Source organism: Coffea eugenioides, chromosome 10 (genome assembly GCF_003713205.1).
Source record: "Coffea eugenioides isolate CCC68of chromosome 10, Ceug_1.0, whole genome shotgun sequence".
Classification (NCBI taxonomy): domain Eukaryota; kingdom Viridiplantae; phylum Streptophyta; class Magnoliopsida; order Gentianales; family Rubiaceae; genus Coffea; species Coffea eugenioides.
Window position 1 is genome coordinate 15,576,007 of NC_040044.1, and position 53,966 is coordinate 15,629,972.

The window sequence follows — 53,966 nt, forward strand, 5'->3', positions numbered from 1 at the left end:
TGTGATTTCTGGCGTGATTTTCACATTTGATCTACTCTACAAAGGTCCCAAGGTAACCTTAGCTTCTCCCTTTATTGCTTTAACACTATTTTTTTCGTGAGAATCCGAGTCTATGAGACGTGAATCTTTAGTTGTTTTGCTGTTGACAATGCTTGATAATCGTGACTATGGCTTTATCATCTAGATCTTTATGCACACTAGTTAAACGCTGGTCTCCTCATCATTTGCTGCGTTTCTGTTAGTCTTTGATGTGTTTGAGAGAGGACAATGAAAGAATCATGATGCTAAGATTACAATAGTGAATCAAGATCTTCCTTGTCATCTTGCCGATAGCTTGTTTGAAACCTGGGGTTGCATGATCTTGTGATGGGTTTTGAATCATGTGTTTAAATTACTGCAATGTTGTTTTTATTTATCTCTACAAGTTTTGCAACTCATGATCTGAGACATGTTTTCGAGGATTTGTTTTAAATATACAAATGAAAGTGGTTTGTTTCTCTTTTTGCTTGCAAACCCGAGAAGAAAAGGAAGAGAAGGGGGGTTTTGAGTCATTAATTTCATGTTGGTACGCCGTTTTTCTTATTGGGATGAAGTTTTTATGTTGGTTGATGAATCCATGGGTTTTGTTTAAATTTGCGACTAATTTTCTTTGCTTGAATAAGAAACCAAGGAAGCTGCAGGAAAGTTTTAGAAGAAGAAAGCTTCTTCGAAGTTTTGCATGAAAATTTCCAAAAAATGAGCTTTGCCCCCTGTAGTTTTAAATAAATTCACTATGGCCCTAAAACTTTTATAATTTTTTCAATTAGGTCCCTGTTTGTTTTAATTTCTTGAATATAGGTTGTTTACTTTCATTTAAATGCTTTAATTAATCAATTTCATGACTATTTCCATTTTTTTACATGTTATTGCTTTTATTTGTTAATTAAATTGGTGCCTTGATGATTTTTGTTAATTTTGGAGTTAAATAGGGCAAATCCAATCCCCCATTAGCTACTACTTCAAGCGAGGTATATTCTTGTGTTATTTTAAATCCTCTTATGTGCTTTTATGTGTTTATGTGTGTAATTGCATATTTTTGAGTGATTTTTCTTTGGTTATTCATTTTATTTGTTTTAAATTTCATATATTTAATTTAATTTTAATGATTATTTGAGAGGCATTTAAATATCGAATTGTAATAGATAGGGGTTCAAGACATGTATATAGATAGAATATGTAATAGATAGGTTTTAATTTTGCCAAAAATGTATTTAATTAGATAAATGTAATAGTTAGGTTATTGTTATTTTAATTTCCCCCCTTAGATTGTAATTAGGGCCCCGAATGTAATAGTTAGATTTCTATTTGCTTTTATTTGCTTGTGTGCTTGCATGCTTGTGTGTTTACGTGTTTACTCGCTTTCTTAGGGTCTTTGCATCTAGATATCATGCTTATGTGCTATGTGCTCTATGTGATTTATGTGTTTACTTGCTTTTATTATGTTTTATATGATTTATTTAGTTATAATAAATGCATGATGTCACCATACTAGTCCAACGCTAGTTGTGGTCTATTTTCTCGATTTCTCGCTAGTCCAACACTAGTGAGAATATAAGGGCTAGTCCAATGCTAGACCCTTAGGGACCGTCCACGCATTAGATCATTTTGTGTGACAAATCACTACATTTCATGCATATTTTTACTTTTTAGGACCCTTACCATTTTGCATAATATTTCCTCTATATGTATATCCCTTATCCCTATATGTGAAACATGACATTTAAACTTGCATTTCATTTAAGAAAATTTAGAAATAGGTTAGTGCATTTGCTTGGTTAGGTTAGACAGTACCTTTTAAAATATGGGATATGGACGAGTATGCCTCCTTAGCATTAGCACGCTCATATCTCCTCTATAAAAAGGAAAATCTAGTCACGAATCCTAGTTCCCTGCACCCGTTATGTTGCATTCCTCTTTTTTAGGCCACGTATACTTATATATTATAAATTTTCTTTTCTTTGAGTTGCATTCCACTCTTTGCATATTCATGACCTCTTCTAAGAGTCATTTTGGGTATCACAATTAATGTGATTCACACCAATTAAACTTTGAAGAAATATTTCGACCCTCCCGATATCCATTAGGTCTAGTCTAGGTTTGCATCCATATAATAACATCCAAATGTGATAAGTCTTATAGGTTAAATTAAGAAAATTTTCGACTAAATCACGCAATTAGCTTTGGCTAGGTTGAAAGGGTGCCTTAGTTCAAATCTTTGCCTTCCCTTTCTTCAACCGTAACTCCCGAATTCTTTTTCTCTTGTTTTCAAAGACCTGGAGTCATCTAAGAAGGGTTTTATCTGTTTTTTTATTATTAAAAATATATTTAGGTGACTTGGTATACCTTAACTCGATACCAAGTGGCGACTCTTGTTTTTTCTTAAAAAACTATTGTTTTGGGACAAAATCATCGCACTTTATTAAATTCCATTTTAGGTCATTTTTCTTTATTCTCTAAAAATCAAAACACATTTTCACTCAAAATTAATCAAAAATTCATAACTCGTAAATTCATTTTTCAAAAACGGGGCGCGACAGATACCATATGTTTGCGCTTCCATCTAAGAAGAGTTCAACCACATCAATCTTCTGAATTTCAAGGATTTAATTGATCAGAAAGTATTTCTCACATTTTCTCAGCTGTTCTTGAGGTTTGGTTCCTTTGAACATGGTCAGCTCTACCTTCAGAGTGTTTTTCCAACCATTGCCTATGATTCTTCTCTTTACTCACTAGCTCCCATCCTTCTTTGTTGTGGAAAAGAGGGGTTGGTAGCAGTGGACTTTTTTCAAACATCTGAGACTCCTCTCCAACAACTCCCTTCTCTTGTTTTAGAGCTTGCAAGAATACTGCCAGCTTGTTCTTCATCCTAACTAATGCCAGATCAATTTTTTTTTTTCTATGTCACTCACCCTTCCATCTACATGCAGTTTCAGCCTCTAGAAGTCTGCCTACAACCCATTAACTTGACTTTGCATCTGACCTTCCATCTTCTTGATCTGTTCCTCCAAAAGCTTCAACCAAGTTCCTTCTGCCATGAATAGGATATCGAAGTAGCTTCCTAATGCAAGGACTGGAAGCTCTAATGCCAATTTTGTAAAATATTAGAGAATTAAGGGGAAATCTAGAAAGATTTAGGAAGAAGAAGGAGAAAAGAAATGGAGGAGAAAAAAGAGAATTTTATTAATAGATCAATCTATATGAAGTTGTCCAACTTCTTTCTAATTCTCACATTATATATTATTACCTTCCAATCAGTTTAGCAATAACCGTTCTTCAATCAATCAATTTGTTATGTCTAACAAATTGTAACTAACTCTAGCAATAGTTACAACTAGAAATAACTATAGAAGAAATGACACAGTAGCATTTAACTAAACTACACTATTCCAATAACCCATGTGACACCGTTTCTACCTTTATTCTTGAGACCATGACGCAATACAATCAAAATCTAGTCAAACTCATTAGACCTTCGATTTGATCAGAAGCATGGTGTAATTTTGGGTGGTTCAGTGGGTCTTTATTTTAAGCCAAAATATAGCTTTTTTGCCAATGTTTGAATGTTGGATTTCCTTCTAAGCGTGCAAAGATTTTAGCACTAGGATAATCATTTTCTTGTTCACCAAATGCCTCTTAAACTCTACTTACTTTCTTATTGTAAATTAATCAAGCAAGCCTCTAAGCCTTACAGGGAGATTGGACAAGGAGGATGGTTTGAGAGTCGAACCAATGGCATCAAACTAAAAATGTTATCATCATGTGACAATAGTTGTATAATAAAAAATTATCTCATATTTTAGGCACAAAAAATTGAAAGTTTGTTGGATCGCTAAACCAAAAAAAAATTATTTTATTTTTTAGCATATGATTTAAATGTAAGCGTATACAATCAAATTGAGTCTTCTAATAATTCTTTTATATATCCAAAATTCATTTTTCTAAGTAGAATAATTAATATCTAAAAGTACTTTATTTATAAATTTTCACATATAATAAGATAATTAGTATATTATTTGACATATAAAATTTTAGTGACTCGTTAGTTCTACCACCTATCTCCAATTGAAAAGTGACCCATCACCCAATGCCTTTGCGAGTTCCTTGCTAGATTGGTTAACAAGTAGGATTATCCAGACTCCGATTTACTTTTTCAACTAGCTTGTATCCCCATGTATAGACATGGGATAACTATTTATTGTCAAAGTGAAGGAATTAAAAAGAAAGCTATTTATTGTCAAAGGTACTTGATGCAATGTTTTTTGGTTAATTTGTAATTCTATTGAAAGATGAAAAAGCTCAAAATTTCAAATACTACATGAACATATTTTATTTTGAAAATAATGTAAAAAGGTACCTAACTTCAAATTCTTCTTATACATCATTACTTTTATAGACATAGTTTTACGTATACATAGATCAAACATACTTTCTCACTAAATAATCCAACAATAATTGAAGTGAACCATGCTTAACTTCAATACCATAGTATTTTGGCTTGGATCCCCAATAAAGATATCATTCTCTCATTTTAATTCAAAGCTCAATCTGCCAATGATTAACCAAAAAAAAAAGAAAAAAAAATACAACTTTAAACTTTTACCAAAAATATCAAAATAGATTATTTTAAACTTTGGGTGTATGTCTCAGAACACCACTTGAAAAATTCAGAAGCAAAAGAAAATAAGTCTTTAAAAAATAGAATCAAAGTCCCAAGTCCACAATAAATTTATTCAGTTATTCAATCTTAAAAAAAAAAATCAAGGTGCGAACTTTAGGTTTGAAAAAAACTATGATGAAACACGTTGTAACATACCTAAAAAAATTCAGTATTCAAGATTATGATCTTTTTTAATTTTTGATATATCCTACAATTTGATTGGCGGACATTAACTAGAGTTTAACACCTGATAATGCTATGGGAACTAAGGCTTCATACTCATCACACAACTTGTAATCCATCTGCAAGTAGCCAAAATATTTTTAAAATAGAAGAAAATTAGTCCATATCATAATCTAATTCTCTTTTGTAGAAACCAATTCACCAAAGCTAAACCATACCAAAAAACTAATGAACTAACCTTCCGTCATCATATCCCTCAATGGTGAAGTGAACTCAGCAAGATTCGTTGGTCTGAAACAATCCTACATGTACAGATCTGATATTTAATTGCAAATAGAATAGTACAAAATCGTAATGGCACTAAAGAGCCACCAATTCAATATAATTGTAGCATTATTTGACTTAGTTATTGCTCAATACAAAATAACTAATGTAACAATACATTATTTGATATAAATATGTTTATTATATAATCAACTTTGTCTCTATACCAATTTCACAATGAAAAACCACATGTAAAATAACAATATGGCACGTTCTTTTGTGTACTGATCAAAAGAAATAAACCAGCTCCTAATTTGCATGTGAATACTTAATCAACCAAATTAGTGTTCGATTTGCGTGAACGATACTAGTCGATATTGCAAAGTCTAAGTTACTATAAGTTGGATGATAAGTTCTCTATAGTTGATAGTCAACTGGGTAATGAAACCACTTTATGTAGAACAAATAAAAGAACACATATGAAAACATATCCAAAACAAAGTACAAAGCACATAGAAAAACCAACCACAATATAATTAATAAGAACTATTAAAATAGACAACAACCAAATCAAATTAATCAAAAACAAAAAAACATGTAAGAAACAGTCATTTTCATGGTTACTTGGTAACTAGTGTGTTGATTCAGAATAACCTGATTCTGGATATGTTTCTGATAAACCATTAATTCTCTATACATGGCATCTTCAACAATAATTTTCAAATAGAATCTTGTATTGGATGTGTCTTCAAATGCTCAATTGGGTTGCTGTTTTAATGGTCCCCTAATAAAAAGAAACTGAAAAAGATTATTGTGGCACGTGGAGTCCTCCAATTTAAGATTCTCTTCTTAATTAAGATAAAGCTCAAAAAAACTACTCCCTCCGTCCCACTTTGATAGTCTTGTTTTCCTTTTTCGTCTGTCCCAAATTGTAGTCCACTTTCCCATTAAGAAATGTAGTAATCTTTCAAATTGTCTAAAATACCCTTATTAAATATCTTGTTATTAATACATTGTTATTAAATACTAACCCACTACATTGAATACATTGAGCTTTTCCAATACTAACCCATTAGCTGTAACTGATATTAATTGGCACTCTTCGTGATTAGCATAAGGGTATTTTAGGAAATTATTAATCTAAATTTATGTTTCCAACCAAATTAATTACACTTTCTTAATCTGTGTGAAAAAAAAACCAAGACTAACAAAACGGGACGGAGGGAGTAATTTGTTGTTCTTTTATCTCAATTTCTTATTTCATTCATTTCTTTTCTTATCTCACTTTCCTATACATAGCTTGCCACAAAGAATTCTAAGTTCAATGGATGATTTCCACCAATTCTTTAATGAAACTTGCTTTTTATCCAAAATAAAAAAGAATTCTCAGTTCAAAGGATGTGAGGAAAAAGCGGGACATGTAAAACACTACCTAAAGGCAAAATTTGAGGCCACAGTCACCATTCACTGCCCTCAAAATGGGGGTGGTTTTGGAACCCTCTCCGTCCTTCAATCCCTCAGCTCTAAATCAACAAAAGATCTTCAATGTTCCTCTTCATTTTCTTATGGGATTTTTTTAAGATAAAACTTATTGATTCTAATTTATAAACATTAATCCCATGGGAGGCTGCATGTCTATACCAACAAATACAAGTTTCTTGAAGAGAACAAAGAACCAGAAGCAAGTGCATGGATCATGTGATCAGGGGCATAGCGTTAATGGTGGCAATGCAGCAGGGTTACCTTTAAGCCAAAGGATCTCACGACCAGTCACAGTTTTGAAAGATCCTGATGGACATGAAATCTACCAAAGATACAAATTTGGAAAGGAACTTGGAAGAGGAGAGTTTGGTGTTACGTACCAGTGCATAGACAAAGAAACGGGGGAAAATGTAGCTTGTAAAAAGATATCAAAGAGCAAGCTTAGGACCGAAATCGACGTTGAGGATGTCCGGAGAGAGGTTGAGATCATGAGACATTTGCCAAAAAATCCTAATATTGTCAGCTACATAGCTGCTTATGAGGATAAAGAGGCAATTTATCTTGTTATGGAGCTTTGTGAAGGTGGAGAGCTCTTTGATAGGATTGTTGCAAGAGGACATTACACTGAAAGAGCTGCTGCTCTTGTTACCAAGAGTATTCTTGAGGTTGTCAAGGTAAAATTTTTTCCCCTTTTTCTCTTTCAAGGAAAAGCAATATGAATCAATTTTGGTTTTTTGTTTTTCTGCCACTAAACTCTTTCCTTGTTATGTTCTTTATAAAAACATTCTTCCTCCTAGAGATTCCAATTTCACTTGATTTTGATTTCAGTCCCACAACGAATGTACAAAGAGGAATTGTCAATTTAGTATTGTACCATATAATAAGAATCCAATATACACCTATAGGATTTGAAAAGGGACCTTTCTAAATTGGTATAGAATTTTAGTCCAAAACTAAAAAATGTTGGATGTTTTATAATTGAACATTTTTTATGTGCATGACTAACTCAAAATAAATTTATCTAGAATTCCTTCTAGGAACTATCTTATTAGTTTTAAGTAGCAAAAGGAATTTTACTTAATAAAAAAAAAACCGCGCAATTAAGCACTTGAATCAATTCATTGTGTTGATATGGTTTTTACATATACTATTAGTATTGAAGCATAACTAGCAAGTTCTATATAATAAATAGATTTGTAAGTGTTTCTCCATTGGTTTCCAAACACAAATTCATCAAAAAAATAAAATTTTACTTCTCCCTTTAGCGTAGACATATCTTTTGGCATGATTGGCATCTTTTCAACAAATTAAACAGAAGAACTATACTCATTTTCTCTTTGTATTTCCCATGGTTTAGTTTGGACATAGAAATGGAGACTCATGTCAATTTTTGAATATATATGCGCTAGTCAATTGCAAAACTTTCCCCATAAATAGTTTGAAAAACAAGCATCAACTTATGTACAAAAGGTACAAGAAATATTTAAGTGTTAGCATGGATATTTTCTAGTGTTTGTAAAACAAGTTGTTTGTACCAATTTGTCAACGGAAAGTAAGAACATAACTACATGTGTCTGTTGCAGTTATGCCATAAACACGGAGTAATCCATCGGGATCTTAAACCAGAAAACTTTTTGTTTGCAAATACAAGTGAAAATTCACCATTAAAGGCAATAGATTTCGGCCTTTCCATATTCTTTCAGCCTGGTATGCTTTCAGATTGCAATTCAGCTACACTATTTTTCACAAAAGCAAAGTATTTAGATATATTATATGTTAAATTTATGTGCGCTCAAAGATGATCATTCAAGTATAATGGTAGGCCAGCATTTTTGTGAAATTGTTGGAAGCCCATATTACATGGCTCCTGAAGTCCTTCGACGTAATTATGGATCAGAAGTAGATGTCTGGAGTGCGGGAGTAATTCTTTACATATTGTTATGTGGAGTGCCTCCTTTCTGGGCAGGTAACTACATATCTTTTCTGCTCATGATTTACCTAACTAGTGCAAAGGAATAACTATGCTTTACTCTCTTCAACTATAAGGGCAGCAAAATTATGCCCCAAGTAAGAAGGATAGCAACATTATTAATATTTGACTTTCATTTTTTTGGTATATAGTAGATCAAATATTTTTTAAGCTGTTTTAAGTGGTTTTTATAAAGGCACACGTTGAGAAATCTTTTATTGCAATTAGTTCTTAAAAGATAGTAGGATTACTATCTAAACTAGAAATAGGTAATGGATGAATAGGCTACTTTATTTTGGCTTATTTGTTAATGACCTTACCTTTGGTTTCCATTTCCACGAGCAACTGTACAGTAAATGTAACTTCATGTCTTTGAAGTTTTCATGTGTTTTATTGAGAAAACGTAAAACATTTATGAAGAAATCTAAAGATTAATTTTGTAATTGTTGCCTACATATCAAATTGATCGATGTAAATAAGTAAGGACTTGTAGTCTTGAGAACTATATAGAACCTTTTGAAAAGCATGAAGACCCCCTAGAGTAATTTGCCCATATAATGTTTCTCTAGAAATCTAATTTTTTTGTCTTTATTTCCCATGGCTTTTAACTAGCACAGAATCTGAAGAGGGGATTGCTCATGCAATTGTTCGGGGTGAGATAGATTTTCGAAGGGATCCTTGGCCTAAAATTTCACGAAATGCTAAAGATCTTGTGAAGGGCATGCTGGAACCAAATCCTTATACAAGACTGACAGTGGAGGAAGTACTTGGTAAGTACATTAATTATTCAGATACATTAAGAAACCTAAATATGTACTGTACTTGATCTAACCAACTATGTGAGTCACCATCTTCTAAGTGGACATAGTGAATTTTTTTTATTTGAGTTAGATTTAACAAGTAGTTGACATATTTCTTTTACTTTTTCTTTTTGAAGAAAACGAATGGATAAAGAATGCTAACCAAGTTGCCAATATTCCATTGGGGGAAGGAGTTCGAACAAGGATTAAACAGTTCTCTCTGATGAATAAATTCAAGAAGAGGGTTCTCAGAGTAAGCTGGCACATACTAACTCTAGTATATTAAAAACTTTCCATATATTTATCCACATGCATATGGCATAAGCATACTTAACTTTTTATATATTAAGATTAACTGATGCAATTGTCTTCAAAATAAAGGGATTACAATCATGAATGTATATTAAGGATCCTATAAATTTTTGCCTGCGATCCTCTTAGGCACATTTTTCTGTTATGAAAATTGAACATATAAACCTACCTCATTCCTAGATGCACTCATCTATAGTTTACATGTTATCTTCTACTATACTCTTGGCAATACATTTAACAGGTAGTAGCAGACTACTTGCCAGATGATGAAGTGCATGGGATTAAACAAATGTTCTACTCTATGGACACTGATCAAAATGGAAGCTTGAGTTTCGAAGAACTCAAAGATGGTCTAAATAAGTTTGGGCAAGATGTTGCTGATCCTGATGTTGAGCTACTAATTGATGCTGTGAGTATCCTAAGTCAAATGAAAAGGAAAACAATATATTAGAAAAAGAAAGGAAGACTTCTTATATCTTAATGTGTTTTATAGGGTACTTAGTCTAACAAAATTTGGGACAAAGACAACATTTGAAGATCTGTCACATTTTCATTGGTGACGTTTTTGTTTTAGCTCCTAAAAACAAAATGTATCCACTATGAAAAATTAAAGAATAATACCTTCAAATCATACAAAGTAATCTGATTTGATATTGTAATGGTTCTCAATAGAAAATTGCCCGCATAAAGTGCAACTAAAGCCTATTTTGACAAAAGTAACAATTGTAGGTATAATAAGTGCCTTGTTTCTATGTTATGTGTCTAATAGGAGTAAAAAAACATCAATGAATGTAATAATTCTTTTGTTACCTATCATCCCTCAAAGTATTTTAGGAAATTTATTGGTATATGCAACTAATAACATCCCTTTCCTTATATTTTGCATGAAATTTCTAGACCATCTGGTTTAACTAGATGTGAACTTAAATACTTGTCAAACACATATGTAAGGATTAGTTATTCTATTTTAAAACCACATTGGACTTTTTGTATTATTAGTATTTGTTGACTTATATCGCTAGCATTACAACTTGTACAAAGTGTAGGTTGAAGATAAAGGAGTGTAGATTTAGTTTTTCCCCACAACTGATTGTAATTATAATTTATAATGATTGAAATTTATTAATATTATCACTTTCATCAAAAAATATGCCCCCAAATGTTCCTTAACTCATAACAGATCTTACTGTTAGATTACATGAGGATACTAATGTTTGAACATCTTCGCTCCTTATTTGCCAATACCATTTGTTTGGAATAGCTTTTGTGACTAAACTGCTTTTGTCCCAAATTCACTTAAAAGTTGCTTTTACTCTACTAGGACGAGTATGACTCTCTAACTAAGTCCTATTTTTCTCTGAAGGCTGATTTGGATGGGAATGGGATGCTTAACTGTGATGAATTTGTTACATTAGCAGTCCATTTGAAAAGACTAAGCAGTGATGAGCATTTACTTCAAGCTTTTCACCAATTTGACAAGAATGGAAATGGATACATCGAGTTTGAAGAATTGAGAGATTCTTTATCAGACGAACATCTTGGTCCGAACAATGACCAGTTTGTGCAAGACATCATATTTGATGCAGACTTGGACAAGGTAAGGATGTGTTCATATAGCAAATCCTCTATTTTTTTTTTGTCTATTTATGCACCATTGGTGAATTTGTTGTTTCTCACAAACTATTTTTGCATAAACACTATTCATAACTGCTTTATACTAGATCCTCTTATAAATATAATAATTAGAAATTGTTGAATCCAAACAACCATACAGCTTTATTCCCCTCTTATTTGGCTAAACAAACAATTTATGTATAACAATTTTGATCACTCAGCTATTTAGAATCTCCTAATCTTCATGCACTAAACTTTTAAAATTTGAACGTATTTTTCTTGTTATTTTTCAACCATAATTTCTATGGGAATACCATACTCAACGAAAATTTTGAGTTTTTTCTTCCCTTGTATGAAGTTGCTTGTGAAATTAATCAAACAAATTAAATTTTAATGCTTTTGGAGCCTAATGGGTCATTTGGGCGCTCTAAATCATTCATTGGTTAAATACAATTAGGATAATCTTTGATCTCCTATAGGTGTTTGTACAAGTTATATTATTGCACTTCTTAGTCATTACATAATGATCACAACCTATAAAACTCTATAATTTTGGTGATTTTATGTACTTTTATAGGATGGAAAGATCAGTTATGCAGAATTCAAGGCAATGATGACTACAGGTGCAGATTGGAAAATGGCTTCTCGCCAGTACTCTAGAGCAATGCTAAATGTACTCAGCATGAAATTGTTTAAAGATAAATCTATGCAACTCAAAATTTGATTATCTGTTAAGGTTTCTATTAGAAAATCCTCTTCCCCTCATGCTTGAAAATGGCATGTTGGTATTAGTGTCACAATTATAGTTCTCAAGATGTAAAAGACTCTTGGGGATATCAATTCAATGCCTTCCCCCCATATTGGAAATTCCCAAACCTACTCTACTTAATTTTTCAGCCAACTTTTGATCACTGTATTTTGAGGTTGTCCAAATGATGACTACTGAACAGGTGATGTTCTTCTTAGCAGTTACCAATTAGATTTGTAGTTCAAATAGTGAACAATAAATTTACTAGCTCTTTAGTTGGAGGGAAATCTTTGTTTTAATGGTGCATTTTGTGCTATTATGGAGCATCAATGCCCCAAATAGAAATGGACATGCAAGAATAAGATATGCTAAAGGCCTCAATTGGCAGCTCAGGGTTATATGCTTCCACATTTACATCTTTTTGTAGTTTTACTTCATAAAAAATAGAACATCTTGATTTCACACTAGTTTAGATACCTCCCTGCAAATTTGTAAAAGAACAACCTTTCCCCTTTTTGCTATTAGATGCAAAGAATAAGGTGATCCAATTAGGTTCTAAACATATTTTTGCTTTACAACATCGAAATGTTATGTGGATGTTTCTTAGAAGTTTATTAATGCCTTATCCCATTTTAGGGAGCATTAATGTCTTATTAATGTCTTATCCCTTTTTTTCAAAAATTGGTGTTTACAACAAATTGTAATAGTTAGTTGGTTGCTGAGTTAGCAAGAGTGAGCTACTTAGGTATGTTGTCAACTACTTACAATTAGTTAGAAGGTTGATGTGTAAATAAGAGACAAGGAGAGCGGAGGATGTATGTTGATTTGCTATCAAAATTCTCATTCATTCACTGTAAATTCTCTATCTAATTCCATCAAGAATATTATCCCTCAACTGTCAAATTATATTATCTACTTAAATTTTGGATTAGAGAAAAAGATATTTTTATTGTCTGTTGTGCCAATGGTATCGATGCTTGTTTCTTTTCCAAAACCATGGTAGAATGCACTAGATCTTAAGATGCAAGACATTTGAGGAGGTGAAATTGTTAGGGTATTAGGTCAACTATTTGAAAAGGAAAAGACCAACAATTTAATAGAAAACAATATCTAGCACGAATGATGAGCAATGCACAAGAATTAAAGTGGTTCGGCTTAATCACCAAGCCTACGTCCACGGAGAGAAAAACTTGTTCTTACTATGAGAGGAAAAACACCAGAAGATTGCAACTTGATTCCCAAGCACCAACTCTTGTATAACCCTCTCACCCACTAAGAACTCTCTCACTCCTTTCTTGTGTGTCTTTGTAGTATGCTAATCTACCTATTTATAGAGAACATTACTTGGCCAAAAAATAAAATAACAATTGGAACCCAATACTAATTCCTAGACTTATATAGAATAGGAAATAGCATCTAAATCCTAAACCAAATAGAAGTTTCGTTGACTACTATTTCAAGTAACTAAATCCAAATAGGAAACTAGCTACTTCCAACACCAAATAGGGATCTTGACTAAAGAAATTAAGCCAATTTCCTAACAAATCTCCACCTTGGTGAATATTTATTTTAGCAAACACAGCAAACCATCCAAAAAACTCCATTTGACTTTTTCCACCAAATACCTTGGTGCCTAGCTACACACCCAAATCAAGACAGTCTTGTTTTCAATTGATTCAATCAGTAAATGAACGTGTGTAGCTAACCGAGTCCAACATCTAGTTGACTCGCGAGAGGGGCCTCAATTCACCCTCTCCCATAGCAGGACTTTTTCTCTCACTACCATTTGTAATTTGAGAGCATTCCTGGATCCCCTTTCACTCCCAATCCATTGAGGTATTCAAATGGTACAAATTACCATACTTTTTCTGTGATAGTCCCACCTTCCACTAAGGCGAACCAAAGGGTTCGGCGGACCGCCTGCCCAGCTCTTGCTGGGACTCACTACAGAGATCTGAAGTCTAAGCTCTGATACCAACTGTGACAGCCATAGTTATAAAACTCGGCCCGGCCCAGCGGTCTAACCGGTCAACCCGGTGTACCCACCAGTAGACCGGGCCGAGTCTCTAATTAGATCGGTTAAGCATTGGAACCGTTGACTAGTCAACGACCCAGTGGTTCAACCAGAAACCCGGCCGGTTTTGTGAAGAAACCGGTTTTGAGGAAAAAATTTTACAAAGTTGTTGGTGAATTCGAACCATGACCTTAGGCAAGGTTTATGACAAGCTCACCACCAGGCTATTTCGCTACATGTTACTTAGTTATCATTCTTATACTATATGAACGTTTTATCAATTTTATCTTTATTCTTTTTTATTTCGCCAAAACAAATTTATTTGGAATCTTTTAATACAAACTTATGACCCCCAAATTCTATAAATAATAAAATAGATTTCAAAAATAACATATTACATAATTTATTTTAAAGACAAATATTGTTTTTAATAATTTTTTGCACTTAAAATTTGTAAGTAACCTAGATAATTACACTAAACATAGATAAAATTTTACACTTGAAATTTGGTGGATCACTAATTAAATTTATGTTTTGATGATTCTTATATGAATTAATTATTCCATAGCAAATTAAATCAAATGAGCATTTGTTATGACATTATTTATTAAAATTTATATCATATATCCTATATAAAAAATTATAAGATATAATATTTAAATATATTTAGTGATCCACTGGTTCAAACCACTCACCCACCGATTGAACCAATAACCCGTTGACCCACCTCCTTTGCCGGTCTCTTTTCCGGGCCTGGTTTAATAACTATGGTGACAGCCCCGCCTCCCCCTAAGGCGAACCAAAGGGTTCGGCGGACCGCCTACCCAACTCTCGCTGGGACTCACTACAGTCCTCAAATATTACATCAAATACTCATCAAGTAAATCGAATTCAAATTATACATGAGATATCCCTTCAAACACTCTAATAACTTATTACATGCGCTTCCTTTGCCTCGAGCCCTGTGGAGGGGAAAAAATATTTTTGGGGTGAGCTACAAGCTCAGCGAGTGACAAGTAAAATCAATAATCAAGTACATTTCACAATAATGCATTTAGATGATGGCATGACTCAATAATCAAATGTAAGTTTATTGGTCTTATGAGCCAGTGAAATTCTCGTACTTAGAACTCCATCGCTCAAACAGATCAATTAACAATCAAATAGTAATAGGGAGCCATCGGTGCTCCAAATAAATAGTGGTGGAGACGTTGGTTCTAAGCCCAAGACTTTCAAGAACTCATTGGAGCCAAATCATTTCATGAACTCACATGCAAGCACACATGATATGCAATTGAGTAAACAATGCAAGAAATTGTTCAAGAGTAACTTTGGAAACAGTTTTGGAATCACTCACCAACCACATCTCAGGAACCATCCATCACAGACATTGCCTTGTTCAAGTCCAAGCCTTTCATTTCTACCAAGAGCCCACTCACTCAAAGCAATCAAATGCTCTCAAGATTGGACAGCACTTCCCCGTAATTCCTTGACTTTCCACCCTATAAACAACACCAATACCATCTCAATTCAACCACATTTTCACATACAAATCATAGACTATAAAACACACCTAATTAGGGCCACAAAACCCTTAAATCTTAACCAATTAAGAGCTCAATAAGCAACCATAAGAAATCCCCAAAATTGAAACCCTAAAACTGAAATTTTCCGCAAACAACCACAACTAACACACAAAGGCGCCATTGACACCATATCAAGCTATCATTCCATGACCAACCAACAATTATCATATAAAATCAGAAAATTCACCAATAAATCAAAAATGTGTCAAACTCTACTTAAAATCACGAAATCATCCACAAAATAGCATATATAACATCTCTAATCCACCAATTTACAATCAAATGAAGTAGATAAGAAGTTCTTATCAAGATACATTCAAACCTCAAGAAAATTGGTAGCTTAGTGCTTCTTTCTCCAAAACAACTCCACCAATAGCTTTAAACCTCCTTAGTGAGCACTTGTATGGAATACATTGCAGTTAAAACTCAAGATTTGGACAAGAAAGTGAAGTAGAAAATGAAGTTTTTTCTCTCTTGTTTTCTCTCTCAAAACAGCCGGCCAAGCAAGAAGAAAAATGAAGATAGCTTAGCCAAGAAACAAGATAAGAATGAAGGAAAAACAGCCGGTCAAAGTTGGCTGCCGAGGTGCCACGTCACAATCCAGCCAAGATCTGGCCGGATTTCCGACCGGATTGCTAACCAAGTTCTCGAAATAGTTTCGGATCACACTGCAGCAATTCAAAACATATATCAGTTAGAATGCAAAAGGTTTGATTATCAGCTACAAAAATGTGACAACACAGAAGATTGTACTTCTTTCTTGACAAAGTATAAGAGGGAAAATGATTGGTTGGAGTTACTTTAAGAGCAAAACAATCTCAATAATCAGAAGGGGCATTAAAAATTGCAAAAGAAAAAATTAAAATAGAATAGTGTTCTGTATCCCATAGTTGGACAAGTTAAAAGGGGGCAAAAAGGATGAGAACCATAAGGCCATTAAAAATGAGTAATTAGGCAAACTTGCTAAAGCAGAGATAAGAAGCCATTTGACTATCAGCTCATATTTATGCACCAACTTACATCGATTGCAATTAATGTGTTGCTCAGGACTCTGTTGCACGGTCAACTTGCAGTATTTCACATTACAACTAATCAAATACAAAGGATTAGCATGTCAAAATCTTTCGAGCCAAATATCACTTATTAGAATTTATTTTCAATATTCATCCTACAATTTAGCTATTAATTCTTCTTTTGGAAAAATGTATATCAAGGAGGACATAGCAAGCAACATCTCTGCAGGAATTATGCATACCAAAAGTTAAATAACCTCTTTGATGAAACAGTGCAATAGGCAAAGGACTATGTCATTTTCAAAAGCATAGAAGTCCACAAAGATCGCATAAATTTACTTTGACAAGGGTCACAAATCAGAAAAACATATAGTAGATCATGTCCTAGAATTAGCAAATATTTCGAGCTAAATTACCAAGTTAGACCAACTAAATTTGTCCAAAAATCATTAAAATCCTTCAATGGGCCTTCTGCCTGGAGGTAATTATGTACCTTTTCTCCACATTGATCAAGCCTCTCTAGAAAAGCCTCTGCCCACCCTGGAGGAAACAAGCCCAATATATAGAATGATCCTGTGACAGCCCCACCTTCCTCTAGGGCATACCCCAAGGGTGAGCGAACTGCCTGCCTAACTCTCGTCAGGACTACTAAGTCAAAACACATGTTTTCCAAACTAAACGGTGCAATCAACCAAATACACTTGAAATACATGAGATACATGAATAAACACTTATATATATACATGGGAGTCTTTTACAAGTCAACTTGCATTACAAGCCAGAATATACATATGGTATCAAGGTACAATTAGTGTTTACTATTACAGAGGAGCTTAATCAAAAGAATATCTATAACCAGCTCTACTCTTTTTTCCAAAATCACGGTTCCAAAATATTGTTCCCTGTAAGGAAAACAAAGGTAACGGGGATGAGCTTTCGCTCAATGAGGTACCAAAAGTTCAAGCAGTCAAGAATCATGGAACTTCACTTTTAATCAATCAAATATAAACACTAAATAGGGGGATGAACAAACACCTCAGTCAGACATAGTAATTCAAATAGAAACGATACAGATGGCTCTCAAGAGCCAAATTCCCGTTGCAGTACTTGATCCAAACTCGTTGACTCTCCATCAATATTTAGAGAAACAACCATGACTGTAGACCCCACTTTATACCAAATTCCGTCCACCAAACATACCCCTTACCGGGTTCGAACAACAAACAGAAACAAAGGTGGTAATACTTGAGTATGCCAAATATCAGAGGGTTTCAGTATGCAGATAATCGGTAACAGTTCCTCATGGATCGTCAATCTACCTTGACCAAGCCCTTTCTGGTTTGATTCGATTAACTACCAATGAGGTTTGAGCTCAGATTTCACAGTAAGGTAGTTGGATACAAGCCTCCAAACGACATCAAATCATGCACAAGTAATAGATTCAAATTGATCAGTTAACCAGTCAAATAATCGAGAGAAACGAGTGTAATAGAGTACACCCTCGTCTCGTCCAGAATAAACGGAAGTCACAGTCATTCAAATCACAAATTGCAAGTACAAGTAAATCAGTTAAGCAACGAGTCATGCTAGTGATACACTCACCAGTTCAAGCAGAAACAACTTGTAGACACCAAATTTTCAATAATTTTATGTAGCATCTATTTCATGATTTTCATTTTAGATTGCTTGCATTTTAGTTCGTTATTGTGTGTTTTGCACTATTAGTTGTTATGATATTTTAGTTTTATTCATTTTCGCCCTTTTAGTTAACCTATTTCATTTGCTATTTATTCTTGTTTACTTTTAGTTCTAGTTTTTAGTTTTAGCTTTTAAGTTTAAAATTAGCATAGAGTTTTTAGAAAAAAGAAAAGGAAAACATCAAAAATATGTTTTTAGTCATTTTGTTTTTATTCAATGCTTTCTTGAAAGAAAAATGAAAATGAAAAATCATAAAAAAGGTGAAAAGAGAAAATTAAAGAAAAAGAGGAAAAAGAAGAAAAATTCAAAAAAAAATAGGCTTTAGTTGGCTTGGAAAAATGGAAAAAAAAAAAAAAAAAAAGGAAAATTTGTTCACAAAAATATGTTTATTTCTTTAAATTTAATCTTTGGGCACTTTAGTTACTTTTATTAAGTTATTTTGAGAAAAAGAAAATGATGAAAAATGAAAAAAAAATGGCCATTTTTGCTTAGTTTTTTGTTTAAAATTATTTTTGTTTTGTTATTATTATTATTACCTGGTTTGTGTAATTTTGTTATTATTATTATTTATATTTTATTTTATCATTTATGTAATTATCAAGTTGTTTTAAAAAAAAAAAAAGTAATAATAATAATAATAATACTCGCGGCATGCAAGCTGCATTTTGCCGCAGCTTGCAAAGGGATCATCGAGCGGCTCCTTAGCTGCAAATACAGGGAAAGTTGCTGGAGTTTTAGGGTGGGGGTTTCCTGGTATAAATAGCAAGAGAGGAGGCAGCCGCAAAGGGGGGACGATAGAGCAGCAGCCGAAAGAGAGAAATCAAGAGAGGAGCATACGGGAATAGAGAGGGGGGAGAGCATCGACAGGCTAAAAGAAAAACTGAGCGAGGGTTTTGGAGTGAGAGAGAGTTAGCGGCTAAGAAAAACCAAAGAAAAGAAAGGCCGCGAGAGGAAGGGCTGAGCAAAAGGTGGCTACGGGCTGAGAGAAGGAACGGCAAAAGGAAAACCAGGAGGGGGTGAGAGTGGCGGCTGCAAAATCTTAAAAAAAGCTTAAGAGAAAAACGCAGAAAGCTACGGAAAAGGGAGGCTGAGAAGCGAGTGGTAGCTAGGGTGAGAAGAAGAGGAGGCTGGACCGAAAGAAAGGTTTCGACTAGGCAAGGAAAGAGCTGAGGAAGAGAAACGGCGGGGCTGAGTTGAGGACCTGGGAAATCTGGACAAAAATGAAAAACTAAAAGAGAGAAGCTTCGGGCAGGAAGAAGTTGGTGGCGCTGCCGTTGCTGTTGCTGCTCTCGTACTACTGTCGCTGACTCCATCAAGCCCAGGCAGAAGCTTCAACTCCAAAGCAGTGAAGCCAAGTTGATACTTGGCAATCTTGTTGGAGCAAGCGGAGCCAGCAATCATTGAAACCATTGGCGCCTGCAACTCCGCCACCGCGAGATGGCCATTGTGAGGTAACTCTTCCGTTTGTATTTCAGCTTCCCCCCAAGTGTGCCTTCTGTGAAATTGTTGTTTCAATTTTTATGCTAATTGTTCATGCCTTTTGGTATATACATGTTTTCTGTGATTGAGTGGACCGAAGCTCTTTGTTTTCTGTGAATGCCGAAGTTTTCATGTGCAAGATTATGGTTGGACTTTAGTTTCTTATCTTGTGAATTTGTTTGAAGTTCTGGTAGAGCTTTAAACTATCTTGGTCGCATTTTGATGAGTTGTAAATCTGCAGCAGAACGAGAACTTTTGCATCCTTTTTGCCGTTGTTTTTCTACAACTGCTCACCAAACTTCGGCCATCCAATTTGCTGGTTGATCTTATGTTGGAAAGAGGTGTTGGGTTTGCATTTTCTGGGGTCTGAAATACTTGAAGCATGTTCCAATACTTTGCTGGAAAAATGAACAACCGAATTGCTGAACTTTTCTTGTACATTTTCCAGAATTTTGGCATGATCTTTTCCTAAGTCTTCTGTTTGTTTTGATGGTGGTGATTATATGTTTTGCTTAGCCTAAAATTGCAGGTTTGGTTTTTGAAAATATATAATCCAAGTTGGGATTAAGAAATAGGCATTTGTAAACAGAGAGTGCAGCAAGTTTGTTTGATTGCAACCAGTTCATCCGTGGTCTTGCATGAAGTATTTCCAATGTTTGTATGATTTCCTCCCATGTCTTTGGCTTGTTTGGATGTTGAGTTTGGTGATCATTGTTGTTAAGATCAAAGTGGAAACGTTTGTTTAAGGTTTTAGCTGTGTTTGGATGGAAAAGTTGCATCGATAAATTTCAGAAAAATTGCATCAGCTGCCGAATGTTTTGTGGCAGAAAGCCTGCGGCATTTCTTTTCCTTTTTCTATTGCTGTTTTGCTGTATGTTTCTTTTATCCTTGATGATCAGCTCTCTTTCTTGATTCAGTCATGTAATGAAGTTGCATGATTAGTGGATGATGGATAGGCAGGATTTTGGTGTTGGATAAATCTGTTTTGCATGATGAGCTGGATAGAATTGTAGCTGGAAAATTGCCGCAAACTTAGAAGCAAAAATCAGCAGATTTCATTCTTTTAGTTGCAGATTTTGAAGCCTTTTTACGTATGCATGCATGAAAGCTTTCTGAAATATTACACTTTGACCCCCTAAGTCTCTCCTTGTTCCACTAGGACCCAATCAAATAAATAATTTCATCAATTTGGTCCTTGGTAATTTTAATTTGTGCAACTTCATTGTTTGTTTGCTTCAATTGACTACCATGCTTTGTTTCAATTGCGCTTAAATCATGACTTTAGGGACTTTACGATTAGTGAGCTTGTGATTGCCTATTTCCTTTAATTTTCCCAAATAAATTGGTACCTTGACCATTTCTTTTATTTTGGAGGATAAATAAGTGATTTCACTTCATTGGGGCCCAATTGCAAGGGAGGTAACCTCTATCTCCTTGATTTTCATTTCTCCTATGTGATCCAACGTGCTAAGTGCGAATTGCATGTCTACGTTGCTTTCCTTGCCTTTCTTTAATTCCTTTCATTTATTTCATTTACTTTTGCTTTTTATTTAAGTTATTCATTATGGGGTATGTGTACACCTCTTGGCTTGTAATAGATAGGGCTTGGAGGAGCATTCGATGAAGACCTATTGAAGACATGTGCCTAGCTAGCAAATGTAATAGGTTCATTAGCTTGATTGCTTGCTTTTGTTGCTATGTGTTAATTTGCTTTATTAGGTTCTAGCATCTAGTCAAGCATGCTAATTGTTATGTGCTATGTGTTTATGGGTGTTTGGCATGTCTAATCGCTTTCCATAGCCATGAATGAATGTGATGGATGAATGTACGTCACCACACTAGTCCAATGCTAGTTGTGGCTCATTATTTCATTAGGAATTCATAGACAGGGCTAGTCCAACGCTAGACCCAATAGGCCATCCCCTTTTGTTAGTGCATATTTGCATGTTCACTACATGTCATGCATTTTTCTTAGTTTTATCATTGGCATGCTCCTCGAACCCCTTTTTCCCCTCATTTTTAGGTTTTGCATCTCATACTAGTTATAGGGCTCATTTGCTTGAGAGTCCCCTTTCGATAAGGGAAACGAGCGAGTATGGCTACTCGATAGCCTTAGCACGCTAGTTTTGCCTTCTAATCAAAGGGAAGATTAAGTCACAAAGTTAGGACTCCCCGTTCCCGTCTTGATGCATTCCTATAGGATTCATGCATTCTATTCATTCACTATCACATACACTTACTTTATATTCTAACCCTTTTTCCACATTCTCACTTCACACTACTTTTGGACGTTTTCACTTAACTACTCACACTTTACACTTTTATTTGCACACGTGCACCTTTATATCCCTTCACTTGCACACGAACACTTTTTATCTTCATTTGCACACCTCCACTTACATCCTATTATTTTTATCATTTTTCTCATTTCACACAAACTCACATTTTCACATGGCATGCATTCATCTACTCATTTTTTCACATCATTTAGGTTTAGGTGTGACCTCTCCAAAAGGATCATTGTTGGGCTTCACAATTAATGTGATTGGCACCACTCAACCTTTGAAGAGAAATTTCCCCCATGTCCCCTAGGTCTAGGTTTTTGCATTCACGTAGTCATATCCAACATGCGATACATACCTTGGGTAGAAAAATTAGGAGAAAATGGTTTAAGTCACGCAACTAGCCTTGGCTAGGTCGAAAGGGTGCCTTGGATTTTTTTTATCCTTGCCTTCCCCTTCGTCAAATGTGACTCCCGATCCCTCTTTTGGTTACGTAGACCCAAAAGTTCTCTAAAAGGGTTTATTTACTTTTTTTCATTCAAAAACAAAAATCATTTTTGGGTGACTTGGTACACCCTAACTCTATACCAAGTGGCGACTCCATTTTTCAAAAAAAACCCTTTTTGAACTTTATATGGCCAAACCGTCGCTTTATCAAGTCCCATGGCCTTTATTTTCATTTTGCACACGTCCACACCACACACACTCACACACATCATCATTCAAAAAGTGGGGCGCGACACAACTTCAAAAGTTTCCTCCCAAAGTACGCCCTTGATCACTGGCACGTCCTAAGAACAACCAAGGTAAAACAATTATGGTTCCCACATCCAAAACCTAATGAACGGAATTCACAAGTGAGACTCAACTACGAGTCGTATGCCTATCCAAATGAACTACTAGTGCAAAGATACAAAAATGTCGCTTTGGAGTGAAAAAGGTAGCAGTTGGTCCTAAAGATATGAACAACCCCAAAGCTCTTCATTTCTACCCAAAATCAACCCAAACTCGAAGGAACCAAACAGCCTCAAAATTTGGACAGCACTTCCCCTCAATTTCTTTATTTTTGCATCCTAAATTCAACATCAAATCTCCTCTCAATTCAACCACAATTGCAACCACAAAACATAAGCTATCAAATATGTAGACACCAAATTTTTATTATTTTTAATTTCATTTTTATCATTTATTATTTATTTATTAATTGGGTTAGATTCATCATTTTCATTTTGCAAGATGTTAAAAGTGGCTTTAATTCTCTTAAATTTGGTTTGAAAAATTGTTAATTTATTGTTAATTGATTTTTGAAGAAAAATGAAAATGATAAAAAAGTAAGGGAAAATGTGTGGATAGGTGGAAGTATGCATGTTGAACAAGTGTACAAAATAATCGTTAGACAAGTGTCTAAGGAATTATAGGACAAGTGTATAGGGGTAGGTGTCAAGGACACTTGGTGGGCTTAGGGAATCTTGGTAAAAAATAAAGAAAAAGAAGAAACAAGTTACGGAAAAAGGGAGAGGCTTCAACGAAGAAAAGAGAAAAAAACAGAGTGCAGGAAGAACGGGATGGAAATCGGATAGGCTTGAGAACAGAGGGGCAACAAGGCAAGGGAAAAAACAGAAAAACTGAGAAAAGCGGAGAAATTGAGAGGGCCGAGAGAGGAAGAGACCGAGGGGGTTTCGTCTGAGAGCCAAAGAAAAGCTAAAAAAAGGGCTACGGGAAACTAAGGAAAAAAAGGAAGAAAAAACAAAAGGGGAAGTGAGAATAGGAGGGTCTGGTGACGACGGGGTGAGGAGAAAACAGAGGAAGAGAAAAAGAACTAGAGGCGGCCGAGGAAAAAGGTTGAGAGGGAAGCTCGGCTGAAGGAAAAATCTGGGCAAAAAAAAAGGAGAGAGTGACAGGCCGAAGAAGAAAACTGGAAAACAGAGAGGGAGTCTTAGGCAAGAGCCAAGGGAGAATCTGAAAGATTGGGGGAAGTTTTCCAGGAAGAAATAAACAAGCGAGAGAGAGTAAAAATAAGGGAAGAAAATAGAGATTCGTCTGGGGGCTTCGGGAAAAGAGAGGAAGAGCAGAAAAAGATACCTTCGTCGTGGGGGGGCTGCGGACAGAAAAACAGAGGGGATTTTTCGGAGAAGCAAAACTAGAAAGGGAGTCCAAGAAAACTTCGGCTTCGGTTGAAAAACAGAAACAGAGGAAGAAGACAAAGGCGCTGAGCAAGAGAAGAAGGGGTAGTCTGAGGAAGAAGCCGCGACCGGAGCCGTAACTCCCACCGATTCGTCGGAATCCGCCACTGCCGCCGTCAATCGTCACCGTGAGAGGCCACTGTGAGGTAACCTCTTCGTTTACATTTCAGTCTTCCGTCAAAATATGTCTGCTGTGAAGTTGGCATTTCAATTTCCCTGTCGATTGTTCATGGCCTTTTGGAATACACATGCTCTGTAAGTTTATTGGAATGTATTTCTTGGGTTGCTGATAAAATTTTGGGCTAGTTATAGTTTCAATTTTAGCGAGAATCTAGTGAAATATTAATGCCCGTTTGTTGCTCGATAAAATGCCCAACCGAATATTATGATTGAAAGATGACTTGCCTGCAGTTTGCGTGAAAGGAAAATGACATGGTCAGCAAGTGCAATGGTAAAATGTAAAGTTTTTTTGAGGGTTTCTCGCGTGCTTATTTTGGCGCCATTTCTGTTTTCTTTGCCTTATTCTTCCCTATGTATCAATTCGAGCTAATGCTATGAGAGGGAATGGCTAGAGTTGAGACCGAATTGTTGATATTGCCTGCTGATCTCTTGTTCGAAACCTGGATTACATGATCTTGCAAGGGGCTTTGAAATCACGTGTTTAAACTGCTGCAATGTCCTTTTTCTTATCTATGCAATTTTTGAATCCTTACTTGAGATATGTTTTGGAACTTTATTTGGGAATTCATGTGGTTTTAGTTGCTGTGTGTGCGGGAATGCATGAATGTTCTTTTGGCTTCGTTTGTGCATAATCTGGGTAGAAAAATTGCTGGGGGGATGTATAGTGTACAGTTTGGTTTGGATGCTAAAAATGTATAAAGGGTCATTTTAATTCGGAAAAGTTGCTGCATGAGTTTGTTAAATCTGAAAAGAGGTAGAAGAAATCAGTGAAGAAAAGTGGCATGTTCTGTTTCCAATCTAAACTTTTCGTTGTTTGTTCGGATGTTGAAATCTTTTTCTGGTTTTGTTGCTGAAGCTTTTAGTTTGATGTAAATCTGTGGTTTGTCGTCCAGTTGATATGCCATATGAACGTCCATCCTAAGTTTCCTCCTATACGTTTGCTGCATTTTATGTCTAGCTGCTGTGATTGGGTTTTTCTAGGGATAGATGTTTGTGTTAGGGTGATGTTAATTGAATGATTTGAAGCTTTGTTGATTTTAGGATGATAAACTAGGAAGTTTGGCTTGAGTTTTGCATTTAATCTACCTGGTAGAGTAAGAAAGCAGGTCGCGGAAGTGAAATGGCAGAAGCATTGTTAATAAAATTGCAGAAGAGAACTGCTCTTCGTGAACTTGCATGGGTTTCTCTAAAGAATTGCAATTTAACCCCTCAATTTCTGTCTGATTTCATTGTGCCCAAAACTAAAAAATATCAAATTGATTTGGCCCTTCAAAGTTTCAATTTGCCTTTTATATTTTTAGTGAGTTGTCGAGTAGATTAATTCTGAGATTATGATATGATTAGGTTTAAATGTTTTTAGCTATCTTGTTATTTTTGATGGGCTTAACAAAAATTAGTTGGGAATTGGGTTAGGTTTATTTTGACTGGGTCTTGATGGTGGTTTGTTTGTTTGGATTGGGTTTTGTTTTGCTTATTTCCTGGGTTAGTAATTTGGGCTCGAGAGTTAAAGCCCATGCATTTTGTTGGGTTTTACTTGATAAAAATGATAGGCTGGCCTATCCCATTTGCTTTGGATTTTCAAATAGGCTAGGAAAGTTTTGGCCCAAGAAATAAATAAAATGGCCCAATGGCCTGTTTGATTAAGAATTTGGTAATTGGATTTGCGAATCAGTCCCTGGATTTTTCTTTATTCTACTATGGCCTTATAAACTTTTAATCTCTTTCAATTAGGTTCTTAACATAATTGTGAATAGGTCCTTGAACTTTATTTTTCTTTAATTTTGACCCCAAAGCTTTGTTAATTTGTGCACTTAAGTCCCTCTTTGTTTTAAACTCTTAAAAGTAGGTTGTTTATATGTTTCAATTGATTCAATTTTATGTTTATTTTTATCTTTTGTGATTACTTATTAATTAAAGTGGTGCCTTGACCCTTTCTTTGTTTTGGAGGGTAAATAAGTAGTTTTTGGAGGGCTCCAATTCAAGGGAGGTACACCATATCCCTTATTTCTTACTTTATTTGACCTTATATGCCTTATGTGACTTTATGTGATCAATTGCATGCCATTTGAATGCCTTCATTTTATTTATCTATTTATTCGCTTTATTTGTTTTAATTTAGTATTTTTATTTTATTTTAGTTCAATTTTTGATCATTTGAAAGGCACTTGAATGCCACAATTGTAATAGTTAGGCTATTATATCATTTCATTTAATTCCTTCCCTCTTAGATTATAGTAGGCTTCCCCCCGAATGTAATAGTTAGGGCTTTATTTATTTTACTTGCCTTATATGTGTTGCATGCCTATGTGCTATGTGTTACCGCTTTCTTAGGACGTGCATCTAGATATCATGCCTATGTGTTATGTGTCTTATGTGATTTATGTGCTTATTTGCTTTATTATGCTTTATCTGATTTTCTTAGACTGTAATAAATGCACGTTATCACACTAGTCCAATGCTAGCTGTGATTCCTTTCCCGTCACTACACTAGTCCAACGTTAGTTGTGATTTTTTGTTCCGATTTTCCACTAGTCCAATGCTAGTGAGGATCCATAGACATGGGCTAGTCCAATGCTAGACCCTTAGGGACCTCCCTCATTATATCATATTTGTATGATTACATTACACTTCATGCATATTTTTTCATTTTTAGGATCTTTATCATTTTCACATAATATTTCCTCTAATAAAATATCCCTTACCCCTATGTATATATAACATTTAGATTTGCATCTCATTTAGGAAATTAGGGGGTAGATTAGTGCATTTTGCCTGATTAGACTAGAGATAACCCCTTGGATATGGGATATGGACGAGTTTGGTTTTTTCTAGTCTTAGCACGCTCGTACTCCCTCTATTAAAGGGAAAATTGAGTCACGAACATTAGTCCCCCGTACCCGACATGATGCATTCCCTTAGGTCACGTATATTTATAATTATTTTATTTCTTTTCTTTTCTTGGAGTCTCATACTTTTGCATTATTCGTGACCTCTCCAAAGAGTCGTTATTTGGGCATCACAATTAATGTGATTGGCACCACTCAAGCTTTGAAGAGAAATTTTGCCCCCTGATACCCCCCCTAGGTCTAGGGTTTGCATTCATATAGTACATCTAAATGTGATAAATCTTCTGGTTAAAAATAAGAAAATCCTTGACTAAATCACGCAACTAGCCTTGGCTAGGTCGAAGGGGTGTCTTGGATTTTTATCCTTGCCTTCCCCTTCATCAAATGTGACTCCCGAACCTTTTCTTTGATTTTCATAGACTAGGAGTCGTTTAAAAGGGATTTTTTCCTACCTTTTCCTTTTAAAATTCATTTTAGGTGACTTGGTACACCTTAACTCTATACCAAGTGGCGACTCCATTTTTCATTTAAAAAACCCTTTTTAAACTATATTTTGGGTCAAATCGTCGCATTTTCAAGTCCCATTTAGACCAATATTTTTTTCATTTTCTTCGTAAATCAAATTCATTTTTTCAAACAAAAATTTACTTTTTAAACACATTTATTTTTCTTGTAAAAATGGGGCGCGACACTCATACATGCAGGCACCAAACATGTATGGAAGATCACTATTTTCCTTGTAGTGATTGCCAAGATGTTTCATAAAATTACGCCTTATGTGAAACGTACATAGACCGTGAAATGTTTCAGGCATAACAACTGAAAGAGCGGCTGCCATGGCATGATCTTGGTCGGTTAGTATGGTACTTGGACGCTTTCCGCACATTGTTTCTAGAAATGTACCAAACACCCATTTGAAAGAATCTATAGTCTCATCATACATAAGGGCAGCACCGAATATCACAATTTGCCTATGTTGGTTAAAATCCACAAACACTCCAAGTGGCCGGTATTCTTTATTTGTTTTGTAAGTTGTGTCGAATGTGACTACGTCTCCAAAAAATTTGTAGTCAATTAACATTCCTGCATCAGCCCAAAAGATATTCGTTATCTGCTCTTCACAGTCCAGCTGTACGGCATGAAAAAACGATGGATTCTCGAGTGTTTGCTCTTGAAAATAATTCAGCATGCTACCTGCTTCTCCATATTTCAAACTCCTTTCCCGTCGAGTACGAAGATATAGTTTCAGGTCTTCCCGAGTATATCCCATATTTCCCATCCCACCTGCCTCCTTTCCCATAAGCTCATGGCTCTGTTTCAATGAAAGCCCAGCGTCCTCGCTTATTTCAGCTTGGAATCCTTGAGCCTCGCTCACTTTTCTTTGTGATGGCATCATGTGTGCACATTGAGCAATGTGCAACTCATGGTTATGCTCTAAAACAAGATCATGCACACGGTACTTCATTGTTCCTCTAAACAACACAATAACCATTTTAGCTCCACACCCTGTTTTCGTCGGAGCTCGTGTCCTCTTTGGCATCACATCACCTTCGTACTTGCGCTTCACACCTTCCTTGCAGCAACTATATCTCCTAGACGTGGTCACGCCGTCTTTGTCTTTATTCAGATAGTCTTTACGTACACTAAAACCCATTTTAAAGGCATATTTGTTGTAAAACTTGTACGCATCCTCTTCGCTGTTGAACTCCATTCCTAACTCAGGGGTCCCATCTTCTGCCAATTTGCTGCAATCCATTACTTCTGATCCTGCCAATTATGCATCAAACACCCTAATTTGCAACACTTCATGAATTGTATGTACATAAACGACAACATAAATGTATATTACCATTCATAATGTGTTATGAATCATACATTACTCGTATACCAAATTCTATTATTACGCTATCAATATGATTAATGATTCACATCATCTTACTTTTACTCTAAGACAATCTGTGTACAAATACAACTCCATGTACACTAACTTATACGGATTGTAATGTATTGGTCACACGATGTAAGTCTATTTTAACTGTATGTACATCCACGCTGGTGATTATATTTTGATTCTAGATTCTTTAGCTCACTGGACCTTATGTCATTCGTTAATAACAACCGCATAAGCCAACTCCGCATTTTCTACTATTTCTATATTTTGAGGGCCAAACAATCACTTTCTACTCATTGTAATATATTTTTTACATCATGTAATTTACTTACAATACAAGGTTCACCCATTTATTATTCACATATATGTCTTTTCCTCAGTTTCACCTCATTCAACTCTACACCTCTATTTTATACACACTACACGGTCAAGAGAGGGACAAACTAATATTACTCCATGAGCATGGACCAATTACTAGATGCACAATGATTCATATCAATTGTAATACGGTGGCTATAACATGTAACTAATTTACAACAAGATGTACATTCATTCACTTGTTAAATGTGACTTTGTTTCTCTCATCTTTCCCTAATTCCGTTCGATGGTTTATTTGAATACATACCCCTAGGTCTTCCAAAAACTACTATCCCTTTATAGTTCATCACTGAAAAACTAAATGGTCACACACACAGATACGGTACATATATTTAATATAGTACAACTTCACTATTCTTGTATCATCTTCATATTATGTCTTCAGTGACTCTAATTTCATCCTTCATTTAACAGATGTGCATTTGGGTGACAAATTATTAGCCACAGTTACTGACATGGTTCAGTCATGTTACCTTGGTCTGCTAATACGCTTCACGTTTCACCGAAGTCGGAGAGCTTAGCTGCATCTGCTATTAAGTTGAAGGACAAAATCTGGCTTTGTGAGATTTTGTCCTTCCTCTGTTTGCTTCTACCTTACCGCCTGCCTTGCGCGCATTCAAAATAGATACAATACTCTTATACCCAGTTGAAAACCACAGCTGCTTCTGCTATTCAGTTTTCCGTCCAAACTTTGGCTTCATCTCTGTTTGCTTCTACCTTGCCGCCTGTCTTTCCACTCACTTTTCTGTCAATTGCTATTTTCATCAGAGTAGACTACACTCACTTCACCTAGAAAGAGCTAGTAAGTCGAATTCCACTCGAACTTCAGCTTTCTACCTTCAGTGAGTGGTTGGTCAGATTGTCAGAGTAGAGCTCCTTCAGAAGCACGCCAAGACTCTTCCCTCAGTTTTGTTTTCTGCGGCTAATTCAAAATTTCAACTTGAATTTCAAAATCTACTTCTCTTCCGTTTGCTCCGTTTGCTCACGTTTGGAAGTCAACATTTTTTTATTTGGAACGGTGCCGTTTTTCTGCCCTGCTTCAGCCTTGCTGACTTGGCTTATTTGTCTCCTCACGTTTTTTATTGTGAGGAGACCGTTCAGGAGCGGTCGTCTGAGGACCGCTCCTGCCCTGTATCCGGGACTAGGGAGCAGTGAAGAAGCTATCTGACCTGGTAAGGTTGAAAGATGTAAACGAATCGAGTCGATAGAATTTTGATTTAATCGAGGCGAGTTTCAACCTAGGTTTATGAAACTCGAACTTGAACTCGAGTTCAACGAAATCAAAATGTCAAGCTCGAGCTTAAAAAAATAAAATAAAATATTAGGAATATATATATATGTAATTTTATTATTAAAATAAAAAAAATAATATTTATATATTAATATATATAAATATAATCAAACTCACGAGTTAACAAAATTAATGTTTTTGAACTCGAGTTCGATTAGGTTAGCTCGAACTCGACTCAAGTTCGATGTTGATCGAGCTCGACTCGAGCTCGGACTTCAGCCGCTTGCGATCGACTCACAAGTGGCTCAATTTGTTTACAGCCTAGAAAGGTTGACCAATTACGAGTGATATAGGAAGTTGTTTGCGTCGGTCCATATTCATCAAATGTTGACCGGAAATTGTATATATATACAGGGAGAGTTGCAGTTTTAGTACCCAATGTTTGGCCCATGTATCAAATTAGTCTTCAATGTATCGCTTAAAACAAATCTGGTCCCCAAGGTTTACGATTTTAGATAGATTTAAGACAATTAGCGGAAATAGACCAATGAATAATGGTCAACATCAAATTGCTTCTAGTCAACAATGTTTACTTTACACTTCTAGTCCTCAATGTTTTGATTTCGAATTATTATCTTCTTTTAAATTTGAAACAATGATATTAAGGATTTAGTATTAAATGAGATGTAAATTATAGGGTGATAGGAATTTAATTAAACTTCTCTTTCCTTTTCTTTTTATTTATTTATTTATGCCAATAGTATCCCATATGTTTCTTTTCTTTTGCATAGTTAGTCTAAAATTTGTTAAAATATATATGTCTTATTGTTTCTCACTATTAATAATTAATAACTAGGAGCTTTATTTTTTTTTATGATAACTAAAAAACTTAATTAAGTTTCCTTTTGAATATATACTTTTTGTAATTAATTTGATTTTTTTTTACATTTTAATAGGTTAACAATTGAGTTTGAAATGAAATTGATATTTTGTAGATATTAAAATAAATCATTTAAATCTACAGTATTGGAACATTAGATTTTAATTTATGGGAAAGACAACAAGAAATAAAAGAAAGTTTTCTAAAGAATTCGTATAATCACTTCACATTGATACTTATTTTCACTAATTTTTATAAGTACAACGGCTAATTACAAAAATTTAAAATCTACATGCACAAAACATGCAACAATTTGTGTAGTAGTAATTATAATAAAATTAAATTATAAAACTAGAATTCTCATTTTCTTCTACTACTTTATATTTTATTTATTATTGGTATATTGTCATCCAAATTATAATTTATTTAACAAAGATATATATATAGGCTACCATTATGCTATGTCAATATAATGTGTTTTCATGAAATTTTTAGAAATTTAGAACATATTTGTTGTATATTTAATTTAATTCATATATTATTTTATTTTAAAAGCTCTAGTTGTAACTAAAAACCCATGGGACCTTAATGATCCAAACTTGAAATACTAGGAACTAGAAATACAAATTCAAAACTTTCGACTAATGCCAATTTGATGTTGACCATTAGTTATGATGATTTTCCATTAGTTGACCTAAAGCTGTCTAAAATCACGAACTTTGGGGACTAAATTTGTTTTTGTCAAAATATTGAGGACTAATTTGGCATATAGGCTAAACATTCAGGGAACAAAACTATATTTCTCCCAAATAGATAATCCCTTCTGTTATGAGATTATTAGATCTTCCCTTACCTAATTTGCCACATGCTTTACTTTCCATTTTGAATGTATGAATTTCATTGGGTAAATTTCATTTTGACCTCCTAATTTATACCCGATTTCCCACTTCAGTCCCTAAATTTCAAAATAGGACACTTAAGTCCCTAAACTATTGAATCCATTCCAATTAAATAAAATCATTAACAAAATCCACAAAATCGTCAGGATTTTTCGAGCGTGCAAAACAAGCGTCTTTAGTGAGACTAAATAAGCAATGAAAACTGAAATAGTTAGGACATAATTGTAAATTCGTCTATTAGGTATAAGGGCCAAAGAAATAAGTCAAAACTGCTTTGTTTCTTTCTTCTTCACTTTGAATTATTTGATTTGAACAGAGAGAGAGAGAGAGAGAGAGAGAGAGAGAGAGGTGCGAATGATACATTACCCAGTTTCTACTAACAAATACCTTGAAATGATCGTGATTGTGATTCAGAGGTGAAGTTTATTGTAAACATGGGAAGGAAGAGGATTGAAGGAGAAATGAGATCGCCATTGAAGAACAAGAAGAGAAAGACCAATCTGGGTAAGAGAAATGATATAGGGTCATTGTTTGCTTGTTGGTTATTATAGTAGTGTATATAGTAGTTGGGTTATTTGAATTGTTATTGTTGTCGGCTAGGTTTTGTAGGGATATTGTGGAATGTAAAAAGGGCCAGATTGACCTTTATATGTTAGTGACAAATTATGGTAGACAAAATTGTTTAATGTCGAATATATGGGTCTGAAAATGATTTGGAGTGTTTTTTAAGTCAATGTTTATGCTGTCCAAACCCTAATGTTCCTTGTATTGAAGACATTGTGGTCCTCGATCCACTGTAAAAGGTGTAAAAAAATTAATTATTGAATTACAAATTTTTTTCTTTGAACCAGGAAATGGTGATAGTGGAATTTGGCCTGAACCTTTCTCCTTGTAGATACACCATCAAGGGACCTTCACAAACTTTCCTAACAAATAGTATATAGAGGGAAGGGTTGATTTTATAGATGGATGCAACCCAAAAATGTGGTCATTAGTAGCTCTAGACAAATGTGGAGAGAGGCTTGCGTATGATATAAAAGATGGTTTTGGGTGGTATTATCTGCTGCCAGGGATGACATTGGATACAGGCTTGTTCGTTTGTTTGTGTGATAGGGATTGTGAGGTGATGGTGAACACATTACCACTACATAGGGTGGCCGAAGTGTTTCTTAGAGTCGGACCAGAAGGTTGTCCATAGGCTGCTATACCCTTAAGTCAAGCTAAGGGAGATGAAGCCGAAAGGGATAGAGACAGTGATGTAATGATCATAGAAGAGGGTGTCAACACTGATGAAGTGGAACAAGATGGAAGAGAAAATGTTGACAGACAAGCAAGGAATAGGTGCTGAAGTTGAACCAGAATGTGAGGATTTTCATTGTGTTGTTGCTGAAGATGAACCAGAAAATAAAGACATGAATAGCAAAGCGACTAAAGCTGAAATTGTGGTAGAAGAGAAAGCTGATAGCAGGAGTGACGCTGCAAAGGAACCAGAAGATGTTGAAGGCTATGATGAAGCTTCAAATGCACAAGTCAGAGAAGAGGATGAATGTAAAAATTGTAATGAAAATGCAGAAAAGGCAACCGGCAATGAAGGTGGTGTAGGGGAAACATCATGTGATAATGCCAGACTATAAGAGGATGAAAATGGAGTCAATGTTGATGAGAAGTTGGTGGATTCAAACTATGAGGATCAAGGGGGAGACAATGACATATTAGATAAAGACATAAGAATTGGTCAAAGTATTGGAAGGGACCTAGGTGCCCATGAAGCTAGTCCTTCGCATTGCAATGAACATGTTCCTTCTCATTGCAGTGAGCAAAGAAAGAAGAAGTCAGGAAGCAAGAAAGACCCACCCATTGAAATTAACCGCTATGATGACCCTGATATGATTAATATTGATGACAAGGAATCAGAATATGACTCAAATGGTTCATTTGAATTGAAGAGTCAAAGTGAATTCGATGAAAATGGGAACAGTAAGACAAGGAGGCCTAAATTTCCAGATTTTAATGAGCAAACAGACATGAAGAAACCATAGTTTGAAGTTGGTCAGAAGTTCGCATCAGTCATTACATTGAGGTTGGCTGTAAGAATCCAGGCAATTATGGATGGGAGAGATGTGTATTTCAAGAAAAATTGATACATGGAGGGTAAGAGTGAAATGAAGAAATTGTGACTGGCAGCTATTGGGGTCTAAAATGCAAGGTGAAAATACCTTTCAGATAAAAACACTTAAGTGATGAGCACACTTGTGGAAGAGTGTTCCACAATAAAAACATGACATCTAGGTTGGCCAGCAAACTATTTGTTGATGAGGTCAGGAAAACGCCATCTATGACAGTGCATGAGTTGATGACCAAAGTAACTGAGGAGTTAAATGTTGATTTCAGTATTAAGCAAGGGTATAGAACACTTAGAAAAGTGAGAGACACTATTCAAGGGTCTCATGACAAACAGTACACCATGTTGGAAGCATTTGGTGGTGAATTGAGGAGTGCAAATCCGGGATCTAGTGTGCTTGTTGAGACTGATGTAGATGAAGATCATGTTTCCAGATTTAGAAGGCTGTATATGTGCTTAGAACTAATAAATAGAGGTTTTTTAACTGGCTGTAGAAAGTGGATTGGGTTAGATGGTTGCTTCCTAAAAGGTCCACATGATGGGCAACTTTCATTAGGAGTTGGAATGGATGGTGATAACAAAATGTTTCCATTGGCTTTGTCAGTTGTTAGGGCAGAAAATTATGATAACTTGAGTTGGTCTTTAGGATTGCTTGTACAAGATTTGAAAATTTCGAACTCTAGTACTTGGTGCATTATGACCGACAAACAAAAGGTAGTATTTATTAGCTATATTACCATATCAAATTTTGTTGTTATGTTAAACTATTGATATTAGTGTTGCATATGTGATTGTTGTGCTGTGTTGCACAGGGTCTAATTCAAGCAGTTACGGACAAACTTCCACAAGCTGAGCATAGCTGTTGTGTCCAACACCTTTACACCAACTTCAAGCAAATGCAAAGAGGCCTTCCTCTTAAAGAAAGGCTTTGGAGATGTGCAAGGGCTTCATATATAACTCAGCTCAAAATAGAAATGGAGATGATGAAGCAAGAGTCAAAGGATGCATATGCATGGTTGGATGAAAAGGACCCCAATACTTGGTCTAGGGCTCATTTCAAGACTAGATTGGATTGCAATATATTGGTTAATAATATGTGTGAATCTTTTAATTTAATTATTTTAAAGACACGATCATTGCCTATCGTAGGCATGTTGCAGACTATTTACTTATATGTGTTGAAAAGAATGGAGAAGAATAGAGAGACAATGTCCAAGCATGAAGGTTAAGCTACTTGCTTACTATTTTTTATCACAATTTTTAAAGTTACACTATGTTCAATATCTAATTTGCTCTTTTATTTTTCATGTCTCTTATGTCCAACAATTTTTGACATTCTTGAGAAGGCCAAGAAAGAGCAATGCATGTGCATTTGCTACTATGCTAGCACGATGAAGTATCAAATATGTTGTCCTTTCAGTGACCAGTTTGCCGTTGATTTGAGGAGCATGACCTACACTTGTAGAAAATGGCAACTGAGGGGAATCCTATGTGGCCATGCAGTTGCTGCTATTAATAGGAGACGTGCCAAATCAGAAAAAAAAATATAGCACCCATCTACTGGAAGAGTACATACATGAAGAGTTATGAACCTATGTTGAATCCAATCGATGGTCCTAATCTGTGGGCCCAAGTAGATTTACCATCAATGAGGCCTCCAAAATATGGGAAATCACCTGGAAGACTGAAAAAGGTGAGGAACAAGGGACCAGATGATGATAGGAACAAGCAGTTATATGTGAATCCATCTAAACCTCACAAAGTCAGTAAGATTGGCACTAAGATGAGCTGTAGTCTATGCAAGAAATACGAACATAATAGGAGGAGTTGCCCTAAAAAAACCAACAAACTGCTGCAGTAGAAAAGAGACCAGATGGGCATATGGATAAGGAATCTAGTGGGAACAGTACACAACAAACAGATGCCATCAGAAATGAAACAAGGCATACTAGTACTAGTCCAAGTACTGCTAGAGCTGCATAGCTGCTCCTCAAAATCAGACTGAACAGAAAATTGATGGAGAACAACCAATCAAGGGCACAAGAAAATGCTCATTTTGCAGGAAACCTGGTCATTCAAAGAAAGGTTGCAAGCTGAGGAAATGGATCTTTAGAAACTCACTGGACATGACCGGAGAACTTGGACTCAACAGTGTTGCAACTGATTCTCTGATTAAGCCATATGAGACAGCTTCAAAGGAAATTGAATCTGGACATGTCAGTGCTTTGAAATTTGCATTTGTTGTTGTGTGAGATACAAATATGTTCACTCTCGTATTAACTACTTGTTATCTCCTGACATGTAGTTGAACTCCAATACTGGTGACAAACTTTATTCACACAATCCAGGGATAACAATGAAACCACCAGACTCTTACATTGATGATAGGCAGACAGAAGAGCTGTCAACTAGTCGTGTCACCAGACGATTTCAACCAACCCCCTTCACTTGGAGGGGGAACATGTGTGTAAATCTATCTACATTGCAGGCAACAGCAGGTCATATGAATAATTCAACCAGCATTGGCCAATGTTCAGCTCTACAGGAATGCAAATGAAGCTGCAAACTTAGAAAATTTAAATCACACAAGAAAATAGTTGTGTTTTGTAAATGGCAATGTGCTGCAGCTCTATGTTTAGCTGGGTTTTGTGAATTTCTATTGCTATAAATTGTTCACATTATATTTTGGGGAGCTGATGTTTTGTAAATGGCAACTGATGTTGTAAATGCCAAGAAATTTTTGCTATTGTTTTGTAAATTTGTGAAACGTCTGGTCTTTTGGTGTAAGGCTAAACACGCCTTCTTCTTAAATGATCAAATTCAGTCCATTTTCAATTGCATCTATTGTCTCAATAGTTGGTGGTGTTACAAATGTTTACAGGTTTATCATTTACTCTCAAAAGTAGTTCAATAAGTTGGGACACTTCAGTCCCTCAACTATACAAAAGGGATAGTTCAATCCCAATGCTTCATTAGCTAGGGACACTTAGGTCCCTAAAGTTCAAACAAAAGAGCACATAATCCCCTAAACTAAAAATTGTATCCAAAATTAGTGAACCTAGTGCTCCTTCAAGCATATGCTACATTACACCAGAACCGCAGCTTATACATAGAGACAAAAATTACATCTTTTCCATCCCAATTACATAGCACCATTATGCATTGCATTGCATGTTGCTCTATGTTATTCTACTACACCATTGCTTCTTTTCCCACATAAATGGACATGTTTCTTGTCAAACTCCAATGATGACCTTCATGGCCCAAATTTGAACAAAAGCATCCATATAACAACAACAACCCAGTGAAGAAACAAGTACATCTTTAGCCTTCTTAGTTTTGCTTCCTGCAGCTTTGAGTTCTCTTGCAACCTCTCAATCTTAGATTTCAATTTGTTTTTTGTTCTTATTAGTCCAGAGATTATATCCTTGGACCTTTGACACATCTCAAGATCCACCCAATCCCAATAATTGCATTCCCCTGTTTCCTACATTAATAACACCATTGAGAGAGTAAATACAAGTTTACTTAGGTGCATTGCATACAAATCGGAACCATAGGGGAAGAAGTACAAACAGATATAATGGAAATGGAATTATCCTGTAATTTGGACATTGACAAAACCTTCTTCTTGGGTTTAAATCTGTCCATGATGTCATCATCAATGCTTGTTTTCCACTGTTGCATGTGTCCCTAACTATCTCTCCTTTGTCTTCTTTCTTATCTTCAGATTTTCTAAAGCTCTCAACCTCTTAGTTCTTACCCCTCATTTGGATATTCAGCCAATTGCTCTCTTTTTTATTAGGACACATCTCTTCCCTTTTATGAATTGGATCGAGTCAATTATATCACCTAAATGTGCCTGATAAAAGGAGGGAAAGTTTCCCTCCTTTTCCCTCCTTTGTGCTAAATAAATTTCTTTCTTTTTATATCTTTTCTCTGAATTTGCATCCCTGCCCTTGGTCAATGGCGCTTGTTTTGCACGCTCAGAAAACCCTGACGATTTTGTGGATTTTGTCAACAATTTTACTTAATTGGGACGGATTCAATAGTTTGAGGACCTAAGTGTCCCATTTTAAAGTTTAGGGACTGAAGTGAAAAATCGGATATAGTTTAGGGTGTCTAAATAGAATTTACCCAATTTCATTTGTTGCTCTGCTACTAACTTAGTGGGGCAACATTGTATTCCTACTTTATTCTAAAGAGGCTGATGAACTTCAAAGTTTATGATGGCTAGTTAATGGTGGAGCGAATACAACGAATTCATTTATGTTTCGACAATTAGCGTGAAACTGCTGATCTATAGAAGAAAGTTATACTGTTTTTAATGTGAATGAGTTATGGATCCAGCCTTGATAAGTTTAAGTTAATTAAAGTAGCCACATGCAATGAGGCTCAATTATAATTTAGCTCTTTTATTCACAAAGTATGCAGATCAAACCCCATGACTAATAGTCAAAGCCGTGAAATGAACTTTGATTTATGTCAGTAGCTGAAAAGACAATTATGCCATCAGAATTTCTAGCCTTGATAACTTCACCCTTCTCATGCCATCGGATAAAAATAGCATTCTCCTATTGGAGGAAATATGTCATTTGAAAAAGTTATATGCATGACCCCCAAGTTTTTACCCCTTGAAGTTTGCTAGTCTCAACTAAGCATTTTGACAGGTGGTCAAATCCAAAGGAGTTCGCTCAACTCTATTCTCAATGTCATAACGACCAATTTACCCATTACTACCTATTATACCCTGTCTGGGTATAATAGCAACCAATCTGGGTACAGTTACATCTATAACATCTAAATTCAATAATTTTCTAAACTCGTCTGGTGGTGCGTCAAAGAATTTAAGTTAAAATTTTAAAACTGAAATCTGAAGTTTGAATTCATTAAGTAATTAAATTGTTAACTACTAAATATGATACATTTGGGTGTATTTTATATTATGTGATAAGTGAATAACTTATCAATTATTTTTTTAGAATTAATCTTTCTTATACTGACAGTGTATACACTATCAGTCTCGGATGAATAACAACTATGCAAAATCTGAATTTGAATCCAACTTTTACACATGTGTCATGAATCTAACGATGATAGTGTATACACTGTCAGTGTATAAAAAATTTATCCTATTTTTTAGAGCGTGTTTTGACTAGAAAATTTAGTGCCATTTAATTAATCCAAATGTTATATTTTTTTATTATCAAATGCATTCGAGTATTTTACGATCTGAATTCATTAAATTTAAGTGTTGAATTGGATTATCAAATGAAGATTTAGTTTTGCTAAATAATCCGTGCACTTGTTACCCTCGTGCCATTCATGCTTCAATTCTCACTTCCATTGTTTAGCTAGCCTTAGAGTGTAGTGTGGGATTTCCTCAGATGCCTTGTCATTCGGCTCCAAACTCACGTTTTAGTCTGATTCAATGATCATATTTCTGCAACAAATATCCCTTGCCATACTCAACCCATAAATGATGGCCCATAGTTCTACTACCATGTTATTTGTAGTTCTCAAGCTGACACCGAACCCATTCATTCAGTAACCCCCTTCATCTCTAATTAGTCCTCCTACTCCAGCGTGTCCTAAATTGTTGCTTGATACTCCATCCACATTTAGTTTCACCCATCCAATTTGGGACTTACTCCAATTGATAAACTTCAGCTCCTTCTGTACTGTTGTATGATAGTTGGTGAGAGATTCCTGACTGAATTCGGCTTGGGCTCTCACTGTTTGAGCATTGATTTTATCTTAGTTGCAGTAATATTAGGTTCCCAGCATACCAGGCAAAATAAAAAAAGTTCTTGAATCAAACACCTGCCAATCTGCATCTTTTATCTCTACAGTGTCATATTGTTTTAAGCTCCAGTCAAGCCATTCTTCCAGATTTGGGTTCCTAAATTTCCCCATCTGCTTGGTAGATTAGTTTCTTCCATATTGTTGATATCCAGTCATAGCCTAGCAATCCATATTTATAATTATTGAATTACATTTGACCAACTTTTTTTTTTATTATAAAACATCATCATAACATTAAATCTATACTAATAGCACAAATTACATCAATCATGCACAAATACAAATAGATCTGAAAAACAAATCTTGATATTGCAAATCTAAAAAATTAATAGAATATTACACTGTGAAACTCCAATAATATCAAAAGATAAAACACTTATTGCACCAATATCATCTATGCATGCTTCCAACTGTTTTGCTTCTTTTCTCTCAGATCTGCTAATTAACTAATTCAAATTCAGATGTTAAAGTGAGATCTAATGAGGTAGATCTAAAAGATTTTAGACTCGACAACCAAATATGAGAAAACTTAGATCTAATACAAAAAATAGAAAAAACTACAAAAGCTGTCATTAGAAATCTCTATGAGAGGAGAAAATATCACTAAAAATCCTTAAGAGAGAATAAACTCTCACTAGAAAACTCCATGAGAGGAGAATAACATCTTTTGCTACTAGAATAGCATTGCCCTCAATTTGATGAGTACAAGAGTTTCAGATACTATCCTCATCCACCAAGCTTCACAAACAAACTGAAAAATAGTAGAACACAAATGCATCCATACAATGGTGAAGTATTTTATATTTCGACATTGCAAGACAAGGTATATGAATGCCTAGGATGAAATATGCAAAAAGATTCTTGAAGACCACAGGCTACGAGTCTTGATTAGGCACTTCTCTGCTGTAAAATTTTCCCACTACTCTGGAGTCCAGAATTACAATGGCTTTCTCAGACTTTATGTTCTTAGGTGTCTTGTACTGGTTTAAAGAAGTTCCTTGAGAAACATAAAAGTCCATGAGCACGTTGAATGTTCCTTGTTTCACAACTCTAATTTCCAAAGGACCAATGGTACTGATGCTCTGATTCCTCAGCAACTTATATTTCTGGTCCAGAGATTGTTCCACTAAACTACAACATTTTTCCATTTTAACCTGATCAAATTCAGGTGTATCATCGTTTGGTCTGAGTTGAAGCTCCCAAAAGAGTACATAGTGACCAGGAATAGAAGATGTATCAGCATAGCTACTGTAATCCAAAAGAAAGAAGCCAAGTGGTTGAAGGATCTGCATTGCTATTGCAACTGCTTTTTGGAGGTCTTGTTCAGTTGTTTTATCTGTGTGAATACTCAAAACCACATTTGTCCTTTGTACAAATTTGAATTGGGGAGTGGAATTGTGAAAACCTGTCACCAGGAGAATATCCCCCATTCTGTACCTGTACAAACCTGAAAATACATTCTTCCATCAATATTCTAGACATTAGAGCATTTAAGCATTTAAACTGTCTAATAATCATTCGTTGTGTATCAGGATAATAAATGTACAGAAAAAACAGAATGTAATAAACCTATATTCGACAAATTTGAACATCAGAACAAGTTGTGCACATTAGATGTCCAAGGCAATTGTTAAGTAGAAATTAATGGAACTACTATCCATTTTAGAACATGATAAAGCGTTTAAAATGGAGACCAGTAGACACCTTGAAGAGGCACTTCTGTGTTTTATCGAATACTTTTTCATGGGTCAGACTAACAGAATTATAGTTCATATATGTGGTACACCACAGGCAGTTAGGGTCAATTCAAAAGGACAGTGATCTCACCTGTAAAGGTCGTGACAAGAAGTTCATAATGTTGGCCAATCTTAACATTAGCAAGATCCACAATGTGATCTTTCAAATGAGCATCTTTCCTGTTGGTGCAGTTTGGACCTTGATGATTGTCAATTGGTAAGAACTCATAGTAGGCCATGTTTGGTATAAAAGTATACGAGACATCATAAGGACTGCACAAAGGTTTCATGTTTATCCCAAAAAATGCCTCTGAAGAACCATAAAGTGATGAAACTACAGGTAACCCACCCGTATAGAATTCAAGTGCAGGGATATATTGTGCCATGGACCCTGTAATAATGGCCAAGACATACTTGGTCCTTGGCCAGATCTTCTTAATTATCCCTTCCCAAGACTTTTCTTGGCATACAAGATCAATTGAATCAGCCAAATCCGGCATTTGTTTGCTCAAAATCAAGGAGACAGCCCTTTTGCAGTTAGGGTCAGTGATCCAATCACTCATTTGTCCAGTTCTTATGTTGGAAGACATTTCTTGCCAATGTTCCTCGAAAAATTTGATTACCCTTAGCAAACCCGAGGCGAAATATGTACCAACGCTTGCTATCGCATCACGCTGCACAAGGCCACAAAGTAATTGACTATACAAGCTCTGATTGGTATCTTCACACAATATAAACTGAGGATATCTGTCTTTTCTGTTCTTTATCTCGCTTTCTGAGGCTGTTCTTAAAACTAAGCCACCAGGAGTGTGGATATCCGGGTTGATAAGGACAAATAACAGCGCTTTCCCATCGCTCAAGCCCTGTAGGTACCTTAGTTCAAAGCTATACGTTTAGCACTTTTTGTTTGACTCTTATAATTCTACTGAAGAAATAACAACTGTATATTCATTGCATTAGACTTTACCTGTTTAAAACAGTATCACGGAGACAACAAATAAAGGCCCTGCGCTCTCCCTCTTCAGCAGTTTTTGGAATCCACTTTTGCTTCCCACCTGAAGTGCCCGAGCTGCCAACGAAGTAATGATTTCAGTTAAGAAAAACAAGAAATTCATGAAAAGAACAGAAATGACTCGTGCTTCAGCATTATTGATCTCACTCCATTCAGGAGTTTCCTTTCATCTAATTAGTACAAAACAAAGAAGCTGATTTACCTTTTGAGTAGCTCAGTAATGGATTCATTAGTTAAAATCCGAGATGGCTCTCCATCCAGTGCAATTCGATCGATGTAAATCTTGATATCTTCATAATCTACCACAGGAACTTTATTCTTGAATAGTCCCTTATCAGAGTGACCATTAAGAAAACCCTTCAAGTAATCAGTGCTTGCATTTTTAGTTAAAATCTCCTCCAGGACCTGTTCTTGTATATGACCAGCATTGCTGGTTATATCCTCCAAAATCCTTGAACCAGCTTCAGTAGCTGTTGGATCAAAAGTTGGCAGCATTCTGGTAAAGAAAAGAAATGCAGAATCTGAGTTTGGGGATGGGAAATATACAGGGAAATTAATTAATGAATAAGCACGCTCAACTACATTGTTTTGAGGAAAAGATTCACGCCATGGTTAAGCCCTTTTAAACGCATTGGCCAGGTGATCCATCCTTTCATCCTCATTCCCTTCTCCAAGATGCCTAGTTAGCGTGCTGTATGTTACCATTGTAAATTTGTAATGGTGTAAATAGAAAAACTCATTGAGTTGCTTAGTCTCCTTATGCTATGCTCATCACTTGCACAATCCAAAATCACCAAATGATCTTGAATGTACCTTCGATCGAGCTCTTATGGATCTATATCCATGCTTGAGTTCAGTCAAAATCGAATTCAAATCGAGTTTGAGTAATTTGAGTTGCTATACAAATTGAGTTGGATCTCCATATAATATTCCTTATTTAGCTTATAGAGTTTTTATGTATATTTTGTCGAGCAAGCTCAATCTCGAGCTTCAGCTTGTCCTCATAATTTTCTTGAGTCAAACTCAAGCTTGAACATGTGATGTTCATTGAACTTGAGCTCGGACTCAACCACAAATTAATTTTCTTTGATCTTGAGTTCTAGTACCTCAATATTTGGGCTTGATTTGGCAAATAACACCCCTAGAGAGGTGATCCAAAATTTAAATGAATGGCACATTTCTAGTCATAAAAGGAAGCTTATTCGTATGCGTCTTCCAAAATATGGCAAAAATATACTAGATACCAGTTGTATTCTGCAATACAATTAATAGGGCAAATTATACTTTATCCCCTGTTGTTTAATACTTTTCCATGTAACCCTTCTATAGTTTCCAATGCTATGTATAAACCATTATGTTTGGACTAAAGTTTCAAAATGATAGAAATGGTACTCTGTAAGGGAACCAACTCATAGGGTGGAAAAATGAACTTACCTACTCGATACTCAAATCAAGGTCACTTGGTAAGAGCTCGTTTGAGTTTGGTTAGCCAACTAGTTAAGCCAAATTTGAACAGGGTTTTATACTCAATAACATTCAAACTCAATAAAAAAATTCGTTCAAACTCGGTTCAGCAAATAGACAAGTCAAGTTTGAACAAAATTTCAAACTTGTTAAAATAATCAAAAAAACTTGAATAGAAGGGTTTTCAACTTGATTAGATTCGTTTACACCGCCATCAACTAAAATGTTGAGATTACCCTCATTTAGAAACTAAAATGACTAAAATTGCCAAAATATGTAAACACAGTATGCATGACATTTTAGTCCCTTATGATTTAGTGTTTTCCACATAACTACCTTTTGTGTTCAAAATCTATACATAACATCCCTCTGGTTAACAAATAGTTTTCATATTAACATAGGGGTATTTTTGATATTTTAGTAGATTAGGTTACCGAATGCAAATTCGGTCATTTTGACATTTTAGTCCAAATCATGATGGAGTTACATATAGTTTTTGAAATGGTAAAAGGTTGATATGGAAAAGCACTAAATCACAGGAGACTAAAGTGTAATCTCTCCTAATTAATACAAAAGTGTTGATTTTGGGGGTTTTCCAGTAAACGGAGTTGCCAAGTAAAACGTGTAACTAATGTCACCAAACTTGTCAGCATGATAACCATAACTCTGAAAAATACTGAACTAAAAGAACTACATATTAAGACAGGATTAACAACTTGACTGTATGAATCTTGTTGACTTTCGACCTACAAATGCAAAGCATTCGAAAAAATTGTAAATATGTGGCCAAGTAAGCATACAGCATAGGAAAAAAGAAAAACATATGAATCACATCAGAAACAACAAGAGGAAATTAATCAAGGAAGCCAATATACCTCACCTAAAAGGAACATGATTGCATATAATCCTACGGCCCAAATATACCTCACCTGGAAAAATCTTGATTGCACTATGATTCCACTGGAAAAATCTTGCAGAAAATGAAGCCTTTGAGACCTAATTTTTGTCGACTGCTACTCAGTGACGCAGGCACTGGGGAGCAGTGAAGCTGCCAAGGTTGACCAATATACCAATATGATTGTGCTGGTAGTAAGATTTCCATAATAACCAAAAAGGACTGGGCAAGTACATGATCCAAACAACAGGCATCATTTGGTTTAGGTAGCTTTATACCTTGTGAAAGTGAAAACCATAAACTGAGCCAATTCCAGTCTGGAGAGTGAACGTCAATGAGCAATACAAAGAGACCTCCTAATTCCTTTCCCACCTAATATGCTTCCAAACCCAAACACAACCCCCCCCAAACAACAACAAAAAAAAAACCCACACCACTTCCCACCCAATGCACAGCATCCATCTGACCTTGTTTGGCCATGCTGAGATGCATAAAGAACAGTAGAATTTTAAAACTTCCACCCCCGTGCATGCTAATCAAAAGGCCCCTCTAATACCATCCAGGCTCTCTACTAAAGATACTCTGCCAAAAAAAGAAACAAACTTCTGATAAACAGCAGCAACATTGCTATGAATAGACAAAATATCCAATGTTCCATTCTTATAATCTCAAAAATCAGATAGAAAATAGCTGAAATACTCCCTAGAATCTTTCTATAATCTTGTTTTGATCCATTACATAAAAAACAAAGAACTCATCAGAATTTAAAAAGTCATGGATACACGATGGAGTAGTAACAACTTCTACTTTCTCTACTTGGGCGTCCAGCAATCAGCTCAACTTCTTCTACAAAAACAACTTCAACTGAAGATTACCAAAAAAAAAAAATCAATTACCAATGTGGATCAGTAGCCAATCCTTTTTTAAGTCATCTCGGAGACCAGAAAAAGTGTCATACTTTGTCCTGTCATTCATAAGTAAATCAATACCCTTCAACAATTGAAATCTATCCAATTCAATTTTAGATAACTCATATCCTCATTGAGAATGAGGATACAACACAAATCTCACAGGTTCTTAATATCTTCACAACTCATAGCACTTCTCCTATTCAGTTATGAAAATGCATATCATAGAATCACATGAAGGAATTCAGTGGTGGAGGCCATCGGAATGCAAGTTCATTTATGTTAGCCTCTACCGAGTTTAAGAAGTGGAAGGTTCATGGTGATGCCTTGACCAATGCGGCAATTTAGAATATTTTGTGCATGTCATGTAGATGGTGTAAGATGCTCTAATCATTGTTTGGTCTCCTTACACAAGTCCTAACTCTAACCCCAACTCTGTATGGAGGAGCTTTGACCAGCAGCAGTAATGTTGAAAATCTACTACTAGTCTAACCTTGGATCAGTAAGAGCATAATCATTTATATCCATTTACAATGAAACCAATTGTAAAAAGCACTTATTGAATTAACTCTGCTAACTTGGTAGTGATTATAACCAATTACCAATCCAAAACTAGTAGCCGTAAAATACAAAATAATGTTATTAAACTAACAGGAACAGAGAGTGATTAAACTAGTAGTTCCAATAATGTTTGATTAGATAGAAACAGATGATTCTCTAATCATGCCAAAAATATGAAAAACTATCTGACAGTTGAATTAAACGAGGAACAGAACCACAAGTACCTTATGTAGTTTGCAACTAAGACAGGATCAAGGTCACAGCGGGCATCCTTTACATCAGGTGACCATTTTTCCGTCAACACCCCAGTGACAATCACATCATCTGAAATCAAACTTACGCAGATCATTTACATAATCACACCACAAATGTGCACTTAATGTACATATGACAGCATAATCACAACACAGATGTGCACTTACGCAGATCATTTACATAACCACAACACAAATGTGCACATAGTGTACATATGACAGCATAACCAGGAAATAAAAAGATGTCAAATTCTCATATTCCTGTGACATATTTCTCTGGTATTAAAACTGCGTAGTCATCATATACTTGTAAGGAAAATGCTCTAAGTGAAGATCAAAATATTTATGCTACTGATTTATTTTTCTTTCTTCCCTTTTGGCCTGACTTCTCTTATGAACCTTGTGGTCAACCAAATACTCGGTTGGAGAAGGCAATCATCATTACCACATGGAAAGAAGCACAAATTGATTTTTTACTCCTATTTAAAACTTCAGAAAGTTCCCAAGTGGTGGATATGATATTACTGGATTTGCCCATTAGCATGGATGGTTTATAGACTAATTGCATACCAATATGGTGACGTAGAAGACACCATTGAAGTCCCTGGGATGTCCTCTCACCCAATGATTAAAGGCTACATCAAAAAGCATTTTGGATATGATTCAGAATTATGGCTTTGTAGCTATAGTAGTAGTGGCTTTTGCGGTCTTATTTGCTTTCATGTACTGCTACTGCACCAAGAGATTAAACTTCCAAACTAGGTAGAACAAAAATCCGAGATGCACATAGACAAGCATGAAGATTCCAAATACAGACCTATGCAACAAATGTGAATCTCTAAATGCATAGTCAAATCTAAATTACAGAACTTGAACTTACTTTTCTGGAAGTTTTGCCTTCATTTACTCCTATTTTTCTGGATTTTGAGATGGCACATTGAAACAGAACAAACCGTGGCAATGTGTCAAATGAAACAAAGTTTTGTAACAAAGCCCATAACCAATGATTAATTAAAAAATTTCAAAGATGAAGTTACCTTTCACAAGCCCTAAGTATTTCTGAAATTTGGGGAAAGCAAAAGGGCTGAAGGAGAGAACCCAGAAAGTAAGGATAAGAGGAATAAAGGTGACTGCAACAGAAATGGAGGAGCGGCAGAGGTAAGTGTGGAGACGGAGCGAAAAAAATTGGACAGGGTAGGTCTTGCGATTGGCGAGCCGATGGGTGAAAGGGTGGCGGGAGTGGAGAAGGATGGAGGGAGTGGCCGGAGGATTGGAAGGCGGAGAGGGAGACGGTGGTAGGAGACGTAAAATGTTATAGTGGAGGTGGAAGCGATGATGGAGGAGGGGCACCTGTGAGGCTGTGCAAGCGATCGGGACAAAGAGACGTTTTTGTTTCTTGCAACTTTATGTTTGACCCGGTTATAATTTTTACCCACATTTGATCCGCGTGTAAACCCGTTTCTTACGATTTTGTGTGGAATTGGAATTAGAATTCTTTTGATCCCATGAAGAATTCAAATCATGGAATTGGACCCTCATAGAATTCAGATTCAATTCTAATTCTTTGAGTGGAGCATAATCCAAACAACAGAATTGGAATTGGGGCCTCAATTCCAATTCTAAACCCCAATTCCATGGGGAACCAAACATACCCTAAGGGTACGTTTGGTTCTACAGAATTAGAATTGAATTAGAATTGAAATTCTATAGAATTGGAATTCTATGAATTGGAATTCCAAGTCATTTCAATTCTTTCGTTTGGGAAATGCATAGAATTGATACGGAATTTATTTGAAATTCCAAATTCTTTGTTTGTATGAGAGAAGAATTCATTAGGAATTAGAATTGTTTCCAACTAATATTTCCTTACATAAAAAATTTCTTTTTTTTACTATATAATAATTTTTTAACATTTAGCTAATTGTTACTAAAGCTTTAAGGAAAAAACCAATTAGTACCTTTAATAATTTATTTTTTCTTGCATTTAACTGATTGTTAATAAAGCTTTAAAAGAAAAAAAATTAGTTCCTTTTTTGCAAAAATAAAAAATTCTTTTTTTTAAAAAAAATTAAATTAAATTAAATAAAAAATAATTGTATATTCTAACTTAAAAAGTAGTTAATATTTATCGAGTTAAAACCTTGATACGTTTTTAAAGTTAAGAACTTTAAATTTTAGAAAATCAAAAGCCTACTCTATCAAAATGCTAAAGCCCTACTTTTGTCAGATGACCAATTCACACACAGTCAAGTACTTGCTAAATAGAATAATATCTGTCATCAATTCTTTAGTGAGTGTGCAGACTTGTGGAAGATAAAAACCAACAGAATACAGGAAGAGCACTTATACAAAATCTCCTTAACTTTGAAAAAGAATGCAAAGGTTCATGTAACTCAAGGACAAGTCAGGGCATCAACACAGGCAGCTATGTTAATCTCAATATCTAAAATGCTAGTTCATCAGACAAAAGATCCAATGTTCCATTCTTATCATCTCAAAAACAGAGAAAATAGCTGAAATACTCTCTAGAATCTTTCTATAATCTTGTTTTGATCCATTACATAAAAAACAAAGAACTCATCAGAATTTAAAAAGTCATGGATACACGATGGAGTAGTAACAACTTCTACTTGCTCTACTTGGGCTTCCAGCAATCAGCTCAACTTCTTCTACAAAACAACTTCAACTGGAGATTACCAAAAAAAATCAATTACCAATGCACATTTACCATCCAATTTGTTTCCTTGGTTCATTTGGTCAATAAAACAGGTGCCCATTACACGATCCATTTCAGGAGTCCAAGTGAAATACCCTTTGCCTTTCCCTTTTGACTGAGATGTTGCTTCAGATGCCATATCTGAGGCAGATATGCACCAGAAAAACATCACAATGTCATGTTCTTAAGAACATATTTAATAGCTACTGCATTATAGAACTAAAAATGAAAGGCAAATATGCACCTGAAAAATTCATACATATGTTAAATGAAGAAAAACTCATTCAGTGCCAAGTAGGAGAAGAGGTCTCAGGAGTCAAGTAAGAGAATTTTAGAATGCAACCTACATCAGAGTAGGATATCAAACAGCCAATTGCAACCTAAATGAAAACTCCAACATCGTCATGTGACATGTTCTTCAGAAATAGACATTAGTACAACATATGAAAATGATCGACTGCTGAAAATAAGCTTAAGAAGCATTGAGAATGAGGATACAACACAAATCTCACAGGTTCTTAATATCTTCACAACTCATAGCACTTCTCCTGTTCAGTTATGAAAATGCATAGCTAGAGTTAAGAGCTAATACATCATAGAATCACATGCAGGAATTCGGTGGTGGAGGCCATCGGAATGCGAGTTCATTTATGTTAGCCTCTACTGAGTTTAAGAAGTGGAAGGTTCATGGTGATGCCTTGACCAATGCGGCAATTTAGAATATTTTGTGCATGTCATGTAGATGGTGTAAGATGCTCTAATCATTGTTGATTCTATTATCAATCCATGTGAATCAAATCCAACAGTAATCTATATAGATAGTACGTTAAAGTTTCTTCTGTTAGATTTTTTCCTGTTTAAAGAGAAGTAAGAACTTTTTCTTCTGTTACCTCCTAGAAGCATAGAAGCCATAACATTCTGTGTTAAATCATTTGCAGAGTTGATCTGCTTAGTGTCTCGCAGGTAAAATCTGTCAAGAACAGAAGCAGCCTGAAAGTTGGGGCGCAGTCATGCTAAGTCGCTCAAAGTGTCACTTCAAGTGTTAATTCAAGCTCTAATTCGTATGCTCAAAGATTATTCCGCTGCTCAAATTTAGATATCTTTGGTCTACTTTTTTTTCTTTTTTACAAAATAACCCACTTAATTTTTTAAAGTGATTATTATATTAATTTTTATTTAAGATAAACTGAACTTTGTTGTATAACCATCTACTGCAAACTTTTCCATACCTCAGAGAACTCTGTCCCAGGGATTTTCAATTGATTCATTCTTTACAGTCATAACTAAGCTTTCCAATCTGAAAAAGTTGTCATTAGTATCCCTGGGAATATGGGGACCATTGCCTGCCAAGGTTGATAGGCTTGATTCTCTAGAGGTGCTAAACATTAGTTCCAACTTCATTCAGGGTGGCATCCCCCCAGAGATTGCCACATTCAAGAATCTGAAAAGTCTTGTTTTGGCTTATAATCTGTTAAATGGAAGTATTCCCGATCTGAAAGGCCTATCACAGCTTGAAGAGCTAGATATCAGTAACAATCCTCTTGGTCCTAAGTTTCCTTCTTTAGGCAACAACCTAGTACGTATCAATCTTAGGAGCATGGCTTTGAGATCCCAAATTCCTCCAGATTTCATTCTAATTCTATCATTTCACACCCAAAATTTTTATGTCCAAATCGATTAAAATATTTTATAACTTTAAAAAAATCCCCTGAAAATCATTTTTCATATGGGGTTCATATCCGGAAAATAATTTCACAACTACTCTCGACTAAATATAATTCAGTGTGTGCAATCATCTAAAAATCGAAGCAAAGGAGAGCTTTTAGTTGTTACCTTCCGGACTGAAGAACCCAGTTCGTGAAAATTAAGCACGGGTAAGTAGAGAGCACTCGGAGCAGTCTTGCGATTGGTGAGGGATAGCCGGAGAAGCAAAAAGCGATGCCGGAGACGGTGGTGGAAGAGGCAAAATGTTAGGGTGGAGGTGAAGGCGATGACGCAGAGCAGAAGCAGTTGCGGTTGAGGAAAAGTGATCGAGAGAGAGGGCTGCTTACCTAGTTGACCCGATTTTAATTTTTTACCCACAAGATCCGCGTGTAGACCCGTTTCACAGGATTTAGTTGTGGAATTGGAATTAGAATTCTTTTGGTCCAGTAAAGAATTCAAATCATGGAATTGGACCCCTATAGAATTCAGATTCAATTCTAATTCTTTGACCGAAGCAGTATCCAAACAACAGATTTGGAATTGGGGCCCCAATTCCAATTCTAAACCTCAATTCCATGGGAAACCAAACGTACCCTAAAAGAAATTGGAGAATTGTAATTTTGGTCCTTAACCTATCACCCATACGTAGAATGAGTCCTTAATCTATTTTGCAAAGCAAATGTAGTCCCCAGTCCATCCAACTTTGCGCAAAAATAAGCAATAAGTACAATGGCTAACTACAAGAATTTAAAATATACATGCACAAGACATGCAACAATTTGTGTAGTAGTAATTATAATAAACTTAAATTATAAAACTAGAATTCTTCTTTTCTTCCACTACTTTATATTTTATTTATTATTGCTATATTGTCATCCAAATTATAATTTATTTAACAAAGATATATATAGGCTACCACCATGCTGCGTCAATATAATGTGTTTTCATGAAATTTTATAGAAATTTAGGAACATATTCATTGTATATTTAATTTAATTCACATATTATTTTATTTTTCAAAGCTCTAATTGTAACTACTTAAAACTCATAGGACCGTAATCATCCAAACTCCAACATTAGGGTCTAGAAACACGAATTCAAAACTTTTGACTAATGCCAATTTGATGTTAACCATTATTTATGATGATTTTCCATTAGTTGTCCTAAAGCTGTCTAAAATCACGAATTTTGGGGAGTAAATTTATTTTGTAAAAATATTGGGGACTAATTTTGACATATAGGCTAAACATTGGGAACCAGAACTATATTTCTCCCAAATAGATAATCCCTCGTTGTGAGATTATTAGATCTTCCCTTACCTAAAATCCCACTTGTTTTACTTTCCATTTTATATATATAAATTTCATTTGGTGGCCAACTAGGGGAAGGAACTTTCTGAAATTGCTAGGCAATTACATCATACAATTGATGACCCACATGGTGGTGGTGATTTTGAAATTGGATTGATAAAATTGATTGTCAAGCCACAATTAGTTGCACTGAAGAGAAACATTCATTTTGATTTTGCATATTGTTGTATTACTGGTATTTATGAGAGTGGATTTAGTTGGTAAGGTTTGTTCACATTATCTAATGAAATTTTAAATACAAGTCTCGCTACCAGTAATCTCTCGTTAGTAAACAATTTATAAGAACCACTATAAAGACACTTCATATTAGGGATGCAAACCTCAAAATTTGCAACATTGTATTCCTACTCTATTCCTAAGAGTTTGATGAACCTCAAAGTTTATGATGGCTAGTTGACGGTGGAGCAAACAAAACAAATTAATATATGTCTCGACAACTAACTTGATTTATAGAACAAAGTTATATTGTTTTTAATGTGAATGAGTTATGGATCTAGCCTTGATAAGTTTAGGTTAACTAAAGTAGCCACACGCAATCAGGTTCAATTATAATTTAGCCCCTTTATTCACCAAGTATGCAGGTCAGACACCATGACTAATAGTCAAAGCGATGAAATGAACTTTGGTTTCTGTCAGTTGCTAAAAAGACAATTATGCCATCAGAATTTCTAGCCTTGATAAGTTCACCCTTCTCATGCCATTGGATAAAAATACCATTCTCCCATAGAAGGAAATATGTCATTTAAAAAAGTTAAATGATGAATTTTCACCCTTGAAGTTTGCAACTCTTA

The 53,966-nt window shown here is 35.3% G+C and overlaps 3 protein-coding genes across 6 annotated transcripts; 1 reads left to right on the forward strand and 2 right to left on the reverse strand.

The window, feature by feature from the left end:
• Window positions 1-6,762: 6,762 nt before the first annotated feature.
• LOC113750085 (calcium-dependent protein kinase 24-like) lies at window positions 6,763-12,044 on the forward strand. Its single transcript, XM_027294016.1, has 8 exons — window positions 6,763-7,299; window positions 8,209-8,332; window positions 8,448-8,591; window positions 9,212-9,364; window positions 9,532-9,647; window positions 9,948-10,115; window positions 11,070-11,303; window positions 11,898-12,044. The coding sequence occupies exons 1-8, from the start codon at window positions 6,763-6,765 to the stop codon at window positions 12,042-12,044; spliced, it is 1,623 nt and encodes a 540-aa protein (XP_027149817.1).
• A 7,406-nt stretch (window positions 12,045-19,450) lies between these two features.
• LOC113750503 (protein FAR1-RELATED SEQUENCE 5-like) lies at window positions 19,451-29,105 on the reverse strand. The gene is made up of 2 exons (XM_027294469.1): window positions 28,048-29,105; window positions 19,451-19,874 (listed from the first exon to the last, which is right to left on the reverse strand). Exons 1-2 carry the CDS (start codon window positions 29,103-29,105, stop codon window positions 19,451-19,453), a joined length of 1,482 nt encoding a protein of 493 aa, XP_027150270.1.
• Window positions 29,106-41,220: 12,115 nt separating this feature from the next.
• On the reverse strand, window positions 41,221-52,162 carry LOC113749418 (indole-3-acetic acid-amido synthetase GH3.17-like). 4 transcript variants are annotated; one of them, XM_027293151.1, is made up of 9 exons: window positions 48,423-48,768; window positions 48,266-48,302; window positions 47,356-47,455; window positions 45,941-46,244; window positions 45,697-45,815; window positions 43,506-43,799; window positions 43,259-43,360; window positions 42,383-43,164; window positions 41,221-42,002 (listed from the first exon to the last, which is right to left on the reverse strand). In XM_027293151.1, the coding sequence occupies exons 6-9, from the start codon at window positions 43,796-43,798 to the stop codon at window positions 41,431-41,433; spliced, it is 1,749 nt and encodes a 582-aa protein (XP_027148952.1). In that variant the 5' UTR covers window position 43,799; window positions 45,697-45,815; window positions 45,941-46,244; window positions 47,356-47,455; window positions 48,266-48,302; window positions 48,423-48,768; the 3' UTR covers window positions 41,221-41,430. The 4 variants fall into 4 exon arrangements, with proteins under 4 accessions (XP_027148952.1, XP_027148953.1, XP_027148951.1 ...); XM_027293152.1 differs by lacking the exons at window positions 48,266-48,302; window positions 48,423-48,768 and adding an exon at window positions 51,935-52,162; XM_027293150.1 differs by lacking the exon at window positions 48,266-48,302.
• Between the last annotated feature and the right edge of the window lie 1,804 nt (window positions 52,163-53,966).

Bases quoted from the DNA above. Each gene is read 5' to 3' on its own strand.
- LOC113750503 (XM_027294469.1), bottom strand. From the start codon at position 29,105: ATGGATTGCAGCAAATTGGCAGAAGATGGGACCCCTGAGTTAGGAATG. The intron at 19,875-28,047 runs GTATGAGTGTCG...ACAATTTCACAG, and splicing joins TACATGTTTGGTGCCTGCAT to AAGGCACACTTGGGGGGAAG.
- LOC113749418 (XM_027293149.1), bottom strand. From the start codon at position 43,965: ATGAGGATGAAAGGATGGATCACCTGGCCAATGCGTTTAAAAGGGCTT. The intron at 43,361-43,505 runs GTAAATCAGCTT...CTTCGTTGGCAG, and splicing joins ATTACTGAGCTACTCAAAAG to CTCGGGCACTTCAGGTGGGA. The intron at 43,165-43,258 runs GTAAAGTCTAAT...CTTTGAACTAAG, and splicing joins CGTGATACTGTTTTAAACAG to GTACCTACAGGGCTTGAGCG.
- LOC113750085 (XM_027294016.1), top strand. From the start codon at position 6,763: ATGGGAGGCTGCATGTCTATACCAACAAATACAAGTTTCTTGAAGAGA. The intron at 9,365-9,531 runs GTAAGTACATTA...TTCTTTTTGAAG, and splicing joins GACAGTGGAGGAAGTACTTG to AAAACGAATGGATAAAGAAT. The intron at 10,116-11,069 runs GTGAGTATCCTA...TTTTCTCTGAAG, and splicing joins TTGAGCTACTAATTGATGCT to GCTGATTTGGATGGGAATGG.